The sequence below is a fragment of the Pristiophorus japonicus genome, chromosome 3 (assembly GCF_044704955.1).
Source record: "Pristiophorus japonicus isolate sPriJap1 chromosome 3, sPriJap1.hap1, whole genome shotgun sequence".
Classification (NCBI taxonomy): Eukaryota; Metazoa; Chordata; class Chondrichthyes; family Pristiophoridae; genus Pristiophorus; species Pristiophorus japonicus.
In genome coordinates, this window is record NC_091979.1 from 233612305 (window position 1) to 233684393 (window position 72089).

A 72089-nucleotide genomic window follows, 5' to 3' on the forward strand; every position below is an offset into this window, starting at 1 on the left:
TCTCTAAATGTCTGCCATTGCCCATCCACAGTCAACCCCCTAAGTATCATTCGCCAATCTATCCTAGCCAATTCACGCCTCATACCTTCAAAGTTACCCTTCTTTAAGTTCTGGACCATGGTCTCTGAAATTACTGTTTCATTCTCCATCCTAATGCAGAATTCCACCATATTATGGTCACTCTTCCCCAAGGAGCCTCGCACAATGAGATTGCTAATTAATCCTCTCTCATTACACAACACCCAGTCTAAGATGGCCTCCCCCCTAGTTGGTTCCTCAACATATTGGTCTAGAAAACCATCCGTTATGCACTCCAGGAAATCCTCCTCCACCGTATTGCTTCCAGTTTGGCTAGCCCAATCTATGTGCATATTAAAGTCACCCATTATAACTGCTACACCTTTATTGCATGCACCCCTAATTTCCTGTTTGATGCCCCCCCCAACATCCCTATTACTGTTTGGAGGTCTGTACACAACTCCTACTAACGTTTTTTGCCCTTTGGTGTTCTGCAGCTCTACCCATATAGATTCCACATCATCCAAGCTAATGTCTTTCCTAACTATTGCATTAATCTCCTCTTTAACCAGCAATGCTACCCCACCTCCTTTTCCTTTTATTCTATCCTTCCTGAATGTTGAATACCCCTGAATGTTGAGTTCCCAGCCCTGATCATCCTGGAGCCACGTCTCCGTAATCCCAATCACATCATATTTGTTAACATCTATTTGCACAATTAATTCATCCACCTTATTGCGGATACTCCTTGCATTAAGACACAAAGCCTTCAGGCTTGTTTTATTAACACCCTTTGTCCTTTTAGAATTTTGCTGTACAGTGGCCCTTTTTGTTCTTTGCCTTGGGTTTCTCTGCCCTCCACTTTTCCTCATCTCCTTTCTGTCTTTTGCTTTTGTCTCCTTTTTGTTTCCCTCTGTCTCCCTGCATTGGTTCCCATCCCCCTGCCATATTAGTTTAAATCCTCCCCAACAGCACTAGCAAACACTCCCCCTAGGACATTGGTTCCGGTCCTGCCCAGGTGCAGACCGTCCGGTTTGTACTGGTCCCACCTCCCCCAGAACCGGTCCCAATGCCCCAGGAATTTGAATCCCTCCCTGCTGCACCACTGCTCAAGCCACGTATTCATCTGCGCTATCCTGCGATTCCTACTCTGACTATCACGTGGCACTGGTAGCAATCCCGAGATTACTACTTTTGAGGTCCTACTTTTTAATTTAGCTCCTAGCTCCTTAAATTCGTTTCGTAGGACCTCATCCCTCTTTTTACCTATGTCGTTGGTACCAATGTGCACCACGACAACTGGCTGTTCTCCCTCCCATTTCAGAATGTCCTGCACCCGCTCCGAGACATCCTTGACCCTTGCACCAGGGAGGCAACATACCATCCTGGAGTCTCGGTTGCGGCCGCAGAAACGCCTATCTATTCTCCTCACAATTGAATCCCCTATCACTATCGCTCTCCCACTCTTTTTCTTGCCCTCCTGTGCAGCAGAGCCAGCCACGGTGCCATGAACTTGGCTGCTGCTGCCCTCCCCTGATAAGTCATTCCCCTCAACAGTACCCAAAGCGGTGTATCTGTTTTGCAGGGGGATGACCGCAGGGCACCCCTGCACTACCTTCCTTGCACTACTCTTCCTGCTGGTCTTCCATTCCCTATCTGGCTGTGGACCCTTTCCCTGCGGTAAGACCAACTCACTACACGTGATACTCACGTCATTCTCAGCATCGTGGATGCTCCAGAGTAAATCCACCCTCAGCTCCAATTCCGTAACGCGGACCGTCAGGAGCCGGAGGCAGATACACTTCCCGCACACGTAGTCGTCAGGGACACCGGAAGTGTCCCTGAGTTCCCACATGGTACAGGAGGAGCATAACACCCGACCGAGCTCTCCTGCCATGTCTTAACCCTTAGATACACTTAAACTGGTAATAACAATGTTAAAAGTTACTGACCAATATAAGAAGAAAAAGAAAAACTACTCACCAATCACCAGCCAATCACTTACCCCCTAGGCTGTGACGTCACTTTTGTATCTTTGCCTTCTCCCTGTAGCTGCACCGGTACGCCTCTCGCCGACCCCGGACTCGCGCTGCTCCGAGCTCCAGCCTCCTCGACTGACTGCTCGAACTGCTCGACTCCCGCTGGCCTTTATAGGCCTCTCGCCGACCCTGGACTCGCGCTGCTCCGAGCTCCAGCCTCCTCGACTGACTGCTCGAACTGCTCGACTCCCGCTGGCCTTTATAGGCCTCTCGCCGACCCCGGACTCGCGCTGCTCCGAGCTCCCGCCTCCTCGACTGACTGCTCGAACTGCTCGACTCCCGCTGGCCTTTATAGGCCTCTCGCCGACCCCGGACTCGCGCTGCTCCGAGCTCCCGCCTCCTCGACTGACTGCTCCGTTCCCGCTCCCTCTGCCCCAGTCCCGCTCCCTCTGCCCCGGTCCCGCTCTCTTTGCCCCAGTCCCACTCCCTCTGCTCCAATCCCACTCCCTCTGCTCCAGCCCCCCTCCCTCTGCTCCAGCCCCCCTCCCTCTGCTCCAGCCACCCTCCCTCTGCTCCAGTCCCGCTCCCTCTGACCCAATCCCACTCCCTCTGCTCCAGTCCCACTCCCTCTGCTCCCGTCCCACTCCCTCTGCTCCAGTCCCACTCCCTCTGCTCCCGTCCCAGTCCCTCTGCCGCGGTCCCACTCCCTCTGCCCCAGTAACCATCCCGCTCTCTCTGCCCCAGTCACACGCCCTCTCCTCCAGTCCCGCTCCCTATCCTCCAGTAACCGTCCCGCTCCCTCTGCCCCAGTCCCGCCCTTTCTGCTCCAATCAGGAATGGTTCCCGCTCCCTCTGCCCCAGTCCCACTCCCTCTGCCCCGGTCCCGTTCTCTTTGCCCCAGTCCCGCTCCCTCTGCCCCAGTCCCGCTCCCTCTGCCCCAGTCCCACTCCCTTTCCTCCAGTCCCGCTCCCTTTCCTCCAGTCCCGCTCCCTCTGCCTCGGTATCGCTCCCTCTGCCCCATTCCCGCTCCCTCTGCCCCAGTAACCATCCCGCTCCCTCTGCCCCAGTCCCACTCCCTCTCCTCCAGTCCCGCTCCTCCAGTCCCGCTCTCTCTGCCGCAGTCCCGCTCTCTCTGCCCCAGTCCCGCTCTCTCTGCCCCAGTCCTGCTCTCTCTGCCCCAGTCCCGCTCCCTCTGCCCCAGGCCCGCTCCCTCTGCCCCAGTCCCGCTCCCTCTGCTCCAGTCCCACTCCCTCTGCTCCAGTCCCATTTCCTCTGCTCCAGTCCCACTCCCTCTGCCCCAGTAATCAACCCGCTCCCTCTGCCCCAGTCCCACTCCCTCTGCTCTAGTCCCACTCCCTCTGCTCCAGTCCCACTCCCTCTGACCCAGTCCCGCTCTCTCTGCCCCAGTAACCAACCCGCTCCCTCTGCCCCAGTCCCGCTCCCTCTGCCCCAGTCCCGCTCCCTCTGCTCCAGCCCCACTCCATCTGCTCCAGTCCCGCTCCTTCTGCTCCCGTCCCACTCCTTCTGCTCCAGTCCCACTCCCTCTCCTCCTGTCCTACTCCCTCTGCCCCAGTCCTGCTCCCTGTGCCCCATTCCCGCTCCCTCTGCCCCAGTAACCGTCCCACTCCCTCTGTCCCAGTCCTGCTCCCTCTGACCCAGTCGCACTCCCTCTAACCCAGTCGCGCTCCCTCTGACCCAGTCGCGCTCCCTCTGACCCAGTCGCGATGACCCAGTCCCGCTCCCTCTGACCCAGTCCCGCTCCCTCTGCCCCAGTCCCGCTCCCTCTGCCCCAGTAACCGACCCGCTCCCTCTGCCCCAGTCCCGCTCCCTCTGACCCAGTCCCGCTCACTCTGCCCCAGTCCCGCTCCCTCTGTCCCAGTCCCGCTCTCTCTACTGCAGCCCCCCTCCCTCTGCTCCAGTCCCACTCCCTCTGACCCAGTCCCGCTCCCTCTGCCCCAATCCCACTCCCTCTGCTCCAGTCCCACTCCCTCTGCTCCAGTCCCACTCCCTCTGCCCCAATCCCACTCCCTCTGCTCCCGTCCCACTCCCTCTGCCCCAATCCCACTCCCTCTGCCCCAATCCCACTCCCTCTGCTCCAGTCCCACTCCCTCTGCTCTAATCCCACTCCCTCTGCTCCCGTCCCACTCCCCCTGCCCCAGTCTCGCTCCCCCTGCCCCAGTCCTGCTCCCTCTGCCCCAGTAACCAACCCGCTCCCTCTGCCCCAGTCCCGCTCCCTCTGCCCCAGTCCCGCTCCCTCTGCCCCAGTCCCGCTCCCTCTGCCCGAGTAACCAACCCGTTCCCTCTGCCCCAGTCCCGCTCCCTCTGCCCCATTCCCGCTCCCTCTGCCCCAGTAACCAACCCGCTCCCTCTGCCCCGGTCCCGCTCCCTCTCTTCAAGTCGCACTCCCTCTGCCCCGGTCCCGCTCCCTCTCCTCCAGTCCCACTCCCTCTGCCCCGGTCCCGCTCCCTCTGCCCCAGTCCCGCTCCCTCTGCCCCAGTAACCAACCCGCTCCCTCTGCCCCGGTCCCGCTCCCTCTCCTCAAGTCGCACTCCCTCTGCCCCGGTCCCGCTCCCTCTCCTCCAGTCCCACTCCCTCTGCCCCGGTCCCGCTCCCTCTCCTCCAGTCACACTCCCTCTGCCCCAATTCCGCTCCCTCTGCCCCAGTCAGGGATGTGTCCTGCTCTCTCTGCCCCAGTCCCACTCCCTCTGCCCCGGTCCCGCTCTCTCTCCTCCAAACCCGCTCCCTCTGCCCCGGTCCCGCTCTTTTTGCCCCAATCCCGCTCTTTGTGCTGCAGTCCCATTCCCTCTGCTCCAGACCCACTCCCTCTGACCCAGTCCCGCTCCCTCTGCCCCAGTCCCGCTCCCTCTGCTCCAGACCCACTCCCTCTGCCCCGTTCCCGCTCCCTCTGCCCCAGTCCCGCTCCCTCTGCCCCGGTCCCGCTCTCTTTGCCCCAGTCCCACTCCCTCTGCTCCAGTCCCACTCCCTCTGCTCCAACCCCCCTCCCTCTGCTCCAGCCCCCCTCCCTCTGCTCCAGCCACCCTCCCTCTGCTCCAGTCCCGCTCCCGCTGACCCAATCCCACTCCCTCTGCTCCAGTCCCACTCCCTCTGACCCAGTCCCGCTCCCTCTGCCCCAGTCCCGCTCCCTCTGCTCCAGACCCACTCCCTCTGCCCCGTTCCTGCTCCCTCTGCCCCAGTCCCGCTCCCTCTGCCCCGGTCCCGTTCTCTTTGCCCCAGTCCCACTCCCTCTGCTCCAGTCCCACTCCCTCTGCTCCAGCCCCCCTCCCTCTGCTCCAGCCCCCCTCCCTCTGCTCCAGCCATCCTCCCTCTGCTCCAGTCCCGCTCCCGCTGACCCAATCCCACTCCCTCTGCTCCAGTCCCACTCCCTCTGCTCCCGTCCCACTCCCTCTGCCCCGGTCCCACTCCCTCTACCCCAGTAACCATCCCGCTCTCTCTGCCCCAGTCCCACTCCCTCTCCTCCAGTCCCGCTCCCTCTCCTCCAGTAACCGTCCCGCTCCCTCTGCCCCAGTCCCGCCCTTTCTGCTCCAATCAGGGACGGTTCCCGCTCCCTCTGCCCCAGTCCCACTCCCTCTGTCCCGGTCCCGCTCTCTTTGCCCCAGTCCCCCTCCCTCTGCTCCAGTCCCGCTCCCTCTGACCCAGTCCCGCTCCCTCTGCCCCAATCCCACTCCCTCTGTTCCAGTCCCACTCCCTCTGCCCCAATCCCACTCCCTCTGCTCCCGTCCCACTCCCTCTGCCCCAATCCCACTCCCTCTGCCCCAATCCCACTCCCTCTGCTCCAGTCCCACTCCCTCTGCTCCAGTCCCACTCCCTCTGCCCCAATCCCACTCCCTCTGCTCCAGTCCCACTCCCTCTGCTCCAATCCCACTCCCTCTGCTCCCGTCCCACTCCCTCTGCCCCAGTCTCGCTCCCCCTTCCCCAGTCCTGCTCCCTCTGCCCCAGTAACCAACCCGCTCCCTCTGCCCCAGTCCCGCTCCCTCTGCCCCAGTCCCGCTCCCTCTGCCCCAGTAACCAACCCACTCCCTCTGCCCCAGTCCCGCTCCCTCTGCCCCATTCCCGCTCCCTCTGCCCCAGTAACCAACCCGCTCCCTCTGCCCCGGTCCCGCTCCCTCTCCTCAAGTCGCACTCCCTCTGCCCCGGTCCCGCTCCCTCTCCTCCAGTCCCACTCCCTCTGCCCCGGTCCCGCTCTCTCTCCTCCAGTCACACTCCCTCAACCCCAATTCCGCTCCCCCTGCCCCAGTCAGGGATGTGTCCTGCTCTCTCTGCCCCAGTCCCACTCCCTCTGCCCCGGTCCCGCTCTCTCTCCTCCAAACCCGCTCCCTCTTCCCCGGTCCCGCTCTTTCTGCTGCAGTCCCATTCCCTCTGCTCCAGACCCGCTCCCTCTGACCCAGTCCCGCTCCCTCTGCCCCAGTCCCGCTCCCTCTGCCCCGGTCACGCTCTCTTTGCCCCAGTCCCGCTCTTTCTGCTCCAGTCCCATTCCCTCTGCTCCAGACCCACTCCCTCTGCCCCGTTCCCGCTCCCTCTGCCCCAGTCCCGCTCCCTCTGCCCCGGTCCTGCTCTCTTTGCCCCAGTCCCACTCCCTCTGCTCCAGTCCCACTCCCTCTGCTCCAGTCCCACTCCCTCTGCTCCAGCCCCCCTCCCTCTGCTCCAGCCCCGCTCCCTCTGCTCCAGCCACACTCCCTCTGCTCCAGTCCCGCTCCCTCTGACCCAATCCCACTCCCTCTGCTCCAGTCCCACTCCCTCTGCTCCCGTCCCACTCCCTCTGCCCCGGTCCCGCTCCCTCTACCCCAGTAACCATTCCGCTCTCTCTGCCCCAGTCCCATGCCCTCTCCTCCAGTCCCGCTCCCTCTCCTCCAGTAACCGTCCCGCTCCCTCTGCCCCAGTCCCGCCCTTTCTGCTCCAATCAGGGACGGTTCCCGCTCCCTCTGCCCCAGTCCCACTCCCTCTGTCCTGGTCCCGCTCCCTCTGCCCCAGTCCCGCTCCCTCTGCCCCAGTCCCGCTCCCTCTGCCCCAGTCCCACTCCCTCTCCTCCAGTCCCGCTCCCTCTCCTCCAGTCCCGCTCCCTCTGCCTCGGTACCGCTCCCTCTGCCCCATTCCCGCTCCCTTTGCCCCAGTAACCATCCCGCTCCCTCTGCCCCAGTCCCACTCCCTCTCCTCCAGTCCCGCTCCCTCTCCTCCAGTCCTGCTCTCTTTGCCCCAGTCCCGCTCTCTCTGCCCCAGTCCCGCTCTCTCTGCCCCAGTCCCGCTCTCTCTGCCCCAGTCCCGCTCTCTCTGCCCCAGTCCCGCTCCCTCGACCCCAGTCCTGCTCCCTCTGCTCCAATCAGGGACAGGTCCCGCTCCCTTTGCTCCAATCCGGGACAGGTCCCGCTCCCACTGCTTCAATCAGGGACAGGTCCTGCTCCCTCTGCTCCAATCAGTGATCAGTCCCGCTCCCTCTGCCCCAGTCAGGGACGGGTCCCGCTCTCTCTCGAAGGAAGAGAGTCGGCGCCCACTGCCCCAGCCGGCAACACGTTCCACAGGCTCCCTGCTCATTGGGGAAAGACCTGGCCAACACGCAGTCAGTCCCTGCTCTCACACCGTTTGCTGTCATGTCCCCCGGTCCTCCCTGATCTATTAAACTGGAGTAATCTATCCACAGCTGTCCAGCCCTTTATTATTTTACAGACCTCTATGGGTGGGAAAGCTAATTGTGAGGAGGATACACAAAATCTGCAAGGGATATAGACAGGCTAAGTGAGTGGGCAAAAATTTGGCGGATGGAGTATAATGTGGGAAAATGTGAGGTTATTCTCTTTGGCAGAAATAATACAAAAGCAAATTATAATTTAAATGGAGAAAAATTGCAAACTGCTACACTACAGAGGGACCTGGGGGGTCCTTGTTCATGAAACACAAAAAGTTAGTGTGCAGGTACAGCAAGTGATCAGGAAGGCAAATGGAATGTTGGCCTTTATTGCAAGGGGATACAGTATAAAAGCAGAGAAGTGCACTTGAACTGGAAAACAAGGAAATGTAACGAACGGAACTGCCGTCAGCACCCAAATAATAGTGTATGGGATTGCTGATCGCAGCTAAATGTATTGAAATGCCTTTGAATGTACTGTACAGATTTTTTTTATGAATAAAGTATATTTTGAAATAAAAAAAAGAGAAGTCCTGCTACAATTGTACAGGGTATTGGTGAGGTCACACCTAGAGTACAGCATACAGTTTTGGTCTCTGTATTGAAGGAAAGATATACTTTCATTGGAGGCTGCTCAGAGAAGGTTCACTTGGTTGATTCCAGAGATGAGGGGGTTGACTTATGAGGAAAGGTTGAGTAGGTTAGGCCGATACACATTGGAGTTTAGAAGAATGAGATGTGATCTTATCGAAACGTATAAGATAATGAGGGGGCTTGACAAGGTGGATGCAAAGAGGATATTTCCACTCATAGGGGAAACTAAAACAAGGGGCATAGTCTCAGAATAAGGGGCCGCCCATTTTAAACTGAGATGAGGAAGAATTTCTTCTCTCTGAGGGTTGTAAATCTGTGGAATTCTCTGCCCCAGAGAGCTGTGGAGGCTGGGTCATTGAATATATTTAAGGCTGAGATAGACAGATTTTTGAGTGATAAGTGAGTCAAGGGTTATGGGGAGCGGGCAGGGAAGTGGAGCTGAGTATTAGATCAGATCAGCCATGATCTTATTAAATGGCGGAGCAGGCTCGAGGGTCCAAATGGCCAATTCCTGCTCCTATTCCTTGGAACATTAGAACATCAGAATATATCAGGTTGCCTCTAAGTCTACGCTGCTCTGACGTAAATACTCCCACACAGGGCATTTTCATTACAGCAAACCCTCGCCAACTACCTGTTCCTCTCCCAAATCTGCTGTTGGAACAAAACACACACGTATGTGGCCCTGATTTTAACTCCAGTTGGATTCCCCGCTCAGGCCTGAGTTAAAATTACAGTCGGGTCTCAATGGTGTTGATTTCAAAATTCCCATCCTTGTTTACAAATCCCTCCATGGCCTCATCTCTCCCTATGTCTGTAATCTTCTCCAGCCCCACAACCCCCCCACGATGTCTGCGCTCCTCTAATTATGCCCTCTTGAGCATCCCTGATTATAATCGCCCCACCATCGGTGGCCGTGCCTTCTGTTGCCTGGGCCCCAAGCTCTGGAACTCCCTGCCTAAACCTCTCCGCCTCTCTACCTCTCTCTCCTCCTTTAATACGCTCCTTAAAACCTACCTCTTCGACCAAGCTTTTGGTCATCTGCACTAATTTCTTCTTATTTGGCTCGGTGTCAAATTTTTGTCATATAACACCTTTGACTATGTTAAAGGCGCTACATAAATACAAGTTGTTGTTGCGTCATCGGGCCGTAACACGCCCATGCAAAGAAGAACCCTGTTGTCCTTGCTGCCCGCTGAGGAGAGCAGGTTAAAATTGCGGTTAAATTTGGGCCAGGTAGCCAAGGCGATTTTAACTGCCCGCCCGCCAGGTTTCTGCTGAGTGAGTACAGTTAAAATTGGACCCTCGTTGGACTAAAGCCCCACGGCCTTTTCTCAGGCTGGGGTTAACAGGACTTTCATTGTATTGGGTTAAACGTACCCACACTAATAAATATCTGTGATGCCTGAGAGTGGGAGGAAGAGGTGGAGCCCGAGAGCAGCAATAGACGTCAGATAATACAAAGTGTTGACAGTAATTGAAGATCACACAGATGTGATGCACACAATAGTCGTCTCTAATTGACTGTTAGTAACTCCATACCACACATAAGAACATAAGAATTAGGAGCAGGAGTCACCATTCAGCTCCTCGAGCCTGCTCTGCCATTCAATGAGATCATGGCTGATCTTCTACCTCAATTCCACTTTCCTGCACTGTCCCCATATCCCTTGATTCCCTTAATATCTAAAAATCTATTGATATGTGTCGTGAATATACTCAATGACTGAGCCTCCACAGCCCTCTGTGGTAGAGAATTCCAAAGATTCACCACCCTCTGAGTGAAGAAATTGAATTTCCTCCCCATCTTAGTCCTAAATGGCCAACCCCTTATTCTGAGACTGTGATCCCTGGTTCTGGACTCCCCAGCCCAGGGAAACATCCTCCCTGCATCTATCCTGTCAATCCCTGTAAGAATCTTGTATGTTTCAATGAGATCACCTCCAATTCTTCTAAACTCTAGAGAATATAGGCCTAGTCTCCTCAATCTCTCATCATAGGACAACCCCCCCATCCCAGGAATCAGTCTGGTGAACCTTCGTTGCACTCCCTCAATGGCAAGTATATCCTTCCTTAGGTAAGGAGACTAAAACTGTACACAATACTCCAGGTGCGGTCTCACCAGGGCCCTATATAATTGCAGTTAGATATCTTTACTCAAATCCTCTTGTCAGCATCTTTGTTGAACAGCAATGCTGGCAGGACCAAGAGAAAGTGCAGGTTCTTTCGTTTCTCATTTCCTTCAAAGAAACGAGGTCAGTCGAGATCAACTTACATTTATAGAGCATGTTCAACACAGAAAACATCCCAAGATGCTTCTCAGTGTGTAATCAGAGAAATGTTGGGTGTCGAGCGAAAGGAGATATCAGGGGGAGTGGACAACAGCTTGGCCAAAGATGTAAAGTCCTTACACAATACCACAAATCCACACGAGGCACATTCTATGGACAAGGTCACTCTGTGACCTGCACCTTTATTCACAGGACCAAGAAGTGATGACCCTGCGTGGGAACTCCCTTTATATACCTGGATGACCAGGTGAGGAGTGTCTCCCACAAGTTCAGCCCTTGTGGTCAATGTGTGCATTACTCAAGTATATACAGTATTGCAGTGTTGTTACATGAAGGTTACATACATGACAAAAGAGGTGGGTTTAAGGAGGGTCTTAAAGGAGGAGAGAGAGGTAGAAAGGTTTAGGGAGGGAATCCCGGAGTGTGGAGCCGAGGTGGCTCAAAGCACGTCTGTGATTGTTGGAGCAATGGAAGGGAAGAAGGCGCACGAGCATTAGAGATTGCTGGAATTGAAGGATCGAAGCATTCTGCGGGGTGGGGGAGGGGGAGGGTGCGGTTCTGGGACTGGAGCCGGTTACAGAAATGGGAAGCGGCGAGGCCATGGAGAAATTGGCACTGAGCGAGTGGCACTTGGTGTGGGATGGAAAACGGGAAACAGAGTTTTGCCGGGGTGGGGCGGGCAGGGGGAGGGGGATTATTGGCTTTGTGAGATGGGGAGGTGGTGGAGGGGGGGAACGTGGCAGAGGTCACAACCAAGTCTGTGAGCTCCTCACACTTGGTGGTGGTGGTGAGGAGATAGAGAGCAGCAGAGGGCTTTAAGAAGATGGCTGGGGTTGCCTTTTCTCTCCCGGGTGATCCTGACACAGTGGGTAGAGCCGGTGGAGGGAAGCTCGACCCGACAGCACTTGATTTGCTCCAGCCAGATCAGGCAATGCATGGCTGAACCACTTGTGCTCCAGATACACTTAAGGTTGCGACTCATAAGAACATAAGAAATAGCAGCAGGAGTCAGCTATTTGGCCCCTCAAGTCTGCTCCACCATTCAATAAGATCATGGCTGATCTGATCATAGACTCAGCTCCACTTCCCTGCTCACTCCCCATAACCCTTCACTCCTTTATCGCTCAAAAATCTGTCCATCTCCGCCTTGAATATATTCAATGACCCAGCCTCCACAGCTCTCTGGGGCAGAGAATTCTATAGATTTACAACCTTCTGAGAGAAGAAATTCCTCCTCATCTCAGTTTTAAATGGGGACCCTTATTCTGGGCGTATGCCCCCTAGTTTTAGCTTCCCCTATGAATTGGAAATATCCTCACTGCATCCACCTTGTCGAGCCCCCTCATTATCTTAAATATTGCGATAAGATCACCTCTCATTCTTCTGAACTCCAATGAGTATAGGCCCAACCTACTCAACCTATCTTCATAAGTCAACCCCCTCATCTCCGGAATCAACCTGGTGAACCTTCTCTGAACAGCCTCCAATGCAAGTATATCCTTCCTTAAATACGGAGACCAAAACTGTACGCAGGTGTGGCCTCACCAATACCCTGTACAGTTGTAGCAGGACTTCTCTGCTTTTATACTCTATCCCCCTTGCAATAAAGGCCAACATTCCATTTGCCTTCCTGATCACCAACATTCCATTTGCCTTCCTGCATACTAACTTTTTGTGTTTCATGCATAAGGACCCCCAGGTCCCTCTGTACTGTAGCACTTTGCAATTTTTCTCCATTTAAATTATAATTTGCTTTTTTTTTCTTTATTGCCAAAGTGGATAACCTCACATTTTCCCACATTATACGCCATCTGCCAAATTTTTGACCACTCACTTAGCCTGTCTATATCCCTTTGCAGATTTTTTGTTTCCTCCTCACAATTTGCTTTCCCACCCATCTTTGTATCATCAGCAAACTTGGCTACATTGCACTCGGTCCTTTCATCCAAGTTATTAATATAGATTATAAATAGTTGAGGATCTAGCACTGATCCCTGTGGCACCCCACTAGTTACTGTTTGCCAACCGGAAAATGACCCATTTATCCTGACTCTCTGTTTTCTGTTAGTTAGCCAATTCTCTATCCATGCTAATATATTACCCCCAACCCCGTGAACTTTTATCTTGTGCATTAATCTTTTATGTGGCACTTTATCGAATGCCTTCTGGAAATCCAAATATACCACATCCACTGGTTCCCCCTTATCCACCCTGCTCATTACATCCTCAAAGAACTCCAGCAAATTTGTCAAACATGATTTCACTTTCATAAAACCATGCTGACTCTGCTTGATTGAATTATGTTTTCCCAAATGTCCTGCTACTGCTTCCTTAATAATGGACTCCGACATTTTCCTTAGACTTGAGGGATTGAAGGTGGACTCCATATACCTGGAGGAAACGAGCATGATCAGAGAGAGTGAGGGTTTTATTGGGGGCAAGGGCATCAAAGGTGGAGGAGAGGGTGTGGTGGAGCAGATTGACTGAGGCATGAAACATGACAGATGGACTGACCAATGAAGCTTCGCCAAACTACCTATTATAACTGGCAATGTTGGATTTGGCAGGGAGAGTAATCTCTGTTAAAACATAGAAAATAGGAGCAGTAGTAGGCCATTCGGCCCCTTGAGTCTGCACCGCCATTCAATATGATCATGGCTGATCCTCTATCTCAACACCATATTCCCGCTTTTTCCCCATATCCCTTGATGCCTTTTGTTTTTAGAAATCTTTCTATCTCCCTCTTAAATATATTCATTGACTTGGCCTCCACAGCCTTCTGTGGTAGAGAATTCCATAGGTTCACCACCCTCTGAATGAAATAATTTCTCCTCATCTCAGTCCTAAATTTCCTACCCCGTATCCTGAAACTGTGACCCCTTGTTCTAGATTTCCCAGCCAGGGGAAACATCCTCCCTGCATCCAGTCTATCCAACCCCGTCAGAATTTTATAAGTTTCAATAAGATCCCCTCTCATTCTTCTAAACTCTAGTGAATACAGGCCAAGTCGACCTAATCTCTCCTCATACGACAGTCCTGCCATCCCAGAAATCAGTCTGGTGAACCTTCGCTGCATTCCCTCTATGGCAAATATATCCTTTCTTAGGTAAGGAGACCAAAACTGCACACAATACTACAGGTGCGGTCTCACCAAGGCCCTGTATAACTGTAGTAGGACATCCTTGCTCCTGTACTCAAATCCTCTTGCAATGAAGGCCAGCATAACATTTGCCTTTCTAACCGCTTGCTGCACCTGCATGTTTGCTTTCAATGACTGGTGTACGAGGATACCCAGGTCCCTCTGTACATCGACACTTCCCAAGCCATCACCATTTAATACTTTGTCCTTATGTTTTTCCTACCAAAGTGGATAACTTCACAATTTATCTACATTATACTGCATCTGCCATGTGCTTGCCCACTCATTCAACCTATCTAAATCGCCTTGCAGCGTCTTTGCATCTTCCTCACAACTCACAATCCCACCTAGTTTTGTGTCGTCAGCAAACTTGGAAATATTACATTTGGTTCCCTCATTCAAATCATTTATATATATTGTGAATAGCTGGGGCCCAAACACTGATCCCTGTGGTATCCCACTAGTCACCATCCCGAAAAAGATCAGTTTATTCCTACTCTCTGTTTCCTGTCAGTTAACCAATTTTCAATCCATGCCAATACATTATCCCCAATCCTATGTGCTTTAATTTTGCACACTTACCTAATTTTCCAACAGTCTATCTACTCTGGATCAGTTCCTATGGACTGGAGGGTAGCTAATGTAACACCACTGTTTAAAAAAGGAGGGAGAGAGAAAATGGGTAACTATAGACCGGTTAGCCTGACATCAGTAGTGGGGAAAATGTTGGAATCAATTATTAAAGATGAAATAGCAGCGCATTTGGAAAGCAGTGACAGGATCAGTCCAAGTCAGCATGGATTTATGAAAGGGAAATCATGCTTGACAAATCTTCTGGAATTTTTTGAGAATGTAACTAGTAGAGTGGACAAGGGAGAACCAATGGATGTGGTGTATTTGGACTTTCAAAAGGTTTTTGACAAGGTCCCACACAAGAGATTAGTGTGCAAAATTAAAGCACATGGTATTGGGGATAATGTACTGACATGGATAGAGAACTGGTTGGCAGACAGGAAGCAGAGAGTCGGGATAACTGGGTCCTTTTCAGAATGGCAGGCAGTGACTAGCGGAGTGCCGCAGGGCTCAGTGTTGGGACCCCAGCTCTTTACAATATACATTAATGATTTAGATGAAGGAATTGAGAGTAATATCTCCAAGTTTGCAGATGACACTAAACTGGGTGGCGGTGTGAGCTGTGAGGAGGATGCTAAGAGGCTGCAGGGTGACTTGGACAGGTTAGGTGAGTGGGCAAATGCATGGCAGATGCAGTATAATGTGGATAAATGTGAGGTTATCCACTTTGGGGGCAAAAACACAAAGGCAGAATATTATCTGAATGGCAGCAGATTTGGAAAGGGGGAGATGCAACAAGACCTGGGTGTCATGGTTCATCAGTCATTGAAAGTTGGCATGCAGGTACAGCAGGCGGTGAAGAAGGCAAATGGTATGTTGGCCTTCATAGCTAGGGGATTTGAGTATAGGAGCAGGGCGGTCTTACTGCAGTTGTACAGGGCCTTGGTGAGGCCTCACCTGGAATATTGTGTTCAGTTTTGGTCTCCTAATCTGAGGAAAGATGTTCTTGCTATTGAGGGAGTGCAGCAAAGGTTCACCAGACTGATTCCCGGGATGGCAGGACTGACATATGAGGAGAGACTGGATCAACTGGGCCTTTATATACTGGAGTTTAGAAGGATGAGAGGGGATCTCATAGAAACTTACAAGATTCTGACGGGACTGAACAGGTTAAATGCGGGAAGAATGTTCCCGATGACGGGGACGTCCAGAACCAGGGGACACAGTCTTAGGATAAGAGGTAGGCCATTTAGGACTGAGATGTGGAGAAACTTCTTCACTCAGAGAGTTGTTAACCTGTGGAATTCCCTACCACAGAGAGTTGTTGATGCCAGTTCATTGGATATATTCAAGAGGGAGTTAGATATGGCCCTTACGGCTAAAGAGATCAAGGGGTATGGAGAGAAAGCAGGAAAGAGATACTGAAGGAATGATCAGCCATGATCTTATTGAATGGTGGTGCAGGCTCGAAGGGCCGAATGGCCTACTCCTGCACCTATTTTCTATGTTTTTTATGTGGGATTTTATCAAAGGCCTTCTGAAAATCTAAATACACTACATCCACTGGTTCTCCCTTATCTATTCTATCAGTTACATCCTCAAAAAACTCCAGTAGCTTTGTCAAACATGATTTTCCTTTCATAAATTCATGTTGACATTGTTTAATCCCGTTGATATTATCTAAGTGTGGCGTTATCACGTCCTTTATAATAGACTCCAGCATTTTCGCTACTACTGATGTTAGGCTAACCAGTCTGTAATTCCCCGTTTTCTTTCTCCCTCCTTTTTAAAATAGTGGGGTTACATTTGCCACTCTCCAATCTGCAGGAACTGTTCCATAATCTATAGAATTTTGGAAGATGACAACCAATGCATCTACTATTTCCATGACTACCTCTTTTAGTATTCTGGGATGCAGTTCATCAAGCCTTGGGGATTTATCTGCCTTCAGTCCCATTAGTTTCTCCAGCACTATTTTCTTACTAATAATCATTTCTTTTAATTCCACTTGCTCACTAGACCCTTGGTTTCCTAGCATTTCTGGGTAGTTATTTGTGTCCTCTTCCGTGAAGACAGAACCGAAGTGTCCTTGTTCCCCATTCTCCCATTTCTGTCTGTAAAGAACCTACATTTGTCTTCACTAATCTTTTTCTTTTTATGTACTTGTAGAAACTTTTGCAGTCGATTTTTATGTTCCTTGCAAGTTTACTCTCATACTCTATTTTTCCCCTCTTAATCATAAATATAAAGTACTGGAAGTGAATCTGGGATAGTCTAAACACAGTCCTTAATGGTACAGGCTCAGATTTCTCTGTTAATTGGCAATATCACTCTGAGAGAGAGAAGGCACAGATGGTGCGTGTGGGAATTGCAAATGATGCATTCGTGTTGTAGGATCGTTCATCACATTGTTAGGCTGGGGTAGATGGAGCTTTACTCTGTATCTAACCCATGCTGTACCTGCCCTGGGAGTGTCTGATGGAACAGTGTAGATGGAGCTTTACTCTGTATCTAACCCATGCTGTACCTGCCCTGGGAGTGTTTGATGGGACGGTGTAGATGGAGCTTTACTCTGTATCTAACCCATGCTGTACCTGCCCTGGGAGTGTCTGATGGAACAGTGTAGAGGGAGCTTTACTCTGTATCTAACCCATGCTGTACCTGCCCTGGGAGTGTTTGATGGGACAGTGTAGATGGAGCTTTACTCTGTATCTAACCCATGCTGTACCTGCCCTGGGAGTGTTTGATGGGACAGTGTAGATGGAGCTTTACTCTGTATCTAACCCATGCTGTACCTGCCCTGGGAGTGTTTGATGGGACAGTGTAGAGGGAGCTTTACTCTGTATCTAACACGTGCTGTAACTACCCTGGGAGTGTTTGATGGGACAGCGTTGAGGGTACCAGAGGTATATTTTATTGACTTGTTGGATATATTTTCATTGGTTGAAATTCTAGCGTAGGCAAGGAAGGGGGAGGGAAATCAATAAGTCCACTCACCAAGAGCCAGAAAACACCAGAAACATTATTCTGAGTCCTGGACCACGGTGTCTAAAGGGTTAATTTTACAGAGACGCTAATGAAGAAATCAATTTAAGTCCAAGTGGTGGCACGGTGTCTGCCAAGTCACGCCTGAGATATCAGCACAAGATAATTCCATCAGGCATGTAATTCTGTTTCCCATGAATCTTTTATCGGTAAGACTACACTCATCAAGGATCCATTTTCAAGCTTTTTTAACTTGGTTTTGCATCGTATATCAGGCTCCCGTCACTACTGTTAGAATCATAATGCGCAGCCTTCCATCAGACTGTACCTGGGGCCCGGCAAGTTATTCCTTACCGCTAAACTTCTCACCTCCTCGCTTGAAGGTGTTGACTCACGTACAGTACAGGTTTCACAGCTACTGACTGACGCTGGGTAAAGTTGTTGAGGTTCGAGGTCATTTGGAAGTTTCCAAACTGAGATCGATAGATTTTTTGTTGGGCTAAGGTATTAAGGGTTATGAAACAAAGGCGAGTGGATGGAGTTAAGATACAGATCAGCCATGAGCTAATTGATTGGTGGAACAGGCTCAAGGAGCTGAATGGCCTCCTCCTGTTCCTATGTTCCTACCCACAGTTGAATGGCCTGCCAGTATTCAATGTTCAGATTCATACTGAAAGAACATAAGAATTGGGAGCAGGAGTAGGCCATTCGGCTCCTCGAGCCTGCTCCGCCAGTCAGTGAGATCATGGCTGATCGTCTACCTCAACTCCACTTTCCTGTACTGTCCCCATATCCCTTGATTCCCCAAGAGTCTAAAAATCTATCAGTATGTCGAGAATATACTCAACGACTGAGTCTCCACAGCCCTTTGGGGCAGAGAATTCCAAAGATTCACCACCCTTTGAGTGATGAAATTTCTCCTCATCTCAGTCCTAAATGGCTGATCCCTTATTCTGAGACTGTGACCCCTGGTTCTAGACTCCCCAGCCAGGGGAAACATCCTCCTTGCATCTACTCTGTCAAGCCCTGTAACAATTTTGAATGTTTCAATGAGATCACCTTTCATTCTTCTAAACTCCAGAAAATATATGCCTTGTCTACTCAATCTGTCCTCATAGGACAATCCTCCTATCCTAGGAATCAGTCTGGTGAACCTTCGTTGAACTCCCTCTATGGCAAGTATATCTTTCCTTAGGTAAGGAGACCAAAACTGTACATAATACTCCAAGTGTGGTCTCACCAGGGCCCTGTATAATTGCAGTAAGACACCTGTTGAGCGAAGTAAAGGAGGAAATAGCAGAGGCCTTGACCATCATTTTCCAGTCCTCTTTGGTTCTGGGCATGGTGCCGGAGGATTGGAGGACCGCTAATGTAGTACCCTTGTTTAAAAAGGGATAGGCCGAGTAATTACAGGCCTGTCAGCCTAACCTCAGTGGTAGGAAAATTATTGGAAAAAATCCTGAAAGACAGGATAAATCTGCATTTGGAAAGGCAAGGATTAATTAGGGACAGTCAGCACGGATTTGTTAAGGGAAGATCGTGTTTGACTAACCTGATTGAATTTTTTGAGGAGGTAACCAAGAGGGTCGAAGGTAGTGTGTACGATGTATTATATATGGATTTTAGCAAGGCTTTTGATAAGGTAGACTGGTCATGAAGGTTAAAGCTCATGGGATCCAAGGCAAAATGGCAAGTTGGATCCAAAATTGGCTTGGAGGCACGTAGCAAAAGGTAATGATTGATGGATGTTTTTGTGTCTGGAATGTTTCCAGTGGGGTTTCACAAGGCTCAGTACTGGGTCCCTTGCTTTTTCTGGTATATATCAACGATTTAGATTTGAATATAGGGAGTATGATTAAGAAGTTTGCAGACAACACTAAAATTGCTGTGTGGTTGATAATGAAGAGGAAAGTCATGGGCTGCAGGAGGATATCAATCTACTGGTGGGCTGAGCAGTGGCAAATGGAATTTAATTCAGAAAAGAGTGAGGTGATGCACTTTGGGAGGGTTAATAAGGAAAGGGTATACGTATTAAGTGGTAGGTCACTTAATAGTGTAGATGAACAAAGGGACCTTGGAGTGCTTGTCCACAGATCCCTGAAAGTAGCAGGCCAGGTGGATAAGGTGGTTAAGAAGGCATACGGAATGCTTGCCTTTATTGGCCAAGGCATAGAATATAAGAGCAGGGAGGCTATGCTTAAGTTGTATAATACTTTGGTTGGGCCACAGCTGGAGTACTGCGTGCCGTATTATAGGAAGGACGTGATTGCACTAGAGAGGGTGCAGAGGAGATTTACTAGGATGCTGCCTGAAATGGAGAATCTTAGTTATGAGGATAGATTGGATAGGCTCGGTTTGTTCTTATTGGAACAGAGGAGGTTGAGAGGAAACCTCATTGAGGTGTACAAAATATTGAGGGGCCTGGACGTTGTGGATAGTAAGGGTCTATTTCTATTGGTGGAGGGTTCTATTACAAGGGGGCATAGTTTTAAGGTGGTTGGTGGAAGATTTAGAGAGGATTTGAGGGGTGGTGGGGGGGGGGCTTCTTTACGCAGAGGATTGTGGGGATCTGGAACTCGCTGCCTGGAAGAGTGGTGGATGCAGAAACCCTCACCACTTTTAAGAGGTGGTTGGATGGGCACTTAAAGTACAGTAACCTGCAGGGTTACGGACCTAGAGCTGATAATTGGGATTAGACTGGATGTCCGTTTGTTGGACGGCGCAGATATAATGGTAAGTACTTCAGGGAATAGAATACGACCAGGATGATCTCCTGGGCTAGTGTCGATCGCCTGGATGATCAGAGTGGAATTTTCCCAGATTTTTTCTTTCTAATTTGGCCTGGGTTTTTATCTGGTTTGTGCCTCTCCCAGGAGATCACATGGCTCCAGTTGGGGTGGAGTGTAAAATGTTTTAGTATAAGGAGTGTCTCAGTTGTGTGAGGCGGATTGGTTGGGCTGGGTGCTCTTTGCCTTTCCGTCATTGTTCATAGGTTTATATGTAACCTGTAGGACTGCTGACCAAGGGCCGTGGGGCTCTTCGTTGGCCGGCGCGGACACGATGGGCCGAAATGGCCTCCTTCTGCACTGTAAATTTCTATGTTTCTATGTTTACTCTTATACTCAAATCCTCTTGTAATAAAGGCCAACATGCCATTTGCTTTCTTAATTGCTTGCTGTACCTGCGTGTTAACTTTCAGTGATTTATGTACAAGGACACCCAGGTCCCTCTGAACACCAACATTTCCCAATCTCTCACCATTTAAAAAATACTTTGCTTTACTATTTTTCCTACCAAAGTGGATAACTTTATATTTCTCCACATTATATTCCATTTGCCATGTTCTTGCCCACTCACTTAACCTGTCTATATTCCCTTGAAGCCTCTTTGCATCCTCCTCACAACTTGTATTCCCACCTAGCTTTGTATCATCAGCAAACTTGGATATATTACATTTGGTCCCCTCATCCAAATCATTGATAAAGATTGTGAATAGCTGAGGCCCAAGCACCGATCCTTGTGGTACCCCACTAGTTACAGCCTGCCAACCCGAAAATGACCCGTTTATTCCTACTCTCTGTTTTCTGTCCATTAACTAATCCATGCTAGTATATTACCCCCATCCCATGAGCCCTAATTTTGTTTAATAATCACTTTATCGAATGCCTTCTGAAATTTCAAATACACCACATCCACTGGTTCCCCCTTATCGATTCTGCTAGTTACCTCAAAAAACTCTTAACAGATTCGTCAAACATGATTTTCATAAATTTGTGTTGACTCTGCCCAATCCTATTATTATTTTCTAAGTACCCTGTTACCACATCCTTAATAATAGATTCTAGCATTTTCCCTACTACTGATGTCAGGCTAGCTGGTCTGTAGTTCCCCGTTTTCTCTTTCCCGCCTTTCTTAAATAGCGGGATTACATTTGCTACCTTCCAATCTGCAGGAACCATTCTAGAATCTATGGAATCTTGGAAGATGACAACAAATGCATCCACTATCTCTATAGCCACCTCTTTCAAAACCCTAGGGGATATAGGCCATCAGGTCTAGGGGATTTATCGGTTTTCAGTCCCATTAATTTCTCCAGTATTATTTTTTTACTAATAATAATTTCTTTCCGTTCCTCATTCTCGCTAGACCCTTGGTTCTCCACTATTTCCGGGAGGTTTTTTGCATCTTCCGTGAAGACAGATACAAAGGGGTCGAGATTGATCAAAGGCAAATTCCGCCCATTTACCATGGAAATAACCGTTAAGATCCTGACGGTACTTTGGGCAGAAGTTTGGTCAAAAAAGGATGAAAAAAGCGCCCGGCGACAAAAATCTGCATTACACGGCGATTCAGAGCAGTAGGTGGGATTCTGGGCGGCGAATGCAATCCTGGAGAAAGTTATGCCGAGGCTGGAGTCGGGCCCAGGGAGGGGGGAACGCACAAAAAAAAATTCAAAAAATAAAAAGCAAAGAAAATCACAAAACCTTCAGAGGACTCTTTAACACAAAATCGCGGCAAAAGAAGTAAAAAAAAAAATCTCACTTACCTTTTCTTGCAGGTCTTCACACCTACCGTCCAGGTAAGACCTGCTCCCACGTGGCGGTCTTTTCTCCTGCAGGAGCGGAGGAACGCTCGGATGAATCTCTTGGTGTGCGGCTTGGGTAACAATTCAGAGATTATTATCTTTGAGGTTCTGTTTTTAATTTGGACCCTCAACTCCTCAACTCTCTCAGCAGAACCTCATTCTTAGCTCTACCTGTGTCATTGGTTCCTACGTAGACCATGACAACTGGATCCGCCCCTCCCAACTCCATGTTCTTCTCCAACTGTGAGAAGATGTCTTTACCCCTGGGCACCGGGCAGGCAACACACCTTTGGAACTCCCAGTCGCAACTGCAGAGAACAATATCTATCCCTCTGACTAGACTGCCATCCCTATATCACCTTGTTCTACTTAATTAATCTTAATTCATTTATATTTAAGTAATGTAGTTTACAGATTAGTTTCTTGACTACTTAATGGATCTAGATTCAGTTATGGGCAATGAAATTAAATATCTACCTGTAACACAAAGCACTACAAGTAGTGTAGACAAAAGCAACAACTCCTTCCCCCTCTTCTCCGAATTCCCACTCGTTCCAAATTCCCAAATAAAATACTCTGTTTAAGTGCACTCTATTTAATCCCATCCTTTGCAGATCGCCCATTTAGACAAGATGCTCGACAATTGCCAGTGCCTCCTGCCCCATAACCATCGAGAACAAGGCACACAATAAATATGCAAATAACTAGTGTTGTAATTTGGAGAGCATAGATAGCTGAAGAGCAGCACTAAACACAGGAGAGTCTTGGAGGCTCACTGTGGACAGAGATGCTCCATTATATCACACTCGCAGCCCTCCGCAGATATGACCATGGAAAGGGGACAGGCGCTCCTCCCACAACATGTCATTCTGACTCCAGCTACAACTCGTGACGATACAGAACACCAGGACCAACATCCTGAAGAACATAATCTTCAAACAAGGCTGAAGACACAAGGAGCCTTGAAATCATGGAGAATGCAGAGTGTACAGAGGAACTCCATCATTTCACATAGAATCAGAGAACCTAACAACAGCAACTTGTATTTATATAGCCTTTAACGTAGTAAAATGTCCCAAGGTGCTTCACAGCAGTGTTAAAAGACAAAACAAATAAATTTGACACCGAGCCACATTAGGAAGAAATTATGGCAGATGAGCAAAAGCTTGGTCAAAGAGGTAGGTTTTAAGGAGCGTCTTGAAGGAGGAAAGAGAGGTAGAAAGGCAGAGGGGTTTAGGGAGGGTGTTCCAGAGCTTGGGGCCCAGGCAGCTGAAGGCACGGCTGCCAATGGTTGAGCGATTATAATCAGGGATGCTCAGGAGGGCAGAATTAGAGGAGCGCAGACATCTCGAGGGGGGATGTGGGGCTGGAGAAGATTACAGAGATAGGGAGGGCCGAGGGCCATGGAGGGATTTATAAATAAGGATGAGAATTTTGAAATCAAGGGGTCGCTTAACCGCACAGAAGGAGATCCATTGGGTCCGTCGTGACTTTGAATGAGTGAACCTGAGATAGTGGATTAAAACACTCAGGAGGAATCAGGCAGAACACGATGGAGGGTTCTGAACATTCTCGATCTGGAGCTAGCCGTCTCGCTTCATTTTTCTGGATGTATTCTCCTCCCTCTGTCCTATCTTGGTGCAGCCCTTCTGTGACCTGCTGACTTTGGCCCTGGTCTCTGCCGCTGTCGTTCTAGTTCATCCTCACCTCTGAGAATCTGGTGTGTTCCATTCTGCAACCCAGCACTTAGAGTTCCCGAGTCTGTCTCCAATCACTCCGACTTAAGGACAAACTCACTGGGAGGACGGTTCACCTGGATGGATGTGAGTAGATTGAAGTGTTTGCGAAGAGTGGGTCACGGAGGAAGTGCACCTCGGGGACAGCTTTCTGCCTCCATTCATTATTCAATACTCTCAAACACTGCAGGATTGATGGTTTATACAGAAAGGGATGGATTTGTGGGGAAGAGGTGAAAAGAAATAGGATCACAGACCAAAGTGGTGAAACATTAATAAATTAATAAATTTTGAATAAAAAATAAAGAAAATTCAAATAATGTATTTTACATCGAATTTCGCAGCACAGAAACAGGCCATTCGGCCCAGCTGATCCGTGCCAGTTTTTATGCTCCACACCTGCCTCCTCCCACCCCTCTCCATCTCACCCCATCAACATATCCTTACATTCCTTTTTCCCTCATGTGTTTATCCAGTTTCCCCTGAAAGGCAGCTCTAATACAAGGGATGAGCTGAGAATCAAAGAAAATGGATCGACTTGTGATAAAAGCAGTCCTGTTGCTAAAATGTCTTTGTTTCCCAAATACAATTAATCTGCCAAAAAAGAGATTAATTTTGTTCAGAAAACTTGCAAAAAAGATAAAACTTTCCTGCTGCTCCTCCAAATTTAATCAGACGAGAGCTTCAGGAGACGAATCTTACATCACTGCTACATTATTAAACCCTGACAAGTTTTATTCCACATTACCAACGGGGTTGGAAACACACTGTTTCATGGAGTACTCGAGCCTCTCGGTCTGGACTTGTCCTTATTCCATTAAAGACGAACGGTGGGTTAGATGAAGTGGGGGGGGTGGGAGGAGTCTCGTGTGGACCATGGACCTGTGTGGGCCCAATGGCCTGTTTTTGGGCTGTAAATAAACGTTGTCATACCCTGTCAAAGCAGAAGAGCTCACTTTGAGGGAAGGAATACGCCACAAGTCTAATTCGACCCGCTGTTGGTCGCACTTTTGTCGGAAGATTGTGGGCTCGCTTCGCACATCAGGACCTGACCACATATTCTCGGCTGACACTCCCAGTGCTTTACTGACGGAGCACCGCACTGTCGGAGGGGCATTACTGAGGGAGTGCCGCATTGTCGGAGGGGCAGTACTGAGAGAGCGCTGCACTGTCAGAGGGGCAGTACTGAGGGAGCACTGCACTGTCGGAGGGGCAGTAGTGAGGGAGCACTGCACTGTCGGAGAGGCAGTACTGAGGGAGCGCTGCACTGTCGGAGAGGCAGTACTGAAAGAGCGCTGCACTGTCAGAGGGGCAGTACTGAGGGAGCACTGCACTGTCGGAGGGGCAGTAGTGAGGGAGCGCTGCACTGTCGGAGGGGCAGTACTGAGGAAGTGCTGCACTGTCGGAGGGGCAGTAGTGAGGGAGCACTGCACTGTCGGAGGGGCAGTACTGAGGGAGCACTGCACTGTTGGAGAGGCAGTACTGAGGGAGCACTGCACTGTCGGAGGGGCAGTAGTGAGGGAGCGCTGCACTGTCGGAGGGGCAGTACTGAGGAAGTGCTGCACTGTCGGAGGGGCAGTACTGAGGGAGCACTGCACTGTCAGAGGTATCGTCTTTCAGACAAGACATTAAACTGACGTCCCGTCTGCCCTCTCAGGTGAACGTAGAAGATCCCACGGCACTATTTTGAAGAAGAGCAGGGGAGTTCTCCCCGGTGTCCTGGGCCAATATTTATCCCTCAATCAACAGTGCTTTAGAATGCAGGGGGCATGCAATAATGGACACGTCCTTTGAGCGAGTGAGCAAGTGCTCGGGTCAGCCCGTTCCGGTTACCTGTTACCTCAGCTTCTGTTTGCTCTCTTTGCACCCCGTTACACGAGGGGATTGGTACCACCCACTCTCTTGGTCAGGGAGCAAGGTTATAGACAGTGAAGGGAGCACTGGCAGAGGTGGGGATGTACTCCTGTCCCCCAAATAAGTCCTGGTGTACAATCCAATCGCTAGTTCCACAAGCAATGGATATAAATAGCTGTGTGTAAGGCTCGGCGCAAATAATTAATGTATCATTCATTGAGCAATTCAATTAAACCAACACAGTATACAACACGGAACATAATAGGAAAAACAGCACAGAATTAACATGAGAATATACGGAAAAAGGGAATGAGGAAAAGCCAATCATTCAACCAATCAATCTCAATCCCCCTACAGCCTGTCTATAATCCCCCCTCCATCAAACCCATTTAATCCCCTCCCACAGCCCATGGACACTCTCCCCTCCCACAGCCCATGTACATTCTCCCCTATCACTGACCCTACCCACCCATTTAATCCCCTCCCACAGCCCATGTACATTCTCCCCTCCCACAGCCCATGTACACTCTCCCCTATCACTGACCCTACCCACCCATTGAATCACCTCCCACAGCCCATGTACGTTCTCCCCTATCACTGACCCTACCCACCCATTTAATCCCCTCCCACAGCCCATGTACACTCTCCCCTATCACTGACCCTACCCACCCATTGAATCCCCTCCCACAGCCCATGTACATTCTCCCCTATCACTGACCCGACCCACCCATTTAATCCCCTCCCACAGCCCATGTACACTTTTCCCTATCACTGACCCTACCCACCCATTGAATCCCCTCCCACAGCCCATGTACATTCTCCCCTATCACTGACCCTACCCACCCATTTAATCCCCTCCCACAGCCCATGTACACTCTCCCCTATCACTGACCCTACCCACCCATTGAATCCCCTCCCACAGCCCATGTACACTCTCCCCTATCACTGACCCTACCCACCCATTTAATCCCCTCCCACAGCCCATGTACATTCTCCCCTATCACTGACCCTACCCACCCATTTAATCCCCTCCCACAGCCCATGTACATTCTCCGCTATCACTGACCCTACCCACCCATTTAATCCCCTCCCACAGCCGATGGACACTCTCCCCTATCATGGACTCTACCCACCCATTTAATCTTCCGATGGAATGTTCTGTATAAATTCTACCTCATCCCCAAACACAATCAGTAACACTCTGGACTATTTATCCAACTTTGCCATGGCCTTTCCAGGGTCCCCTCAGCTAATGAGCTATCATATTCCATACAGCATCACATCATCTCTCTGTGTCCCTAAATATGCTGCACAAGCCTCTTTAGAGGTTAATTTACTGTCGTATAACATTGAAGAAACTGAGTGAGGTGGCCAGCCAGCAGGGAGTGGGGTTGAGGGAGTATGGGCATGGATTGGTGAATTGCACTGGGACAAAGTGATCGGAATTTTTTGCTCATTGGTGTCTGAAAGATCAACGCTCAGATAACAGTAACATTATCTCCCCCTCTGGCCCTCCAATAGCATTCTGTTTGTAGAATTACACAGAGTCTGTGGCACAGAAACAGGCCATTCGGCCCAACAGGTCCGTGCCGGTGTTTATGTCCCACACGAGTCTCCTCGCGCCCCTTTCCATCTCACCCCATCAACATATTCCTTTCTCCCTCATGTCTTTATCCAGCTTCCCTTTAAATACATCTCTGCTATTCACCTCAACCACTCCCTGTGGCAGCGAGTTCCACATTTCCACCACTCTCAACAACAACTTTTATTTACATAATGCCTTTAACATAGTAAAACATTCCAATGGGCTTCACAGGAGTGTTTTAACACAAAACAAATAAATTTGATACCGAGTCACATAAGAAATTATAGCAGGTGACCAAAAGCTTGGATAAAGAGGGAGGTTTAAAGGAGCCTCTTGAAGGAGGAGAGAGGCGGAGAGGTTTAGGCAGGGAGTTCCAGAGCTTGGGGCTCAGGCAACAGAAGGCACGGCCACCAATGGTTGAGCGATTATAATCAGGGATGCTCAGGAGGGCAGAATTAGAGGAGCGCAGACATTTCGGAGGGTTGTGCGGCTGGAGATTACAGAGATAGGGAGGGGCGAGGCCATGAAAACAAGGACGAGAATTTTGAAATCGAGGCTCTCTGGGTAAAGGGGTTTCTCCTGTTGGACGTATTGGTGACTACCTTATATGTGTGGCTTCTAGTATTTCAAAGTAACAGTAATAAAATCAAAAAAACAAAACATTCCGGAAGGAAAAACAGCAACCTGAACTTAAAGCATGAGACTCTCATCAGAGCCTGTTTAAAGGGGAAGTTCCCCATCCGAAGTTACCTCAAAGGGGAAGTCCTCCCATAGGAGTCTCTTGTTAAAACAAGTACCACTGTCCGGAACTTGTTAAAGTCACCCCACTAAGGCTCCTTTAAAATGGAGAGCCTCTCAGTTTGAGTGAGTTCTCCAATTTGGGCTCTTAATAAGGATGAACTCCTTAGACGTTCTGTTACCCTAGTGCCATCTGTGGCTCAGTGGGCAGCACTCTCACCTCCGAGTCAGAAGGTTGTGGGTTCATAATCCCACTCCAGGGATTTGAGCACATAAATCTAGGCTGACACCCTAGTGCAGTGCTGAGGGAGTGCAGCACTGTCGGAGGTGCTGTCTTTTGGATGAGACATTAAACCGAGGCGTCGTCTGCTCTCTCAGGTGGCTGTAAAAGATTTCATGGCATTATTTTGAAGAGCAGGGGAGTTATCCCCCGTGTCTTGGGGCCAATATTTACCCCTCAATCAACATCACTAAAAATCAGATTATCTAGTCATTGTTGTATATGCAGCCTATGGATGTACTCTATGTGTAGTCACTGTGTGATTGCATAAGGTGGAGACTGGTTTACCTGATGTACTATCAATAAGCTTTACACTGTGTACATACATGCTGGCACCACTAGAGGGTGCTACTGGTGGAGACCGTGGGTTTCCTGTCCTGGTGGCAGGGCCCTGTATAAAAGGCTGAACACCATGCTTGTACAGCACTCTGGAATTTGGAATTAAGGACCAAGGTCACTACAGTTTGAGTACAACACAGTGCCTCATGGAGTCATCCATAAGTACATTATGGACATAATAGCTGACAACGAGAATAAGGACTTTCAAGTGATAATGGCTATCTTTGGCACACTAAAAGACTTTGCAGTGGGTGATGATTGGGATGCCTTCATGGAAAGGCTCGAGCAATATTTCGTGGCAAACGACCTGGCAGGGGAGACAGACACATTGGCGGAGAAGCGCAGGGATATACTGCTGACCAGTTGTGGGCCTGAGATGTACCACCTCGTCAGGGACTTGCACGCACCCACGAAGGCCAAGGATAAGACATACGATGAGCTGACTGAACTAATTTGCAACCAACTTAAACCAAAAGTAAGCATACTCATGGCCAGGCACAGATTCTACACTCACCACAGACCTGAGGGCCAGGAGATTGCAAAATATGCTGCCGACCTCAGGAGACTTGCGGCATCATGTGATTTGGGCACGCACCTCAACGAAGCATTGCGAGACATCTTTGTTATAGGAATTGGTCACGTAGGCATCCTTCACAAGCTACTATCTGCCGACACCACAGTCAACCTGCAGAAAGCCATCGAAATCAGTCAGGCGTTCATGACCTTGACCTGCAGCACCAAGCAAATCATTCATCCTGTGGACTCAAACCCAGCAAGTACTTTACACAGAATGGTGCCTTTCACAGGCAAGACTGTAGAACTTGGTTCTGCCCAGGGCAAAGAGCACAGACCTAGGGTTCCAGAACTCAGAGTCCGCCGAGGGGTGCTAATCGAGTAGCACCATGCTGGCGTTGCAGAGGAAACTGTTATATATGTATACTTGTATTTACTCTGTACAGCCACCAGAGGGCTCATCCCCTGGAGTCCCAAGAGATCCCATAATCCCTTGGGAGTACAGGTATTTAAGGAGGCTTCACAGGTTGGAGAGGCACTCTGGAGACCTGCAATAAAAGATTACGGTCACACTTTACTTTGAGCTAACAGTGTTCAGTCTGACTCTTTCTCCATACACAACAACTGGCGACGAGATACAGCTAGCGAACCCAAAGATGGAGAGAACAGTGGGCATCCTGGAGAAATTCTTGAGGGAGATGATTGGGAAACTTTTGTAGAGCGACTCGATCAATACTTCATGGCCAACGAGCTAGATGGGGAAGAGAGCGCTGCCAAACGAAGGGTGATCCTCCTCACCGTCTGTGAGGCACCAACGTATGGCCTCATGAAGAATCTGCTCACTCCAGCGAAACCCATGGAGAAATCATACAACGATTTGTGCACGCTGGTCCGAGAGCATTTAAACCCGAAGGAAAACGTTCTGATGGCGAGGTACCAGTTCTACACCTACAAAAGATCTGAAGGCCAGGAAATGGCGAGTTATGTCGCCGAGCTAAGACGCCTTGCAGGACATTGCGAATTTGAAGGACATTTGGAGCACATGCTCAGAGACTTTTACGTACTTGGCATTGGCCACGAAACCATACTTCGCAAACTTTTGACTGTAGAGACCCCAATCTTGAGTAAGGCCATAGCGATAGCCCAGGCTTTCATAGCCACCAGTGACAATATGAAGCAAATCTCTCAGCACACAAGTGCTGCTACAAGTACAGTGAACAAAGTGATGTTATTTTCGAATCATAATGTACAGGGCAGGACACAGGGGCGAGCCAGTCCATCATGGGCAAAAATATTTTCAAAACGTTGTGGTGCAACAAGGCCTCAAGGCCAGTCTTAACTCCAGTTCGCATGAAACTAAGAACTTACATGAAAGAACTGATTCCTGTAATCGGCAGTGCTACCATAAAGGTCTCCTACGATGGAGCAGTGTACAAGCTACCACTCTGGGTGGTACCGGGCGATGGTCCCACGATGCTCGGCACGAGCTGGCTGGGAAAGATACGCTGGAACTGAGACTATGTCCGAGCACTATCACCCGCTGACGACACTTGGTGTGCCCAGGTCTTAAACAAATTTCCTTCGCTGTTCGAACCAGGCATTGGGAAATACCAAGGAGCAAAAATGCAGATCCACCTAATTCTGGGGGCGCGACCCATCCATCACAAGGCGAGAGCAGTACCGTACATGATGAGAGAAAGGGTGGAGATTGAACTAGACTGGGTGCAATGAGAGGGCATCATTTCACCGATCGAGTTCAGCGAGTGGTCCAGTCCTATTGTCCAAATCCTCAAGGGAGATGGCACCGTCAGAATCTGTGGCGATTACAAAGTAACTATCAATCGTTTCTCTCTGCAGGACCCGCTACCAAAATCCGACGACCTCTTTGCAACACTGGCGGGAGGAAAGATGTTCACGAAGCTGGATCTGACTTCAGCCTACATGATGCAGGAACTGGAGGAATCATCGAAGGCCCTCACCTGCATCAACACACACAAAGGTCTCTTTGTTTATAACAGCTGCCCATTTGGAATCTGATCAGCGGCGGCGATATTCCAGAGAAACATGGAATGCTTACTGAAGTCGGTCCCGCACACCGTGTTCTTCCAGGCTGACATCTTGGTCACAGGTCGGAACACAGTCGAGCACCTGCAGAACCTGGAGGAGGTTCTTAGTCGACTCAACCGCATGGGGCTCAGGCTAAAACGCTTGAAGTGCGTTTTCCTGGCGCCTGAAGTGGAGTTCTTGGGAAGGAGGATTGCGGTGGACGGCATCAGGCCCACCACCGCGAAGCCGGAGGCAATCGAGAACGCACCAAGGCCACAGAATGTGACGGAGCTGCGGTCGTTTCTGGGACTCTTGAACTTTGGTAACTTCTTACTGGGTCTCAGCACACTGCTAGAACCACTGCATGTCTTACTACGAAAAGGGGGCGAATGGTTTTGGGGCAAAAGCCAAGAAAATGCCTTTGTAAAAGCGAGAAAATTGTTATGCTCAAGCAAATTGCTTGTGTTGTATGATCCATGTAAGTGATGTGTCGTCATATGGCGTCGAGTGTGTATTGCAACAAGCTAATGATTTTGGGAAACTGCAACCGGTTGCTTATGCATCCAGGAGTCTGTCTAAGGCTGAGAGAGCCTACAGCATGATTGAAAAAAAGTGTTAGTGTGTGTCTATGGGGTAAAGATAAAATCCGTTTGGGCTAAAATTTGAATTGGAAACTGACCATAAGCCACTATATCCCTGTTCTCCGAGGGTAAAGGGATAAATACCAACGCAATGGCCCGCATCCAGAGATGGGTGCTCACGTTGTCCGCATACAACTATGCCATCCACCACAAGCCAGGCACAGAAAACTGCGCCGATGCTCTCAGTAGGCTGCCATTGTCCACCACGGGGGTGGAAATGGCGCAGCCCGCAGATCTAGCCATGGTTATGGAAGCATTTGAGAGTGAGCAATCACCCATCATTGCCCGGCAGATCAAAACCCGGACAAGCCAGGACCCCTGATTATCTCTCGTCAAAAGCTGTGTGCTTCATGGGAGCTGGTCCATTGTCCCAGTGGAAATGCAGGAAGAGATAAAGCCGTTCCAGCGGCGCAAAGCTGAAATGTCTATACAGGCAGACTGCCTTCTGTGGGGCAATCGAGTAGTGGTCCCCAAGAAGTGCAGAGACACTTTCATCAATGACCTCCACAGTACCGACCCAAGCAATGTAATGATGAAAGCGATAGCCAGATCCCACGTGTGGTGGCCCGGTATCGATGCGGACTTAGAGTCCTGTGTTCACAGATGTAATACATGCTCACAGTTAAGCAATGTACCCAGGGAGGCGCCGCTTAAGTTTATGGTCTTGGCCCTCCAAACCGTGGTCTAGGGTACATGTCGACTATGCAGGCCCGTTCTTGAGTAAAATGTTCCTTGTGGTTGTAGATGCATTCTCCAAGTGGATTGAATGTGAGATAATGTCGGCTAGCATGTCTGCTGCCACTACTGAAAGCATGCGGGCCATGTTTGCCACACACGGCCTACCTGGTGTCCTGGTGAGTGACAATGGGCCATGTTTTACCAGTGCTGAGTTCAAAGAATTCATGACACGTAACGGGATCAAACATGTCACATCTGCCCCGTTTAAACCAGCGTCCAATGGTCAGGAAGAGAGAGCAGTGCAAACCATCAAGCAAGGCTTGAAGAGGATAACTGAAGGCTCACTTCAGACTCGCCTATCCCGAGTCCTGCTTAGCTACCGCACGAGACCACACTCGCTCACTGGGATCCCACCTGCTGAACTGCTCATGAAAAGAGCACTTAAGACACGGCTCTCGTTAGTTCACCCTGATCTACATGAACAGGTAGAGAGCAGTCGGCTTCAACAAAGTGCATACCATGATAGCGCAAATGTGTCATGCGAGATTGAAATCAGTGATCCTGTATTTGTATTAAATTGTGGACAAGGCCCCAAGTAGCTTCCCGGCACTGTCGTGGCCAAAGAGGGGAGCAGGTGTTTCAAATGGACTCATTCACCGGAAACACTTGGATCAAATCAAACTCAGATTCACAGACTATCCTGAGCAACCCACCTTGCCCCTATCTTTTTTGATCCCCCAACATTCACACCAGTGGCAACTGACACCACGGTTGACCATGAAGCAGAACCCATCATTCACAGCAGCCCAACAGGACCCAACACATCAGGCAGCCCAGCGAGGCCAGCTGCACAGCAGCCCAGCGAGGGCCCAACAAATGATTCAACAACACCAGCTTTCACAACGAGACGATCAACCAGGGCAAGAAGGGCCCCAGATCGACTCACATTGTAAATAGTTACACTATTACTTTGGGAGGGAGTGTTGTTATATATGTATACTTGTATTTGCTCTGTACAGCCACCGGAGGGATCATCCCCTGGGGTCCCATAATCCCTTGGGAGCACAGGTATTTAAGGAGGCTTCACAGGTTGGAGAGGCACTCTGGAGACCTGTAATAAAAGACTAAGGTCACACTTTACTTTGAGCTCACAGTGTTCAGTCTGACTCTTTCTCCATGCACAACAGAAACCATAGAGCTCACCAGTGTCGGTTTGCTGAGTATGCATGCAAAGCCTAAAACACGAAGGGCTACCTTGTGTAAAGGAAATACGACTCACTGTCCAGCAGAGGAGTCAGTAGATGACTTTGAATCCAGTGGGGAGGATGATGATTTGGCCAGAGAGGCAGCTCAGCCCCAAGAAGAAGTGTATGGAGTGTATACCTCCACCGCAGATTGTCCTCCAGTGAAGATGGAAGTCGAGATAAACGGCGTTCCAGTCTTCATGGAAGTGGAGTGAGCCAGTCAGTGATGAGCCAGGATGCCTTCGAGAGGCTATGGAACGAAAAATGACCCGAGCTGGTTCCAGAACAGGAAAAGTTGCGCAGCTACACCAAGGAGCCGATCCCAGTCCTTGGTAGTGCGGATGTAAGTGTAATCCATAATGGCGTGGTGCACAAGTTACCTCTGCGGATTGTTGCAGGTGATGGTCCAACGCTACTCAGAAGAAGGTGGATGGGGAAGATCTCTTCACTCCAGCAATCGATGTCCCCTGTGCTCAGAGGCAGAGCAAAACCTCACCTTCGCTTGGGCCAGGCACCAGAGAACAGACCAGAGCAGCACCTGAGGCACAGACCATCCACCATGACTGTGTGGCAATGATCTGACTGGAACAATCTAAAAATACCTTCCCGGCTCCAGTGGCAGGACTCCTGGGGAGGAAGGTTGAACTCACAGGTACCCTTCTAGCGTTTGTGGCAGAATCGCGGGAGAGAAGGATCAAGGCAGTCAACCTTGAGGACTGAGGCAATATGGCGTTCCTGCTGCAGCGAGGGGTAGCGTGACTGAAAAAAATGATGGCTGCGGCAATATCACGGGGTCCAACGCTGAGGATCCAACACGTGATGTCCAACAAAGGATTTGATTGGGGTAAAGTCAGCAGGGTTCTCTTAAAGAAGACCTGCAACCAACTGAACTTAAAGAGACATTGTATGCATGGCAATCAATGTAACGAGCCGATTAAGATTGTGAACAGAATGTTGTTGCGAGATGTCGATACCAGTCCTAATGTAAAGAACAAAACGTTGTTGCGAGATGTCGGGAGTGTCCCCAAGAGTAGCAAGCGAGCGAATTCGGGAGGGTAAAGGCGCTGATCCTAATGCCCTGCTGTGTCCCCACAAGTTATAGGCCAGCGACCTCAGGAGGGTGAAGGCACTGATCCTGATACCCTGCCCCAGGTCTATCCCACGCTGCAGGCACCCGATGGCATTATTCACCACGGACCTGGAAACGAAGCACCAATACGCGCAGTCGGCCGCCGTTGTCCACCACTCGGGTGGAGACGGTGCAGCCCCCAGACCCAGTCGCTACCTCGGCCATGTCCGGGAGTGAAAGGTCAGAACCAACGAGTTCCCCAAACAGGACATGGAACAGCCAGGTTCCCAACACCGTGAGAGAGCAGGCAGAAGACTCTGCAGCCCTCAAAGGAGGACAGGGAGACTACACACCTCTGTGGCTCTGCCCACCACTAGGCAACGGCAAAGGCCCTGAGTCCTGGCTAGGTGAGTGAACCAAGCCCACCCTGCTAACAGGGGGCGCAGCGCCGCCATCAGACGACTAGGACCCCGTTCGGTTGCTCTGGAACCTGTGTCCTCGCATACCTGTACTGCTACCTCAGTACTGACCATGACTAAACCATGAATGCAATCTACTCAATCCTGGCGCACGACCGTAAAATGTAACGAATATAAGTCACTGAACCAAGGTATCACGATACAAACTGTAAAAAAAAATGTTTCCTTCCTTTCTTTGCACTTGCATTGTGTCTGATCCTGTATGTTAATGTAACGGGCCAGCTGCATGATCTTGCTGTGGGGGTGGGGGTGGGGGGGCGGCAGAGAAATGGATGTATGTAGCCATGGACACACATGGATCACACCCAGAACCCACTGGAACCTCCACCGCATCATCGAACCATCCAAACTGATAACCACTACCCAACGTTGTGGCAAAAGGACTTGGGGGTTAACAGGGAGAGAGTCAAGCCAAAGCACAGTCAAGGTGCAAGGGCTATTGGCACTTAAGTCTGGGGAGAGCTAAGCCAGAGCACATAGTGCAAAGGTAATTGGCACAAAGGACTTGGGGGAGAGTGATGTTGTATATGCTGACTATGGATGTCCTCCCTGTGTAGTCCTGTGAGATTGTTTACCTGATGTACTATCAATAAGGTTTACACTGTGTACATACATGCTGGTACCACGAGAGGGTGCAACTGGTGGAGACCGGGGGTTTCCTGCCCTGGTGGCAGGGCTCTGTATAAAAGGCTGCACACCATGCTTGTACAGCACTATAGAGTTTGGAATAAAGGACCAAATTTGAGTACAACACATTGCCTCGTGGAGTCATTCATAAGTACATTATAGACATAACAGTCATTATCACATTGCTGTTTGTGGGAGCTTGCTGTGCACAAATTGGCTGCCATGTTCCCCACATTACAGTAGTGACTGCACTCCAAAAAGTACTTCACTGGCTGTAAAGTGCTTTGAGATGTCGCGAGGTTGTGAAAGGCGCTATATAAGGGCAAATCTTTGATTCAACAAAGGTGTAAGCATACATTAATTGAAAAAAACAGATCCATTCAAAATAACTGCAGTTTAAGTCAAGGTTTTAATTCAGGCAGCAGCTGGAAAGTTGACCAGAATATATTTTTCATCTTTTAAAAAAAAAACGTGATTTTTCTGACCAGAAATGTAGGAGAGCATTGGCCTAAGTGCATGCTGGGATACCTAATTCTAAAATGGCTGACTGTATCAGCCCTAAGGAATGATCAGGTAATTAAAATCATATCTTTTTTCTCAACTGCTATGTGTAAAACCAGTTCTCTTTTGACAAGTAATTATCTGGCAGAGTCTGGACCTAAAATAACTAAAGTTTCAGTGATTTGAAAGGGAATGGTTTCTGTTATGTATGTAAACCTGTAAAGACCATATCTAACCACCAGAGAGCTTATCCTCTGGAGTCCCAAGGGATCCCATAATCCCTTGGGAGCACCTGTATATAAGGAGATCTCACAGGCTGGAGAGGCACTCTGAGATCTGTAATAAAGGACTAAGGTCACACCTTACTTTGAGCTTGCAGTGTCTAGTCTGACTCCTTATTCAAGACATAACAACTGGCGATGAGATACAGATGACGAACCACATCGCAACAATGCAGAGAACCATGGGCATCCTGGAGAAATTTTCGGAGGGAGATGATTGGGAAATCTTTATGGAGCGACTCGACCAATACTTCGTGGCCAACGAGCTGGAAGGAGCAGCGAACACTGCTAAACGAAGGGCGATCCTCCTCACCGTTTGCGGGGCATCAACGTATGGCCTCATGAAAAATCTGCTCGCTCCAGCGAAACCCACAGACAAGTCATACGATGTGTTGTGCACACTGGTCCGGGAGCATCTGAACCTGAAGGAAAGCGTTCTGATGACGAGGCATTGATTCTACACATACAAGAGATCTGAAGGCCAGGAAGTGGCGAGCTACGTCGCTGAGCTAAGGCACCCTGCAGGACATTGCGAATTTGAAGGACATTTGGAGCACATGCTCAGAGACTTTTTCGTACTTGGCATTGGCCACGAAACCATACTTCGCAAACTTTTGACTGTAGAGACCCCAACCTTAAATAAAGCCATAGCAATAGCCTAAGCGTTTATCGCCACCAGTGACAATACCAAAAAGAAATTTCTCAGCACACAAATGCTGCTGCAAGTACTCTGAAGAAAGTAGCGTTTTTGAATCGAAATGTACAGGGTAGGACCTACATGCCTGCAGCTGCACGTCCGCAGATGACTCAGAGTCCACCATCAAGGGTGGTGAATACAAGGTCATTAACACCTTGTTGGTGCTGCGGGGGTGATCATAGTTTCCATTCATGCCACTTCAAAGGATACATTTGCAAGGGCTGTGGACAATGGGACACCTCTAACGTATGAGCAGGTGAGCTGCAAACCCTGCTAATCCAGCAAACCACCATTTTGCAGAGGAGGACAGATCCATGGTGGATCACGATGAACCAGAGCCTCAGACCGAGGAGGCAGAGGTATATGGGGTGCACACATTTACCACAAAGTGTCCCCCGATAATGCTGAAGGTTGAATTAAATGGACTCCCAGTATCCATGGAGCTGTACATGGGCGCAAGCCAGTCCATAATGAGCAAAAAGACTTTCGATAAATTGTGGTGCAGCAAGGCCTCAAGGCCAGTCCTGACTCCCATTCGTACTAAACTGAGAACGTACACAAAGGAACTGATTTCCGTAATTGGCAGTGCTACCGTAAAGGTCTCCTACGATGGAGCACTGCACGATTTACCACTCTGGGTGGTACCGGGCGATGGCTCCACACTGTTCGGCAGGAGCTGGCTGGGAAAGATACGCTGGAACTGGGACGACGTCCAAGCTCCTTCGTCCGTTGATGACATCTCATGTGCCCATGTCCTAAACAAGTTCCCCTCGCTGTTCGAACCAGGCATCGGGAAGTTGCAAGGAGCAAAAGTGCAGATCCAGTTGATTCCGGGGGCGCGGCCCATCCATCACAAGGCGAGAGCAGCACCTTACATGATGAGAGAGAGGGTGGAGATCGAGCTGGACAGGATGCAACAAGAGGGCATCATTTCGCCGATCGAATTCAATGAGTGGGCCAATCCAATTGTTCCAGTCCTCGAGGGAGACGGCACCATCAGAATCTGTGGTGATTGCAAAGTAACTATCAATCATTTCTCCCTGCAGGATCAATACCCACTACCAAAGGCAGATGACCTATTTGCGACGCTGGCGGGAGGGAAAACATTCACGAAGCTGGACTTGACCTCGGCCTACATGACGCAGGAGCTGGAGGAGTCATCGAAAGGCTTCACCTGCATCAACACGCACAAAGGTCTCTTCATTTACAATAGATGCCCGTTTGGGATTCGATCGGCCGCGGCGATATCCAGAGGAACATGGAAAGCTTGCTGAAGTCGTTCCCACGCACCATAGTCTTCCAGGATGACATCTTGGTTACAACTCTTTTGTTTATGGTCACAGCAGGGCTTGAACCTGCAATTTTCTGATAACATCAGCATTTGCATCGAAGGCAGACGCCTTATCCATTAAGCCACGTAGCCCCTGACATCTTGGTTACAAGTCAGGACACCGTCGAGCACCTGCAGAACCTGGAGGAGGTTCTTAGTCAGCTTAATCGTGTGGGACTCAGGCTAAAATGCTCGAAGTGCGTTTTCCTGGCGCCTGAAGTGGAGTTCCTGGGGAGAAGAATCGCGCAGATGGCATCAGGCCCACCGATTCGAAGACGGAGGCAATCAAAAACGCACTAAGACCACAGAACGTGATGGAGCTGTGGTCGTTTCTGTGGGACTCCTGAACTATTTTGATAACTTCTTACCAGGTCTTAGCACATTGTTAGAACCCCTGCTCTCTTTAATGCGTAAGGGAGATGAATGGGTATGGGGTAAAAGCCAAGAAAATGCCTTTGAGAAAGCTAGGAAGCTGTTATGTTCAAACAAATTGCTTGTGTTATACGATCCATGTAAGCGTTTGGTACTAGCATGTGATGTGTTGTCGTACGGGGTCGGGTGTGTATTGCAACAAGCTAATAAATTTGGGAAATTGCAACCGGTTGCTTATGCATCCAGAAGTATATCTAAGTCTGAGAGGGCCTACAGTATGATCGAAAAAGAAGTGTTAGCGTGTGTTTACAGGGTAAAGAAAATGCATCAATATCTGTTTGGGCTCAAATTTGAATTGGAAACTGACCATAAGCTGCTTATATCCCTCTTTTCTGAAAGCAAGGGGATAAATACGAATGCATCGGCCCACATCCAGAGATGGGCGCTCACATTGTCCGCATACAACTATGCCATCCGCCCAGGCCAGGCACAGAAAACTGTGCCGATGCTCTCAGTAGGTTCCCATTACCCACCACATGTGTGGAGATGGCACAGCCCGCAGATCTAGTTATGGTAATGGAAGCATTCGAGTGAGCAATCACCTGTTACCGCCCGACAGATTAGAACCTGGACGAGCCAGAACCCTTACTGTCCTTAGTAAAAAACTGTGTGCTCCACGGGAATTGGTCTAGTGTCCCGTTAGAGATGCAGGAAGAAATAAAGCCATACCAGCGGCGCAGAGATGAAATATCTATACAGGCAGACTGTCTCCTATGGGGTAATCGGGTAGTGGTGCCAAAAAAGGGCAGGGACACTTTCATCAGTGATCTCCACAGCACCCACCCGGGCATCGTAATGATGAAAGCGATAGTCAGATCCCACGTGTGGTGGTCTGGTATCGATGCAGACTTAGAGTCCTGCGTGCATAAATGTAATACATGTTCACATTTAAGCAATACACCCAGGGAGACGCCACTAAGTTTATGATCCCGGCCCTCCAAACCGTGGTCCTGGGTCCATGTCGACAATGCAGGCCCATTCTTGGGAAAAATTTTCTTAGTGGTTATAGATGGATTGAATGTGTGATAATGTCGGCAAGCACGTCCACTGCCACCATTGAAAGCCTACGGGCCATGTTTGCCACGCATGGCCTGCCTGATGTCCTTGTAAGTGACAATGGGCCGTGCTTTACCAGTGCCGAGTTCAAGGAGTTCATGACCCGCAATGGGATCAAACATGTCACATTTGCCCTGCTTAAACCAGCGTCCAACAGCCAGGCAGAACAAACAGTTCAAACAATCAAGCAGAGCTTGAAAAGGGTAACTGAAGGCTCATGCAGACTCGCTTATCCCGAGTCCTGCTTAGTTACCGCACAAGACCCCACTCGCTCACTGGGGTCCCTCCCGCTGAACTGCTCATGAAAAGGGCACTTAAGACAAGGCTCTCGTTAGTCCACTCTGATCTACACGAACAGGTAGAGAGCAGGCGGCTTCAACAGAATACATATCATGATCGCACAAATGTGTCATGCAAAATTGAGATAAACAATAATGTATTTGTGTTGAATTATGGACAAGCGGCTCCCTGGCACTGTTTTGGCCAAAGAGGGGAGTAGGGTGTTTCTGGTCAAACTCTCAAATGGACTCACCTGCAGGAAACACTTGGACCAAACCAAACTCAGATTTACGGACTATCCAGAACAACCCACAATAGAGTCTACCTTTTTCGATCCTCCAACACACACACAAGTGGCAACTGACCCAGCGGTTGACCACGAAACAGAACCCATCACCCTCAGCAGCCCAGCAGGACTCACCACCCCCAGCAGCCCAGCAAGGCCAGCTGCTCAGCAGCCCAACAAGGGCCCAACAAATGACTCACCAAAACCAGCATTTGCACCGAGATGATCAACCAGGGAAAGGAAGGCCCCAGGTCCACTCACGTTGTAAATAGTTACACTATTGACTTTGGGGAACGGGTGGGGGAATGTTGTTATGTATGTAAACCTGTAAATACCATGTCTAACCACCAGAGGGTTTATCCCCTGGAATCCCAAGATCCACAATCCCTTGGGAGCACCTGTATATAAGGAGATCTCACAGGCTGGAGAGGCACTTTGAGATCTGTAATAAAGGACTATGGTCACACCTTATTTTGAGCTTGCAGTATCTAGTCTGACTCCTTATTCAAGACATAACAGTTTCACTCTGCTATGATAGTCAATCTGAGGTGCCAGGATCAGTAGGCAGATAAATCAAGTTGGACATATTCTTTACATGGAGGGTTGTTAAGACATGAAACAGCCTAACAGAGACTGTGGGCAAGGCGGAGTCTGTAAGGGAAGTGGATAAATATTTTAAGAAGACAGATCTAGTCCAGGTTTGCAGTTTTAATGGAATAAGGGAAATCTAGATAGGTACACGAGTGAGAAATAAATAGAAGGATATGGTGATGGGGTGAGATGAAGAGGGGTGGGAGGAGGCTGGTGTGGAACATAAACACCGGCACGGACCTGTTGGGCCGAATGGCCTGTTTCTGTGCTGTAAAATTCTACATGATTAACAGTATGTCATCATCATAGACAGTCCCTCGAAACGAGGGTGACTTGCTTCATCGTCCAAAAAGGATGAGTTCAAAGGTGTTTCAATGAGGGACCTAATATTTCAGGTCCCGAACTACATGTTGAAGGGTGGAAGATGCCAGTGTGTGGATTTTTTTAACGTGGGGTCACCGTTGCACACCAGCCACCACACGGGTTGGACAGAGCTAGGTCTTGCTCCAGTGGCAAGGGTTAACCAAGACGACTGGAGACCAGCTCTGCTGCACGGACCTAGTGTGCGCACATATCGCAGTGTGGCTGGCCCGTGCTGCCCCTGGGCCCTCGCCTCTTCTAGGCCCCGAACTCATGCCTCTCCCCGATCACATCCCTCTACAGTCTCTCACCGCTCCTTCGCCCCGACCTCGCCGCTCCTGCTGTACCTGCCCACGCTCCAATCAACGCCCTGGACCTTGATGATGTCCCTCTTCGCTGCTGTCGCCCTCCTGCACCAGCTTGTGCTGTACCTTGCAGTGGTATGCCACCACACTGCTCCAGGGATACCGCCGCTCGCCGCTCCTTTTATGGCCCCGACCTGCCGCTGATGGTCTCTTCCAGATCGCGGCCGCCATACAGTATGTATGAATGGACTAATAGGATAGCTTTTTCAGAGAGGCCTCCTTCTCCGCTCCACAAATTCTATAAACCCCCCCACTGTGGAGGAATATAAAGCGCACCGTAATGAAAAGAAAGTGAGTGACCCTAATAGCGGGGCAGTGGGGGAGAAAGGGTTAATGACCCCTCCAGTCATTCTGTGACTGGCCAACACGGCCTCCATTTGGCCTCCAGGGCACACCTCCGGCCCCCGGGTGCGACCTGTGCCTGCGATGTTCCAGGCTCGGAGTTCAGGCTGGATTTGTCGCCAGTCCGCGCCTCCCAGCTCCGACAGGTGATGGGTGACATTGGAAGAGGGGCCGAATGGCCTCCTCTTGCTACCAATGTTCACTTCTGCACCCTTTGATGTACCGACACAGGCCTACCCCGCACCTCTTCCCCCCCTCCACCCCAACAAAACTACTTGCATTTATATAGCGCCTTTAATGTAGAAAAACGTCCCGACGTGCTTCACAGGAGTGCAATCAGACAAAAATGAACACTGAGCAAGAGAAGAAAGAAGGAAAGACCTGCATTTATATAGCGCCTTTCAAAGCGCTTTACTGCCAAGGAAGTAATTTTGGGGTGTGGTCACTGTTGTAATGTGGGAAACGCGGCAGCCAATTTGCGCACAGCAAGCTCCCAGAAACATCAATGTGATAATGACCAGAGAGAGGGGAAGTCAGCCTGGGTTCCCACACCTAGTTTATCACTCAGTGACTTCCACTGCTGGAGAGCAGGGCAGGTATGGACAGAATTTGACGGCCACATTGTTTGAGGAGCCTGCCAACGCTGTGGGGCCAGGATTCAGTCCCGCCGGGAAGCTGGCGTTCCTACCTATTATTAAAGAGTTCTTACCGGCTCTTTGTTTTTTTTCAATCGGCCAAGAAGTCGGTCATAAAGTGGGGCGGGGGGGGGGGGGGGGTGGTGGGGGTAAGTGCCGGTGAGGGGCGGAAGTGCGCCGGTAAGTGCCGGTGAGGGGCGGAGGTGCGCCGGTAAGTGCCGGTGAGGGGCGGAAGTGCGCCGGTAAGTGCTGGTGAGGGGCGGAGGTGGAGGCGGGACGGATTCTCCTCCGCCGTCGCTCAGCGGCGGAGTAGTGGTGACATCATTGTGTGTCTGCATCACCACGTAGCTCGCCTCCGATAAAGTGGAGAGAATCGTCCATCAGTTGTGATCGGACACTGGGACACCAGCGACGATATTGGCCGGGCCAGTGGCCTGGTATCCAAGCATTAAAAAACGCTATATAAATACATGTTGTTGTTGGACCAGGTACAGTAGACACCTCAAGTCGCTGGAGAAATACCACCAACGATGTCTCCGCAAGATCCTACAAATCCCCTGGGAGGACAGATGCACCAACATTAGCGTCCTCGACCAGACCAACATCCCCAGCATTGAAGCACTGACCACACTTGATCAGCTCCGCTGGGCAGGCCACATTGTCCGCATGCCAGACACGATACTCCTAAAGCAAGCATTCTACTCGGAACTCCTTCATGGCAAACGAGCCAAAGGTAGGCAGAGGAAACGTTACAAGGACACCCTCAAAGCCTCCCTGAAAAAGCCCCACTGACACCTGGGAGTCCCTGGCCAAAGACCGTCCTAAGTGGAGGAAGTGCATCCGGGAGGGCACCTCGAGTCTCATCGATGAGAGCATGTAGAAAATAAGCGCAGGCAGCGAAAAGAGCATGCGGCAAACCTGACCCACCCACCCTTACCCTCAACGACTATCTGTCCCACCTGCGACAGAGACTGTAGTTCTCGTATGGGCTGTTCAGTCACCTAAGGACTCATTTTTAGAGTTGAAGCAAATCTTCTTCTGACATGTATGTAGACCATATATACTAACTGTATAGTCACATAAGGTGTGCCACCAGAGGACATTGCGGTGGGAGACCTGAGGGTCACCTGCATAGGTGTGCAGGGCCCAGTATAAAAGGCTGCCCACCATGCTTGTGCCTCACTCTGGAGTTACAATAAATGAAACTAAGGTCACAACAGCTAAAGTATAATACAAGACCTCGTGGAGTCATTCATAAGAGTATTAAAGACATAACAACTGGCGACGAGATTACAAACTTTCACGCAAAAATGACCAGTGTTGGTGCATTAGAAAAGTTCTCAGAGGGTGAAGATTGGGAAGCCTTTACAGAGCGGCTCAACCAATATTTCGTAGCAAACGACCTGTTAGGCAATGATCCGGCCACGCTGGCAGATAAGCGCAGAGCTATCCTGTTGACCAGTTGTGGGTCAGCGGTCTATGGCCTCATCAGGGACTTGCTTGCACCAGAGAAGACACTGACCAAGTCATACGAGGAGCTGAAAGTGCTAATTCGGGACCAACTCAAACCGAAGGAGAGCATCCTCATGGCCAGGCATCGATTTTATACACACCGCCTCCCCGAGGGCCAGGAAATCGCGAAGTACGCTGGTGACCTCAGGAGGCTGGCAGGACCATGTGAATTCGGCGCATTCCTCGTCTTCGTAATTGGCATTGGTCATGCGGCCCTTCTTCACAGGCTACTGGCTGCCAAAACCACAGTCACTCTGCAGAAGGCCATCAGCATCAGCCAGGCATTCATGACCTCAAGCTGCAGCTCCAAGCAGATGATGACTCACTCTCAGGACTCAAACTTGGCAAGTACTGTAAATAGAATGGCACCTTTCACAGGCAGAACTGTTGAACGTGAATCTGCCCAGGGCAGAGCGTACAGGCCCCCAAGTCCTTTAACTCAGAGTCCGCCGAGGGGTGCAAACTTAAGTCGAGTAGCACCATGCTGGCGTTGCGGAGGTAATCACAGGGCTCATCAGTGTCAGTTCAGAGACTATGTGTGCAAAGGCTGCACCACAAAGGGCCACCTACAGCGAATATGCAAAAGAGCTGTGACTCACCACGTGGCAGAGGAGACAGCAGCTGGCTGTGAATCCAGCGCGGATTACGAGGAGATGGCGAGAGAGGCAGCTCAGTCCCAGGACAAAGTGTATGGAGTATATACCTGCACCACAGATTGTCCTCCAGTGATAATGGAAGTCGAGATAAATGGCGTTCTAGTCTTCATGGAAGTGGACAAGGGGGCGAGTCAGTCAGTAATGAGCCAGGAAGCCTTTGAGAGACTATGGAACGATCAAGCTGAACGACCCAAGCTGGTCCCAGTTCAGGCAAAGCTGCGCACCTACACCAAGGAACTGATATCAGTTGTTGGTAGTGCGGATGTAAGTGTATCCCATGATGGCGTGGTGCACAATTTACCATTGTGGATTGTTTCAGGTGATGGACCAACGCTACTTGGAAGAAGATGGATGGGGAAGATTCATTGGAACTGGGAAGACTTCATCCCTCCAGCGATCGATATCTCCCGTGCTCAGAGGCAGAGCAAGCCCCCACCTTTGGTTGGACCAGGCACCGGAGAGCAGATCCGCGCAGCCCCCGAGGAACAGACCGCTCATCACGACTGCGTGGCGATGATCCGCCGAGATGACCCGAACGCACCTTCCCGGTTTCAGTGGCAGGACTCCTGGGGAGGAAGATTGGATCCGAGGGCGTCTTCCCAGCTTCAGTAGCAGCATCTGTGGGAAAGAAGATCGTGGCAGTCGACATCATGGACATGGCGTCCAAACCACGAGGTGCAGTGCTAATGGAGCAACGACACATGGTTTCACACAAGGAAGACGATTGGGGTAAAAGTAGTAAGGCCATTTTAAAGGAGGCCAGCAACCCGCCATTTTTGAATGAACTGCTTGAAATCGGTAATCAATGTAAAAGTCCAGCTGTAATGAGCAAAATGTTGTTGAGCGATGTCGGGTGCAAATTACAATCAGCCAATGTAGTGGGCGAACACCTAATGGTCGTATACATGTCCAGCGGGCTATCCAATGCTGTAGCCTGCGTCCCCGGGACCAGAGCGATGTATCATAAAGTGTCCCCACAGCTGACAGAAGTAGACAAGCCGCAGAGTAAACGATCCCCGGAGAGCAGAGGCACCGGTAGCGATACCCTGCCTCAGATCAGTTTAACATTGCAGGCACCCGATGGCATGAACCGCCACGGGCCAGAAACAGTAAACTGCACCTATACTCACAGTCCGCTACCATCGCCCACCACCCGGATGGAAAAGGCACAGCCCACAAACCCACTCCCCACCACGGCAATGTCCAAGAGCGAAGGGTCACCTGCAATGGCTCCTCCGAACGGGACCTGAACCAGCTAGGATCCCAAACTAGAGAGTGCTCACAACGGTGCCCTCAAGGAAAGTGAGTCAGCAGTCCCCTACGAACTTCTAGACAAGACAAGGCGGCCCCAACGTCGCTTAGACGAAACGCTCACTCGCTCAGACCGCTTCCCAGGGAGCAGCAGCGAAATTGTGCAAACGAAAAGGACAGGGAGGTCACAGACTCATCAGTTGTCTTTGGGCCTGCCCGACACTAGGAGTAACAGCAAGAGACCTGAGCTCCATTAACTCGAACAAAATGAGCTCACTAGCATGGGGCGCTGTGCTGGAACTAGACTGTCCTTGTGTACCTATACTGATATACCTGTACTGATCATGTAAATGTACCACACAAAAAAAAACGCAACTGTAATCCACCCAACAAATGTACCAAGATATAAATGTAAAACCCCTGTGATGAACTTGAATGCAACTTGCATGTAACAGGCCAATAGCATGATCTCTGTGTGGGGGGAGAATGGAGTAGTCATGGACTCACAAACAGAAACCACGGGGACTTCCACTGGCAACAAATCTCACTAAAACCCACCCAAGCTAGAAGCCACCCTCCAATGGTCAACCAGGAAGAACAAAGCCCAGGTCACCGTCAATGTACGAGTCAATGTGTATTAAAGACTTGGGGGGAAGTGATGTCATGTATGTAGACCATGTATACTAACTGTATAGTCACATAACGTGTGCAACCAGAGGGCACTGCGGTGGGAGACCTGAGGGTCACCTGCATAGGTGTGCATGGCCCAGTATAAAAGGCTGCTTGTGCCTCACTCTGGAGTCACAATAAATGGGACTAAGGTCACAACAGCTCAAGTACAATACTAGACCTCGTGGAGTCATTCATAAGAGTATTAAAGACATAACACCCTCGATTCCGAGGGACTGCCTATGATGATGATGATGTTGAATGTGTGCTGCACAACCCCCAATGCCATTATATCCTCACTGAGGTGTGGTGCCCAGGACTGAACACAGTTACTCCAGGTGTGGGTCCAACCAGAGCTTTATATAAACTGGAACATAACTCCCCTCCCCCCACACTCCCTTTGTATTGCAACCCCCTCCTCAGCTTGGGTTTGAGGAATTGGAAGGCACAGCAGACTTGGAGCCAGATCTTCAGGGGAGCCGGAGAGGTGGGAATTGGCAAAAAAACCAGAAATTATTTATTTAATGTAGTCGCCCACTAAAATATCGAGTGCTTTATCGCAGCCCTGTGAAGCGTGCAGACATTTCATTCCATTTTCATTACATGTTGTTATTTCACTGATTGTTCGATAGCCAATTTGATAGCAGCTCTCGCACTTTGCCTGTTATTTTAGTACTCTGATAGATTTCTACTCAATGAAACAATTCACTAAGTTTGATTTTGATTTGATTTTTTTCGTGGTGCTTATTCATTGTGGGATGGACGAGTGTCTAAGGCGTGGGCTAGATGCAGCGTTATAACAGCGGGCCTCAGCCCCAGTGTCATTTCTCTCCAGTTTTCTCTGCACTTCACCACACTAGTGCTAGTTTCGTACCCAATTACAAGCAGTATTTTGCTGTTGCCCCGAGCTGAGAAGTAATTTTTTACATCTCCAGTCAACGTTGTTGTGATCAGGAATGCGCTGCCTGAAAGGGAGGCCGGGAGCAGATTCAATAATATCTTTCCAAAAGGGGAATTAGATAGTTAATGAAAAAGGAGAAATTTTCAGGGCTACGGGGAAGGAATGGGGGGCAGTGGGACTAATTGGACAGCACAGGCACAATAAGAACATAAGAACTAGGAGCAGGAGTCGGCCATTCGGCCCCTCGAGCCTGCTCCGCCATTCAATAAGATCATGGCTGCTCTGATCATGGACTCAGCTCCACTTTCCTGCCCGCTCCCCATAACTCTTGACTCCCTCAAAAATCTGTCTATCTGCGCCTTAAATATATTCAATGACCCAGCCTCCACAGCTCTCTGAGGCAGCAAATTCCAGAGATTTACAATACTCTGAGAGAAGAAATTCCTCCTCATCTCACTTTTAAATGGGTGGCACCTTATTCTGAGACAATGTCCCCTAGTTTTAGTTTTCCCCATCAGTGGAAACATCCTCTCTGCATCCACCTTGTCGAGCTCCCTAATAATCTTATATGTTTCAAGAAGATCACCCCTCATTCGTCTGAACTCCAATGCGTAGAGGCCCAACCTACGCAACCTATCTTCATAAGTCAACCCCCTCATCTCCGGAATCAACCTTGTGAACCTTCTTCAATGCAAATATATCCTTCCTTAAATACGGAGACCAAAACTGTACGCAGTATGGGCCGAATCAGCTCCCTCTGTGTGGCATGAGTCTGTGATGCTATTCAACTACTCTTTGTGTGAAGAAGTGCTTCCTGACATCACCCCTGAACAGCCTGGCTCTAACTGTTAAGGTTATGCCCCCTTGTTCTGGACTCCCCCCTCTCCCACCTCCCCCTCCCCCCACCCCTCCCCCCCCCCCGCCCCCTCACCAGAGGAAATAGTTTCTCTCTATCTATCCTGTCAAATCCTTTGATCGTCTTAAACACCCCGATTAGATCACCCATCAATCTTCTACGCTCGAGGGAACACTAGCTGAGTCTGTGCAACCTGTCCTCACAATGGCCAAATGGCCTCGTTCTGTGCTCTGTGATTCTCTAATTCACATCAGGCCCTGGAAGATGAGATTTTACATTCTGGCTGTCTGCCTGGTTGGATTTTAAACCCAAATCCTAGGAGTGAAGGACAAGGAGTCCACTATCCAGTATCTGTGAGCCAGCTTGGTTGCAAAACACTTCGTTGGCTGTGAAGCGCTTTGGAACGTCCTGAGGTTGTGAAGGGCGCTATAGAAATGCCGGTCCTTTGGAAGCTCTGAAGGGTAAGGCAGCGGCTATGTCATGAGGCGATGTTTTGGGAGCAAAGCTTAGCTGGGATGTTTTGCTTTGCTGGTCATGAAAATGAATGGGGACCTTTGACCTCACTCCTCTTCAACCAACACCATTGAAAAACAGGCCAAACACTCGTTTATCTCCAAGGCCCCAAGCTCTGGAACTCCTTCCCTAAACCTCTCTGCCTCTCTCCCCTCCTTCAAGACACTCCTTAAAACTTACCTCTTTGACTGAGGTTTTAGTTGCCTGCCCTAATATCTCCTTAAGTGGCTTAGTGTCAAATTTTTGTCTTGATTTAAGCTCCTGTGAAGGGCCTTGGGAGGTTTTGCTATGTTAAAGGTGCTATATAAATGCAAGTTGTTGCTGCCGCGTTTGGCTCGGAAACACTTCAACTTAATTCAGTGTAAGTGAAGAGGTCTTGAGACATTTCTGCGAGCTGTGAGCAGGAGCTGTGGAAAGCCAAGAATCGTCCACATCTGCACACCACGTGACACAACAAGTGGGGGAAGATATCGGGTTTCATTTTTAGAAATTTGCAGGCAACCCACTCAAAAACCAGACTGAGACACAGTGTTTATGCTCCACACTCCTCCCACTCTACTCCATCTAACCCCATCAATGTATCCTTCTATTCCTTTCTCCCTTGTGTACATATCCAGCTTCAACTTCAATGCATCTCTGCTATTCGCCTCAACCCCTCCCTGTGGCAGCGAGTTCCACATTCTCACCGCTCTCTGGGTAAAGACGTTTCTCCTGAATTCCCCATTGGATTTATTGGTGACTGTCTTATATTTATGGCCCCTAGTTCTGGTCTCCCCCACACATCATTACGTCTATCCTGTCGAACCCTTTCATAATCTTAACGGCCTCTATCAGGTCGCCCTGCAGCCCTCTTTTTTTGAGAGAAATAAGCCCCAGTCTGTTCAATCTTTCCTGATAGGTGCAATCTCTCAGTTCTGGTATAATTCTAGTAAGCCGTTTTTGCATCTTCTCCAGTGCCTCGAGACCTTTTAATTAAATGGAGACTACGGGTGTGCACAGTGCTCCAAGTGTGGGCTAACCAAGGTTCCATATCAGTTGAACGTAACGTCTCTACTTTTCAGCTCTATCAGCTGGCAGTGGGAAATAGTCCGTGCGTTCCTTCCCAACAGCTGGTTATAGAGAGACATTGGTAACCAGAATAACATAAGAAATAGGAACAGGAGTAGACCATTCGGCCCCTTGAGCCTGCTCCGCTATTCAATAAGACTACTCGGAACTCCTTCACGGTAAACGAGCCAAAGGTGGGCAGAGGAAATGTTACAAGGACACCCCTCAAAGCTTCCCTGATAAAATGCAACATCCCCACTGACACCTGGGAGACCCTGGCCAAAGACCACCCTAAGTGGAGGAAGTGCATCCGGGAGGGCGCTGAGCACCTCGAGTCAAGCACAGGCAGCGGAAAGAACGTGCGGCAAACCAGTCCCACCCACTCTTAGTCCCTCAACGACTATCTGTCCCTCCTGTGACAGGGACTGTGGTTCTCGTATTGGACTGTTTAGCCATCTAAGTATTCATGTTTAGAGTGGAAGCAAGTCTTCCTCGATTCCGAGGGACTGCCTATGATGATCATGGCTGATCTGATCGTGGTCTGAACTCCACTTCCCTGCCCGCTCCCCATAACCCTTGACTCCCTTATCGCTCAAAAATCTGTCTATCTCCACCTTTAAATATATTCAATGACCCAGCCGCCACAGCTCTCTGGGTCCAAAGATTCACGACCCTCTGAGAGAAGAAATTATTCCTCATCTCCGTCTTAAATGGGCCTGGTCACTCAATCAGAACGAGTGGGTGTGTATCATCTGTAAACACATTAGAGTGGAAGCAAAAGAATGTCGGTGTGCCCGGGAGTGTGACTGAAGGTGAGATGCGGGGTTCCTATGGACCATTCGGTATGGTACCCCTGCACATCTGTACAGAGTGCGCTGTGCGACTTGGCAGCATAATCTAATTACCTTTTAATGGTTATTTCAAAACTAATTGTCTCCACTTCTCAATTCAAAACACTTCAGGGAAATGAATAAGTGTTAATTAAAAAGCAGAGTAAATCTTTGTTTAATTTTTGATAAGATTTGACAGGACTGGGACTTGGTGCTTTTTCAAGCACAGATCAAAGGAAATTCCAGAAACTGGAAAAACTAAAGAAAGTTAATGATTTGCTCAGCATCTAAAACATGTTTAACCTGCCCTGGGAGCGTTTGATGGGACAGTGTAGAGGGAGTTTTACTCTGTATCTAACCCGTGCTGCACCTGCCCTGGGAGTGTTTGATGGAATAGTGTAGAGGGAGCTTTACTCTGTATCTAACCTGTGCTGTACCTGCCCTGGGAGTGTTTGATGGAATAGTGTAGAGGGAGCTTTACTCTGTATCTAACCCGTGCTGTACCTGCCCTGGGAGTGTTCAATGGGACAGTGTAGAGGGAGCTTTACTCTGTATCTAACCCGTGCTGCACCTGCCCTGGGAGTGTTCAATGGGACAGTGTAGAGGGAGCTTTACTCTGTATCTAACCCCGTGCTGTACCTGCCCCGGGGGTGTTTGATGGGACAGTGTAGAGGGAGCTTTACTCTGTCTCTAACCCTGTGCTGTACCTGCCCTGGGAGTGTTCGATGGGACAGTGTAGAGGGAGCTTTACTCTGTATGTAACCCTGTGCTGTACCTGCCCTGGGACTGTTTGATGGAACAGTGTAGAGGGAACTTTACCCTGTCTCTAACCTCGTGCTGTACCTGCCCTGGGAGTATTTGCTCTGCGCAACAGGTATATGGCATAGCCATGAAGTACATGTACTTCAAGGTCCTCTTGATACAGGGTTGCTTGTGATTATATCTGATACAACATAAACTATTGTGGCAGGTAGATGATTGCACTGTAATCCTTCTATATGATACATTATTAGAATTTCCCATTTAAGCATCAACCTGGAGCTGCAAACCCAGACTTCGCTCAGAAATGTATTTTATTTATCCTGGGATGTGGATGTCGCTGGCAAGGCCGGCATTTATTGCCCATCCCTAATTGCCCTTGAGAAGGTGGTGGTGAGCCGCCTTCTTGAACCGCTGCAGTCTGTGTGGTGAAGGTGCTCCCACAGTGCTGTTAGGGAGGGAGTTCCAGGATTTTGACCCAGCGACGATGAAGGAACGGCCGATGTATTTCCAAGTCGGGATGTTGAGTGACTTGGAGGGGAACGTGGAGGTGGTGGTGTTCCCATGCGCCTGCTGCCCTTGTCCTTCCCATTTATATTCGATTCTTTCCAGAAGCCAAAAGTTAGGTTTTTCAACAATTCCATTGAAACGGTGCTGGTGCCATTGGAGTAAACCTTCGCTGTATATCGCTCAGGTCTAGAGACACTTTACTTACCCTCCACACTATGGCGAGAGGCTCATTCATTACATTTGGATACCGCACGTTTTCACTAATTATGTGTATTTATCTGCCATGGCGATAAATTGCACAACAAAGCTGAGAATGTCCACTTGCTTCAGGATAGACTATTGCACCCTGCAGAAACACAGAAAACATGCGCTGAGATGCACAGGTATGGGGTGGATTTGAATACTCCACACAACCTAATAATGTGGGGAAGAATCTTAAAATGAGAGCTCGGCTGTTGAGGAGAGAAGTCAGGAGGCACTTTTTCACATCAAGGCTCGAGGAAGTCTGGAGCTCTCTTCTCCAAAAGGCTGTGGATGCTGGGGGTCAATTGGAGCTTTGAAGACTGAGATGGGCAGATTTCTGTTGGGTGTCAGAGATGGTTAAACGAAGTTGAGGTACAGATCAGCCAGGATTGAATAGAATGGCAGAGCCGACTCAAGCGGCTGAATGACCTCCTCTTCCTACATTCTGAATTTCTTCCACTAACCAAGGTTTTGCAGTCCCAATGCCTGAGCCGGTGAAGGCACGGCCTGGCTGTGAATTGTGTGTTGTACAACTTGTATTTATATAGCGCCTTTAATGTAGTAAAATATCCCAAAGAGCTCCACAGGAGTTTTATAAGATAAAAAGAAATTGACATCGAGCCACATAAGAAAGAATTAGGACAGATGACTAAAAGCTTGGTCAAAGAGGTAGGTTTTAAGGAATGACTTGAAGGAGGAAAGAGAGGTAGTGAGGTGGAGAGATTTAGGGAGGGGGTTTCAGAGTTTGGGGCCCAGGCAACAGAAGGCACGGCAACCAATGGTTGAGCGATTATAATCAGGGATGCTCAAGAGGGCAGAATTGGAGGAGCGCAGATATCTCGAGGGGTTGTGGGGTTGGAGGAGATTACAGAGATAGGGAGGGGCGAGGCCATGGAGGGATTTGAAAACAAGGTTGAGAATTTTGAAATCGAGGTGTTGCTGGACCGGGAGCCAATGTAGGTCAGCGAGCACAGAGTAATGGGTGAGCGGGACTTGGTGCGAGTTAGGACACGGGCAGCCGAGTTTTGGATGACCTCTAGTTTACGCAGGGTAGAATGTGGGAGGCCAGCCAGGTGAGCATTGGAATAGTCAAGTCTAGAGTAACAAAGGTACGGATGAGGGTTTGAGCAGCGGATGAGCTGAGGCAGGGGCGGAGACAGTCGATGTTACGGAGGTGGAAACGGAGCAAGAAGGTCCAACGTTTGGTGCCAGGTCCAGGCTGGGTGGGCTGATGGCAATTGGCCTGGACCGGGTGTTGGGACTGGGATGATTAACCTCGCTTATCTCTGGCTAAGGATGGAAAAAAATAATCACCCAGGGTTCCTGCTCCTGATGGCTCTTTAGTAATACTTGCTAAGAAGTGTGTGGATAACGGCATGGCTGGGATATGGAACCGAGTGGCTGTATAGGCATCATAACGGAAGAGTGAACGGATGGGTGACGTACTGAAGAGTGACTGCTACCTGTGGAGTTGTACCTCAGTGCAAGTCGGTGCCTTCAGAACAAGGTGGGAGAGAATGGGAGCGCAAAATACACTTCCGATAGTCTCGCCATTTGCATTCTAATTGGCTATAAGGAAACAATTTGCATTTCTATCGCACCTTTCACAACCACCAGACATCCCAAAACTTTTTGCAGCCAATGAAGTACTTTAAAATGCAGTCACTGTTGTAATGTAGGAAACGCGGCAGCCAATTTGCGCATAGCAAGCTCCCACACACAGCAACATGATAATGACCAGATCATCTGTTTTAGTGATGTTGATTGAGGGATAAATATTGGCCCCAGGACACCGGGGAGAACCCCCCTGCTCTTCTTCAAATAGTGCCTTGGAATCTTTTGTCCAACTGAGAGGGCAGACAGGACCTCGGTTTAACGTCTCAGCTGAAAGATGGCACCTCCGACAGTGCAGCCCTCCCTCAGTACTGCCCCTCCGACAGTGCTGCACTCTCTCAGTACTGCTCCTCCGACAGTGTGGCACTCCCTCAATACTGCCCCTCCAACAGTGCAGCGCTCCCTCAGTACTGCCCCTCCAACAGTGCGGCGCTCCCTCAGTACTCCCCCTCCGCCAGTGCGGCGCTCCCTCAGTACTACCCCTCCGACAGTGCGGCACTCCCTCAATACTGCCCCTCCGACAGTGCAGCACTCGCTCATTACTGCCCTTCCGACAGTGCAGCACTCCCTCAGTACTGCCCCTCCGACAGTGCGGCACTCCCTCAGCACTGCATTGGGAGTGTCAGCCTGGATCATGGGCTCATGTCCCTGGAGTGGTACTTGAACCCACAACCATTGTGACTCAGAGACGAGAGTGCTGCCCACTGGGCCATGTTCAATCACCTTTGGAATGGAATCCTGGGAGGAGAAGGCCGAGGTGTGATCTGTGATATCCCCCCCTGTCCATGCACATCAATCAGATCTTCTCTGTGGTTTGGGCTAGCTGCAGGTTTCCGGGATTCTGGGATAGCAGCAATTTTTAGAAAGAAATTAAGAGGTCAAGAGATGCGTTTCTATTGGAGCTGCGCAGGTCTTTCTAATGATCAAGGAGCGTGTACTGCGGCAGTGACCGTGAATCAGAGAGATCGACGGGGCCTCGAGCAAAGTGTGAGCAGTGGGGAGAAGGGGAATGAAACTTAATTGAGACCAACTGGTAGATTGAGCAAGAGGAAAGTTAACTCTGCCATTAACGTAGGAAAACAAAAGTTGTATTGGAGACAAACGGAGTGTGTTGCACAGAGCACACCTTGGAAATCGGCGCGGTCCCGGTCTGCAAGACCATCAGCAGGTCGGGGCCATTAGAGGGAGCAGCGTGCTGTGGCATACCACTGCAGGGAACAGCGTATGCTGCTGCAGGAGGGCGATGGCTGACTGCAGTACGGCAGGTACAGCAGGAGCGGCGAGGTCGAGGCGAAGGAGCGGCAAGAGTTCATAGAGGGACGTGATCGGGGCCCAGGAGAGGTGAGAGTTTGGGGCCCAGAAAAGGCGTGGGCCCAAGGGGCAGCACCGGACAGCCCACTCTGTGATATGTGTGCGCACTAGGTCCATGCAGCAGAGCTGGTCTCCAGTCGTCCTAGATAACCCTTGCTACTGGACCAAGACCTGGCTCTGTCAAGACCATGCAGTGGCTGGTGTACAACGGCCACCACAGGCATCTTCCACCCTTCAACATGTAGTTCGGGACCTGGAATATTAGGTCCTTCAATTAACTCATCCCTTTTTGGCATGGAAGCAAATCATCCTCGTTTCGAGGGACTGCCTATGATGATGACACCTTGGCGAAATATTTTCCAATATTCTTTGCAGAGGGCCAGGAGAATGTATTCGGGAAGTTGCTCGGTTTGTGTCTGCAATGGGAAATCTGCAGCACCAACACCCCGTGAGCGGTAAAAATCACACACACACTTTTTTTGCGGCGGTAGCAGCAGGCGTCCAATTTTTTTGGACTAGAGATGTCAGTCGCTCGGTGTCATCTGTCGGGGCTGATTTATCTCTGGACAGGTAACACGCTTGATCAGAGCCTCAGCAAGTGACAGAATGAGCCAAGTGTTCCGTTACCATGCATGACTCTGACATACCCAACAAGCAAATAACTCAGCAGCATTTTTCAGCATCAGATAATGACACCGGCACATGTACAATCCTTCAGCATTAACTCTATACCGCACCGCTCAGTCATGTCATTTAGAAGTGTCATGTATTTAACTGTAATTGTAACCCATGTATAAACTGACCTAAGTTGTACACTGTGAGAACATTGACCACTAGGTGATGAACTTGTGGGAGACACTCCTAACCTGGTCTTTCAGGTATAAAAGGGGAAGCTCCACCCACCTTCATCACTTCAGTGCTGACAAATAAAGGTTACTGGTCACAGAGTGACCTTCTCTCAAGTATGGACCTCGTGTGCATTTATACTGTGTAGTAAGGACATATTATTGGCGACGAGAAACATGGATTTAAACCACGCGAGCATGGCCACTAGCAGCACAGAAGAGAGGTACTGTGTTGGTGATGATTGGGACGATTTTATTGAGAGACTACAGCAAAGTTTCGTCACTAAGGAATGGCTGGGACAGGATTCAGCCGACAAACGCAGGGCTCATCTCCTGATGGTTTGTGGATTCAGGACATACTCCCTGATGAAGGACCTTCTAGTGCCAGAGAAGCTGGCAGACAAGACGTTCGAGGAGCTCAGTAAGTTGATCGGGGAACACTTTAAACCGGCGAGCAGCATGCACATGGCGAGACACCGGTTTTACACGCACCGGCGGCGAGAAGGGCAAAGCGTTCCAGACTTCGTGGCAGACCTCCGGTGACTGGCGAGCCTATGTAAGTTCCCAGATGCATGCAGAGCGGAGATGATGTGAGACTTTTTTATTGAGGGCATCGGGCACGCTGGGGTTTTCAGGAAACTGATTGAGACCAAAGACTTGACCCTGGAAATGGCGGCTTTGATGGCCCAGACATTTATCTCAGGGGAGGAAGAGACCAGAATGATGTTTGACAAAAATCTTGGTTTAAATGCAGCAAATGGCCAGGGAGTCAACATTGTTAAAGCGGCACACAGTTCTCCAGGCAGACAGGGGCAGTCGGACATTCCCGAGCATGTAGCCGAACCCAAAGGGGGAATTCAACAGAGACAATGGCTAGCTAAACGGCGATTCATGCCATCGCAAGGGACAATGCGGCCAGTAATGGGGCCATCAACACCTGTCAATAGTGCGCTTAAGGACAGTTACAGAGACAGTCAGAGATGATCGATTGCTAATGGACCTTTTGTTTCCAACAACGGGTCATGTTGGAGGTGTGGAGGCTGTAAAGTCCTTACTGTACAGCATGAAACCATACGAGGCACATTCCAGGGACAAGGCCACTCTGTGACCTTAACTCTTTATTACAGGGCTCCAGAAGTGATGACCCTGCGTGGGACCTCCCTTTATATACCTGTGTGATCAGGTAAGGAGTGTCTCCCACAAGTTCACCCCCTGTGGTCAAGGTGTGCATCTAAGTTGAGTGTGTACAGTAATACAGTGGTGTTACATTGTAGTTACAAACATGACATCACCTTCGCACCCCCCCAAAGTCTTACGAGGATCATAGGTTTAGTCTTTCAGGTGGTCTATGCTCCCTCGTGGAGTGCCGCAGCTGGGGCTCTGATTGTTGGACACTGACGTGAGTGTCTGTCACCTGTGGTGATTCCGGCCTGTCCGGGCTGACCTCAGGGACTGTGCATTCTTCTGATTGCTCTTGTTGCACGTTCGCTGGTGGTAGTGTGAGCTCCATCTCATGGTCTTCTTCCGTGTCCATGCTGAACCTTTTTTTTACTTGGTCCAGATGCTTATGGCATATCTGGCCATTGTTGAGTTTTACCACGATGACCCCTATTCCCCTCTTTGCCAATTACAGTACCCTCAAGCCATTAGGGCCCCATGGCGTGATTGAGGACGAATACAGGATCATTTATTTCTATACATCTCCCCCTTGAATTACGGTCATGGTACTCGTTTTGTGACTTGCGCTTGCCCTCAACTATGTTGGTCAGGACTGGGTGGATGAGGGACAACCGAGTTTTGAGTGTCCGTTTCATGAGTAGCTCTGCGGGCGGGCCCCCCGTGAGCGAATGCGGGCGGGATCTATAGGCTAGCAGGAGGCGCGATAGGTGGCTTTGTAGGGAGGGTCCTTGAATCCTGAGCATACCTTGCTTAATAATTTGGACTGCCCGTTCCGCCTGGCCATTGGAGGCCAGCTTGAACGGTGCAGTCCTGATGGTTGATGCCATTGCCCGACATATACTCCCGGAATTCATAGCTTGTGAAACACGGGCCATTATCACTAACCAGGATGTCCGGCAAGCCATGGGTTGCAAAGATTGCATGTAGGCTTTCCACGGTGGTGGATGTCATGCATGAATCCAGGATGATGCACTCAATCCATTTCGAGTACGCAATGAGGAACATCTTCCCCATGAACGGGCCCACGTAGTCAACGTGAATGCGTGACCATGGCTTGGTGGGCTCGGGCCACGGGCTGAGCGGGGCCTCCCTGGGGGCATTACCCAGCTGGGCACAGGTCATGCACCTGCGAACACAGTATTCCAGGTCTGAATCAATTCCAGGCCACCAAACGTGTGACCGGGCAATGGCCTTCATCATCACAATGCCTGGGTGCTCGCTGTGAAGTTCCCTGGTGAATGCCTCCCTGCCCTTCTGGGGCATGACTACCCAGCTGCCCCATAAGTAGGCAGTCGGCTTGGATGAAGAGCTCATCCATCCGCCTGTGGAACGGTCTGACCTCCTCGGGGCATGCCCCCAGGGAGGCCCCGCTCAGCCCGTGGCCCTGGCCCAATCCCCAGTCAGGACACATTTCTTAATCAAGGATAGGAGGGGATCTCTGTTTGTCCAGATTTTGATCTGGCGGGCTGTGATGGGAGAACCTGCACTGTCAAAGACATCGACAGCCATGACCATCTCAGTGCTTTGCTCAGCTGCCCCCTCGGTGGTGGCTAGTGGGAGCCTGCTGAGCGCGTCAGCGCAGTTTTCAGTGCCGGGCCGGTGCCGGATGGAGTAGTCATAAGTAGCTAGTGTGAGCGCCCACCGCTGTATGCGAGCTGATGCGTTGGCATTGACAGCCTTGCTGTCTGACAACAGGGATGTGAGTGGCTTGTGCTCATCTCTAATTCAAACTTCCTATCGAAGAGGTAGTGATGCATTTTTTTTATACCATAGACACATGCAAACGCTTCCTTCTCGACCATCCCATATCCCCGTTCTGCTTGAGAGAGCGACCTGGAGGCATAAGCCACAGGTTGTAGCTGACCCTCAGCATTACCCTGCTGCAACACGCACCCAACCCCATAGGACAATGCATCACAAGTCAGAACTAAATGTTTACAGGGGTCGTACAGGGTCAACAACTTGTTTGAACAAAGTAGATTTCGCGCCCGATCAAAAGCCCGTTCCTGACAGTCCCCCCAAAACCAATCGCAACCCTTACGCAGGAGCACGTGAAGCAGCTCCAACAATGTGCTCAAGTTCGGCAGGAAGTTCCCGAAATAGTTCAACAGTCCCAGGAATGAACGCAGCTCTGATGTGTTGCAGGGCCTGGGTGCTCGTCGAATCGCCTCTGTTTTGGATTCGGTGGGCTGAATCCCATCTGCAGCAACCCTCCTGCCCAGAAACTCAACCTCAGGAGCTAAGAACACGCATTTAGACTTCTTGAGTCGCAGGCCTACCCGGTCCAGTTGGCGTAGCACCTCCTCTAGGTTGTGGAGGTGTTCCTCGGTGTCTCGACCCATGATGAGGATGTCGTCCTGGAATACGCTCGTTCCAGGAATGGATTTAAGCAGGCTTTCCGTGTTACGTTGAAAAATCGCAGCCGCTGATCGAATGCCAAATGGGCACCTGTTGTACACAAACAGTCCCTTGTGCGTGGTGATGGTGGTCAGTAGTTTGGATTCGTCGGCCAGTTCCTGGGTCATATAGGCTGAAGTGAGGTCCAACTTGGTGAACAGCTTGCCGCCTGCCAGCGTGGCGAAGAGGTCCTCCGCTCTTGGGAGCGGGTATTGGTCTTGTAGGGACACTCGATTGATGGTGGCCTTGTAGTCGCCACAGATCCTGATAGAGCCATCCGTTTTTAGAACGGGAACAATGGGGCTTGCCCAGTCGCTGAATTCAACAGGCGAGATGATGCCCTCCCGCAACAGCCGGTCCAATTCGCTCTCGATTTTTTCCCGCATCACATACGGCTCTGCTCTGGCTTTGTGGTGCACTGCCCTGGCGTCCGGGATGATGTGTATCACTACTTTAGTGCCTTTGAAAGTCCCGATGCCCGATTGGAATAGTGACTCGAATTGTTGTAGGTCTTGAGAGCACGAACTTCACTCCACCGAGGACATTGCGTGAACATCCCCCCATTTCCAGTTCATCTCGGCTAACCAACTCCTCCCCAACAGTGCAGGACCATTGCCCGGGACAATCCAGAGTGGCAGCCGGTTCACTAACCCATTGTGTGTGACTAGCACCGGAATGATTTCTTTGGTGTAAGTCCGTAATTGTATCTCAATACTTTCTAATTTGGGTCTACTGGCTTTGAGTGGCCATAGCTTCTCGAATTGCTGAACGCCCATGAGTGACTGGCTGGCTCCAGTGTCCAGCTCCGTGCGTACTGAGATACCATTCAACAAAACCCTCATCATCATTGGTGGCGTTTTGGTGTATGAACTGTGAATATTCGCCGCATGGACCTGCTGAACCTCGGCGTCCATCGATTTGCCCAAAAGTCATCCTGCCTCACAGAACCCTCTTCTGGTCCATCTGCCTCATATATTAGTTTGGTTGCAGGTTTTCTGCACATTCGAGCTAAATGGCCACTGAGATTGCAGTTTCTGCAGACAAACTGTTGGAATCTGTAAGATCTGGCTGAGTGTTTTCCCCCCACACCTCCAGCATGAGTTAAAGTTTCCATTGTTGGGAACAAAGGGTCTATGGCCAGGAATTCCGCGCTGACTGTCCCTTTGACTGCTCTTAAGTACCCTATTAGTGGGTGTCAATGGCCCCATCCCAGGCCGCATTATCGACTGTGATGGCGTGAACGTCCGTTCAGCCTGCCATTGTCTCTGTTGAGGTCCTGCTCTGGGGTCTACTGCTGCCTGGTAAATGTCAGACTGCCCTTGCCTGCCTGCGGGGCTCTGAGTAGCATTGATGATGTTCACTCCCTGATCCATCGCCGCGTTAGAGGCAGAATTGCGCGCATAATTCATTTTCGTCTCTTCCTCCCCCGCCATGAAAGTTTGAGCTAACAATGCCGCCGCTTCCAAGGTCAAGTCCTTGGTCTCAATTAACTTGCGAAAAATTCCCGCATGACCGATACGCTCGATAAAGAAATCCCTTAGCATCTCCACCCTGCAGGCGTCTGTGAACTTACAGAGGCTGGTCAAACGCCGGAGGTCCGCTACAAAGTCCGGTATGCTCTGTCCTTCACGACGTCGGTGGGTGTAGAATCTGTGTCGAGCCATGTGTATGCTGCTCACCGGTTTGAGGTGCTCCCCGATTAGTTTGCTAAGCTCTTCAAAGGTTTTGTCCGATGGCTTTTCGGGTGCCAGTAAGTCCTTCATGAGCGCATAAGTCTTTGGCCCGCAGCTGGTCAGGAGATGAGCCCGTCGCTTGTCGGCTGCTGCATCCCCCAGCCAGTCTTTAGTAACGAAGCTTTGCTGAAGCCTCTCGACAAAATCGTCCCCGTTTTCCCCAACACAATACCATTCCTCTGTGCTACCGGTGGCCATTCTCGTGGGTCGTGAATTCCCGTTTCTCATCACCAATGTAAAGTCCTTATTCTACAGCATGAAACCACACGAGGCACATTCCAGGGACAAGGCCACTCTGTGACCTTAACTCTTGATTACAGGACTCCAGAAGTGATGACCCTGCGTGGAACCTCCCTTTATATACCTGTGTGATCAGGTAAGGAGTGTCTCCCACAAGTTGGTCAAGGTGTGCATCTAACTTGAGTGTATACAGTAATACAGTGGTGTTACATTGTAGTTACAAACACGACATCGGCAAACACATAGCCAGAGCTTGCAGGTATCATCAATATACCTGCAGAAACTGTAATGTCAGCGGTCACTTGGCGCGTATGTGCAGGAAGCCTGCAGCCAGGTTGATGTACAAGGAGGACGGGGACGATGTAAGCCCTACGAGGCCAAATGGACACTGGGGGAAATCGCTGAAAGCTGAAGTTCAGCGAGTTCATGTGGAGCACATATACAGTTCCCACACCAGGACGCCATCGATAATGATGAAAGTGCTCCTCAATGGCATCCCAGTATCAATGGAACTAGACACAGGGGCCAGCCAGTCCCTGATGAGTATCAAACAGTTTGACAAGTTGTGGGTGTCCAAGGCCAGGAGGCCAAGATTATTGCCAATTAATGCACAGCTACGGACATATACAAAGGAGATCATTCTGGTGCTAGACAGCGCCACGGTAGTCGTGACCCACAAAGATTTGGAGAACAGGTTGCCACTCTGGATTGTCCCGGGGGACGGTCCCGCACTACTGGGGAGGAGTTGGCTGGCTGCCATGAACTGGAAATGGGGCGATGTCAATGCAATTTCTTGTGTGGAGCGAATATCATGCTCACAGGTACTGGACAAATTTGACTCATTATTTCAACTCGGTGTTGGCACTTTCATGGGGACCAAGGTAGTGATTCACATCAACCCGGACACCAGGCCAGTACACCACAAGGCCAGAGCGGTGCCGTACGTGATGCGGGAAAAGATAGAAGGCGAATTGGACCGCCTGCTGAGGGAAGGCATCATCTCGCCAGTCGCATTCAGTGACTGGGCAAGCCCAATCGTGCCGGTGCTCAAGGCAGATGGGTCGGTCAAGATATGTGGTGATTACAGGGCCACCATCAATCGGGTGTCACTCCAAGACCAGTATCCGTTACCGAGAGTGGAGGACCTCTTTGCGATGCAATCCGGTGGCAAACTTTTTTGAAAATTTGACCTGACCTCAACTTACATGACCCAGGAGCGGGCGAGTGAGTCGAAGAAGCTGACCACCATCATGACACACAAGGGGTTGTTTGAGTACAACAGATGTCTGTTTGGGATTCGCTCGGCCGCCGCGATCTTTCAACGAAATATGTAAAGCCTCCTCAAGTCGATTCCAAGGACAGTGGTTTTTCAAGATGGATTGCGATACTGAAGAACACCTCCGCAACCTGGAGGAGGTGCTACGCAGACTGGACCGGGCAGGTCTGCGACTGAAAAAGGCGAAGTGAGTCTTCCTAGCTCCAGAGGTAGAATTCCTGGGGATGAGGGTAGCAGCAGACGGGATCAGACCTACTGCGTCCAAAACAGAACCGATCCAGAGAGCACCCAGACCCCGTAATACGACGGAGCTGCGTTCGTTCCTGGGGCTCCTGAACTATTTTGGTAACTTTCTTCCCAAATTGAGCACGCTGTTAGAGCCGCTACACGTGCTCCTACGCAAAGGTCGCGAATGGGTCTGGGGGGACAGCCAGGAAAGGGCTTTTGATAGCGCACGAAATTTGTTATGCTCCAACAACCTGTTAACGCAAAATGACCCATGTAAGAAACTCGTTTTAACGTGCGAAGTGTCGTCCTATGGGGTTGGGTGTGTGTTGCAGCATATTAATGTCAAGGGTCAGTTACAGCTGGTAGCTTATGCCTCCAGAAGTCTGTCCCAGACAGAACGGGGCTACGGGATGGTAGAAAAGGAAGCGCTTGCATGTGTATATGCGGTAAAAAAAATGCACCAGTACCTGTTTGGCAGGAAATTTGAGCTGGAGACAGATCACAAACCCCTAACGTCCCTTTTGGCCGACAGCAAGGCCATAAATGCAAATGCATCGGCCCGCATACAGAGGTGGGCACTCACGTTAGCCACCTATGACTATACAATTTGGCACAGACCGGGCACTGAAAACTGCGCCGACGCACTCAGCAGGCTCCCACTAGCCACCACCGAGGGGGCAACCAAGCATGCTGCTGAGATGGTCATGGCTGTTGAAGCTTTCGAAAGCGAAGGCTCACCAGTGACAGCCTGTCAGATTAAAGTCTGGACAAATAGAGACCCGTTACTGTCTTTAGTCAAGAAATGTGTCCTGAATGGGGACTGGGCAGCCATGTACGGGACATGCCCTGAGGAATTCAAACCATTTCACAGGCGCAAGGATGAACTCTCGATTCAGGCCGATTGCCTACTATGGGGAAACTGAGTAGTCATGCCCCAGATGGGCAGAGAGATGTTCATCAGAGAACTCCACAATGAGCACCCGGGCATTGTCATGATGTAGGCAATTGCTAGGTCACACGTTTGGTGGCCAGGGATAGATGCAGACCTGGAACTTTGTGTTCGCAGGTGCAACATGTGTGCCCAGCTGGGCAACGCGCCCAGGGAAGCTCCCCTTAGCCCCTGGTCCTGGCCCGCCAAGTCATGGTCACGCATCCATGTGGACTACGCAGGTCCTTTCATGGGAAAAATGTTTTTGGTTGTAGTAGACGCCTACTCCAAATGGATCGAGTGTGACATTCTCAATTCAAGCACATCCTCTGCCACGGTAGAAAGTCTACGGGCAATGTTTGCCGCCCATGGTCTACCAGACGTTTTGGTCAGCGACAATGGCCCGTGCTTTACAAGCGTTGAATTCCAGGACTTCATGGCAGGAAATGGTATCAACCATGTCAGAACGGCACCGTTCAAGCCGGCCTCAAACGGTCAGGCAGAATGAGCAGTGCAGATAATCAAACAGGGGATGCTCAGAACCCAAGGTGGTTCCCTACAAAGCTGCTTACACGCCTCCTATTGGCCAATAGATCCCGACCACACTCGCTCACAGGGGTTCCACCCGCAGAGCTGCTAATAAAAAGGACGCTCAAAACCAGGTTATCTCTTATACACCCCACCATGAAAGAAATTGTTGAGAGCGTCAGTCACAATGTGACTACCATGACGGGAATGCGAAGGCGCGATGTATTGATGTCGATGACCCTGTCTTTGTCCTCAACTACGCTGCAGGACCTAAATGGCTCACAGGCACCGTGATTGCCAAAGAGGGGAATAGGATTCTGGTAGTTAAACTTACCAATGGACAAATCTGCCGCAAACACATGGATCAAACAAAAAGGAGGTTCAGCAACCCCATAGAAGAAGCAGAGGATGAACACGATGTAGAGTTCACTCCTCCACAGGTGACCGAACACCGGAACCAATTGGAGGAGAGCCCAGTCACTGTGGGCAGTCCAGACAGGCCTGAGGCACCACAAACAGCAGACACTCAGGCCAGCGCCCAACAACCGGAGCCCCAACTCAGGCGCTCTACAAGGGAGCGTAAACCACCAGAGAGACTTAACCTGTTATCCCAACAAGACTTTGGTGGGGAGCTGATGTCATGTATTTAACTGTCATTGTAACCCATGTATAAACTGACCTAAGTTGTACACCATGAGAACATTGACCACTAGGTGGTGAACTTGTGGGAGACACTCCTAACCTGGACTTTCAGGTATAAAAGGGGAAGCTCCACCCACCTTCATCACTTCAGTGCTGGCAAATGAAGGTTGCTGGTCATAGAGTGACCTTCTCTCAAGTATGGGCCTCGTGTGCATTTATACTGTGAAGTAAGGACATATTAAGAAGTTTTAAAGTTTAATTTGTAGTCTGCAACAACTTCTATTTATATAGCGCCTTTAATGTAGTGAAACGTCCCAAGGCGCTTCACAAGAGTGTTATGGGACAAAGAAATTTGACACCAAGCCGCATAAGTAGAAATTAGCGCAGGTGACCAAAAGCTTAATCAAAGAGGTAGGTTTTGAGAAGCATTTTGACGGAGGAAAGAGAGGTAGAGAGGCGGAGAGGTTTAGGCAGGGAGTTCCAGAGCTTGGGGTCCAGGCAGCTGAAGGCACGGCCACCAATGGTTGAGCGATTATAATCAAGGATGCTCAAGAGGGCAGAATTAGCGGAGCGCAGATATCTTGGGAATTGTGGGGCTGGAGGAGATTACAGAGTCAGGGAGGGGTGAGGGCCATTGAGGGATTTGAACAGGAGAATGAGAATTTTAAAATTGAGGCGTTGCTTAAGTTGCTGCCAATATAGGTCAGTGAGCACAGAGGGTGATGGTTGAGCAGGACTTGGTGCGAGTTTTGGATCAGTTCTGGTTTACGTGGGGTAGAATGTGGGAGGCCAGCCAGAAGTATGTTGGGATAGTCAAGTCCAGATAAACACACATCTGATCCTGCCGTAGAATTCACAGGTAATCCCATTGTATTGAATCACAATGGACCAAACCTTTTCTCATTCATTTTCACATTGGCCATTGGGAACACTTGTGCTGAAATGGATGTGATGTTACGGCACCCCATCCACCACCTTAAACATTCCCTCCCTCCACCACCAGTGCACCGTGGTTGCAGTATGTACCATCTACAAGATGCACTGCAGCAGCTCCCAAATCTGCGACCTCGACCGCCTAGAAGGACAAGGACAGCAGACGCATGGGAACACCATCACCTCCACGTTTCCCTCCAAGTTACACACCATCCTGACTTGGAAATATATCAGACGTTCCTTCATCGTCGCTGGGTCAAAATCCTGGAACTCCCTCCCTAACAGCACTGTGGGAGTATCTTCACCACATGGCCTGCAGCGGTTCAAGAGGGCAGCTCACCACCACCTTCTCAAGGGCAATTAGGGGTGGGCAATAAATGCTGGGCCTTGCCAGCGATGCCCACATCTCATGAATTAATAAAAAAATGAAAGCTTGACTTAGTTGGCAGTTTCTTGATATGCTAAAGTAGACTGATGGGCAAATGTGACAATAAGGGAGTGTTGCAATGTCAGAGCTTCCATCCTTCAGTTGGGAATAAATTTGGGATCCTATCTACCTCTTCAGATGGACATTGAAGCTTCCACAGTAATACTGAAGGGGCAGTAGGGAGATTCATCCCTCAATGCACACCGGTAAAATACCAATTGACAGGTTACTCATCTTGGTGTAAGATATAACTAGTACAGAATGTTGCCACCTTTGTTTGCACAAGTCGCTGCACTTCAAGAATAATTCAAAACATGAAGTGCTTTTTAATGTCTTGAACTGATAAGGCTTACATGAATATAATAACTTTATTCACTGTTGCACAAATATTTGTGATATATTTTTATTTCAGGCAGGTTTAAGTTGGCACATGTTCAAGATTGGTGACAAATTATATTATAGAATTAACAAATTCTCTTGCGACACACAATAACCCATAAATATCCCCCACCCCTGAATTCATACCTGATCTAATCATCGGATTTCTATTCATTGCTACTCACTAGATACCAATACATCAACTATTTCCTCTTCACACTCATTGTCCCAATGGTCCAAATCACTTCATACTTATTCTCACGATGTAGAATTCCAATAAACCAAACCCCTTCCTCTTCATTCCCATACTGCTAGCTGTGGCTCAGTGGACAGTCAGAAGGTTATGGGATCAAGTCCCACTCAAGGGACTTGAGCACATAAAATCAGGGCTGACAATCCAGTGCTGAGGGAGTGCTGCACTGTCAGAGGTGCTGTCTTTCAGATGAGATGTTAAACTGAGGCCCCGTCTGTTCTCAGGTGGATGTAAAAGATCCCATGGCCACTATTTTGGAAAGAGCAGGTAAATTATCCCCAGTGTGTGCCAATATTTATGCCTCAACAGGTTATCTAGTCATTATCACATTGCTGTTTGTGGGAGCTTGCTGTGCGCAAGTTGGCTGCCACTTTTTCTATATTACAACAGTGGCTACACTTCAGAAAACAACTATCTCATTGGCTGTAAAGCAATTTGGAACATCCGGTGGTCGGGAATGGCGCTATATAAATCCAAGTCTTTCTTCCTTTCATTCCCAATGTGACTATATCTATTCAGTGTGACTGTATCTATTCAGTGTGTCTGTATCTATTCAATGTGACTGTATCTATTCAGTGTGTCTGTATCTATTCAGTGTGACTGTATCTCTACTTGGTGTGTCTGTATCTATTCAGTGTGACTGTATCTCTATTCGGTGTGTCTGTATCTATTCAGTGTGACTATCTCTATTCAGTGTGTCTGTATCTATTCAGTGTGTCTATTATCTCTATTCAGTGTGTCTGTATCTATTCAGTGTGTCTATTATCTCTATTCAGTGTGTCTATTATCTCTATTCAGTGTGTCTGTATCTATTCAGTGTGTCTATTATCTCTATTCAGTGTGTCTGTGTCTATTCAGTGTGTCTGTATCTATTCAGTGTGTCTGTATCTATTCAGTGTGTCTATTATCTCTATTCAGTGTGTCTGTGTCTAATCAGTGTGTCTGTATCTATTCAGTGTGACTATCTATTCAGTGTGACTGTATCTCCATTCAGTGTGACTGTATCTCTAATCAGTGTGTCTGTATCTATTCAATGTAACTGTATCTATTCAGTGTGATTGTATCTCTATTTGGTGTGTCTGTATCTATTCAGTGTGACTGTATCTCTATTTGATGTGTCTGTATCTATTCAGTGTGTCTGCATCTATTCAGTGTGTCTATTATCTCTATTAAGTGTGTCTGTATCTATTCAGTGTGTCTGTATCTATTCAGTGTGTCTATTACCTCTATTCAGTGTGTCTGTATCTATTCAGTGTGTCTGTATCTACTCAGTCTGACTATCTCTATTCACTGTGTCTGTATCTCTATTCAGTGTGAATGTGTATGTATTCAGTGTGACTATCTCTATTCAGTATAACTGTATTTCTATTCGGTGTGTCTGTATCTCACTGTATTTCTATTCAGTGTGTCTATATTCAGTATGACTATCTCTATTCAGTATGACTGTATCTCTATTCGGTGTGTCTGTATCTCTATTCAGTGTGTTTATCTCTATTCAGCATGACTATTTCTATTCAGTATAACTATCTCTATTCGGCGTGTCTGTATCTCTATTCAGTGTGACTGTATCTATTTCGTGTGTCTGTTTCTCTATTCCGTGTTGCTCCATCTCTCAGTGTATGTATCTGTGTCTGTTTCTCAGCACTTACTCTCTCACACTCTGCCTCGCATGCGGTTTCAGTGTTTGTTGGTCTCAGTGCATTATGTGTGTGTGTGAGTGTGGGAGAGACTCTTTCTCTGCTCTCAGTATTTGACTCCCCTCTCTGTGCTGTTTGTGCGTGTATCTCAGTGCTTTCCTTCAGCCGTGTATGCTTCAGCCCGCTGTCGCTGGAGCTGTTTCTCAGCACACAGTGCATCTGTGTGTGTCTCTCAGCCCCCAGTGTATCTGTGAGTCTCTCTCTCTCTGAGCTACTGGTGCTTCAGTCCAGAGCTGTGAGTGTCTTCAGTCTGTCTCTGTGCCTCCCTCACATGCTGTCTCCCTGTGTCTCAGTCTGTGCCCCTCTCCCTCTCCCTGTGTGTTATATCTGTCTGTGTGTGTGTGTCTCGCTCGATCACCGCCCCAGGTATATATTTATCCACTTTGCCCAGCCTCCTCCAGCAGCTTTAAACAGACGGAGCTTCGCCACAATCCCAGGAAAAACACAGGGCGACGATCGGGAGGAGAGAGACACCGACTGTCAGATAAATAGGGAGAGGCTCCGTCTGACAAAGCGACCGGGGGTATAAATAACAAGCTGCGCGCAAACCGAGCGGAAGGAGTCCAGAATTGAAGCACTCAGATCTTGTGCAGCCAGCACTTACTGACGCTTCGGGAAAAGTCAAATCAGGAGTTGCCAATGTTTTAAAATATATATAAGATATATATTTTTTAAAAAACACCAACCCCCGGCAGCGTTGTGAAAACATAACAGCATGAAATAAGCTAACTACAGCTTGAGCGGTGGCTGAGCGAACTGAGCCCCAGTCACACAATCCCTGGGATCAGGAGCAAAACCCCCGCAACTCCAGGAACAGCCCCAGTCACCCTCCCTCCCCCCGGGCCAGGAGCGAGACAGAGAGAGCTCCAGGAACAGCCCACCTGCCACACCACTCGAGTTCAGGCAAAGATCCAACTCTTCAAGAATTGCAGAATTATTGTGTTCCCAATATCTCCCCCACCCCAGCGGACACCCCATTCAGGAGGGGAGCAGTATCGGAAAGCGCAGACCAGATTCTCTCCCTCCTTTCTCAAATTATTGCATTTTTATTTCCCAATTTTCCCCCTCCTCCTCCTCACTGTCTCCTTAATTAACGGGATCATGAAAGGGAAAAGCAGGAAGTCGAGCGTCTCCCTCTCCAACCCAGAGCACAGGGACATGGATGGATATGACCAGCTGGCAGGTAAGGCTTGTTTAAAAACAATGCCTAGCATTTGCTTTGAAGATTCTGCTTTCTAGCTGAATTTGGCAATTGTGGGAGATGGTCTTTGGAATGATTGCATGCTGAAACCGAGCCAGTGTCTTGCTTTTTGTGCTTTCCTCTTTGGAATTGTTCGGATTGTGGCTGTCCCTCTCTCCCTTTTATTTTTTTTGCTGTTCCAGATTTATAATAAACTCAAATTAGACCCTGACTGATAATCGCAGCTTACTCCGAACCCAGGACAGGGCTGGGTGTGCTGTCTACAAGCTCCACAGTCCTGGGGGCTTGGGCATCAGACCTGGGTTTAGGTGGCAGGGCAGGGGAGGAGTTGGTTGGGGCTAGTGTTTAGCAACGGGCAAACCCGGGGGAGGGGGGGGGGGGCAAAGTTTCCAATACCAATACACAATGCAAACGGTGTGATTCATGTGGGGGGAGGGCGGAGACAGTGCCCACCCTGTGAGGTGGCAGGATATCGGGCTCGATGGGTGTCGTCTTTGGGGGTCCTCAACCCTCCAGCACTGCCCCTGGGGTCTCCAGGAATTGGAGATTCATCTCCCGGGGCACTGATGTGAACAATCCACCCCCAGATCCCCTCCCCCAAGAGATGTGATCACCCAGGGGCATTAAAAAATGGTGCGTTTTATTTCTTCCATTTTCTTTGATCACTTTTGTTTGTTAGTTATAAACATATTGGATGTGGGGTGGAAACAGGCTGTTTGACCGGGGGGGGGGGGGGGAGAGGTCATGTGAAGAAAGCTCAAAAAAACGTCCGAGCAGCGTTGGTGACCCTGTTGCACCCTCCACTTGTAATTCAAGATTATTCGAAGCGTGGCGACCTTTGATCCTCCTAATTCTCTATTGGGTGCGGGGCCCCTTTAAGGGGCTGGCGGGTCCAGTCACAAAATGTAACATTGTAAAAGCTGGTGCAGGAGTAGCGGAGGGGCGCGCGGCCGTGTAGAGGTAACGTTGGCGGCGAATGCTGGTTCATGGTGCTTCAAACCAAGTGGGTGACCACCCCACGGGTTAAAGCAGGGAGCCGCTGTGGGGTACAGTGCAGAAAGCACCCCCCGTCCCCCGCACCCGGTTTAACACGCGGTCCCAGCGGCGTTGGCTGGAGGTGGCAGTGGGGGTGAGATGGTTGGCCCCATCGTTCCTGGGTTTGCGTGTAAAAACGTCGGGTGAAGTTCCCGCTGCTAAGTGAGGGCGAACAGAGCGTACGTGGGCGCGTCGGGGGGGAGGGAGGGAAGGTCAGGTGGTGCTCTGTGACCCCGTCATCGATTAGTCTACCTACACTCGGGGATGGGAAATTGTGTAGCGCACCGCTTGGGGCGATAATCTTTGCGGCAGCGTGGAAATATCGCCGGGCGCTATGTGAGGGGCTCCATCGCCAACTTCCGGCCAACATCCCCAGCATTGAAGCACTCGATCAGCCCCGCTGGGCAGGCCACATTGTCCGCATGCCAAACACGAGACTCCCAAAGCAAGCGCTCTACTCGGAACTCCTTCACGGCAAACGAGCCAAAGGTGGGCAGCGGAAACATTACAAGGACACCCTCAAAACCTCCCTGATAAAGGGCGACATCCCCCTGACACCTGGGAGTCCCTGGCCAAAGACCGCCCTAAGTGGAGGAAATGCATCCGGGAGGGTGCTGAGCACCTCGGGTCTCATCGCCGAGAGCATTCAGAAATCAAGCGCAGGCAGCGGAAAAAGCGTGAGGCAAACCAGTCCCACCCTCCCTTACCCTC